Here is a 72,089-nt window from a genome sequence, read left to right as displayed (position 1 = left end):
CTCCTCTGTGATTGGCTGGCATCATCACTTGCTGCAGCAGTGGCTCACAGTTACCAGACATGACATGCTGGGAGCAGGGGGCCTGTAGCGGAGCCGCAGTAAGTGAGCAGGGGGCCCGGGCCCCCCCCCCTGGGAGCCTCAGGCGGCTGGGCCCATCACTCTTGTATTGGCTGTCCCCCCCTGATGGCGGGGGTGTAAGAGGCTGGTGTGCAGGTGAGCAGGGCATTCTATTTGGGCCCAATGGCTCCAAATGCTGAAGACCTCTAAGAATGAGAGTGTTTCCTCAATCTGTTGGAAAGAGGAATGACAAACTGGGAGAACATATAAATATTCCTGGATTTCAGACTTAGTTTCAGAAGGTTTTATTAGAAAACATCATTAATGCAGGCGAGACGACAAAAACCTCATCTAGTGGGGAATGGCTGAGAGAGAAATATACAGATTCACTGCATAGGGCATTTTCAATAAGCATTCTAAGAACATACTCCAATCAAATGGTGGAAAAATAATAGAACGAGCAGCAGAAATAAAAATACAACTAGCATAAATATCAATTTACCTTTCAGTCAAGTCAAGCGTCAAGCTTAAAGGGACTCCGAGCAGTGCAGAAACTATGGAAAGATGCATATCATTTTAAAGCTCTCTTTCTCCTCTTTCCAATAATATATAAACCGACTGCCGCCCTACGCCTTTTAGTTTTCGCTATTTTCGCGATTGAAATTGCCGCGGCCACGATTTCGATCACGGAAATAGAGAAAACTAAAAGGCTTACTATCCACTGGGTACTATGTTGAGGAATGTTTGAGGCTATTGGGTGATGAGAATACATATGTAAAACTGAGGTCTGATCCCTTTCCAGCCATAAAGTCAAAGGTGAATCAGTTGATGGATGATGGCCGTGATCGGGGCGTGGTGTCAAAAAATGAACATGATTTTTGTTTGGTGGATACTTACCATATACCGGTGTTTTATATGATACCCAAGGTACATAAAAATTCCACGCACCCTCCCGGCCATCCCATCGTTTCAGGAAATTAGGGACCTTTAGAAAGATTGGGGAGATATCTTGACCTCAAACTTAAAAATATGGTTGAGATGTTGCCATCATATGTGAGGGACACGGGTGATGCCCTAAGGGCACTGAGTATGATTAAGGTACAGGCAAATGACTACATCGCAAGCATCGATGTGGAATCGCTCTATACCTCTATTCCAAACGAAGTGGGAATTGCAGCTACGGCTTTTTTCCTCAATGAACATTTCCCTGAGTCAGTCCAGCATAACCAGTTTATATGTGATGCTCTAGAATTGGTTTTGAGCTTTAATTGCTTCTCCTTCGATGGTCGGTTCTATCGCCAGATCAGGAGCACGTCGATGGGGGCGTCCTGCGCCCCAGCTTATGCCTGTCTACATCTAGGGCTTTGGGAGTGGCAGGACGTCAACCCCCTGGACCTCTTCTGGAGCCATGTTGTGTTCTGGTTGAGGTTCATAGATGACGTGCTCCTGGTCTGGCGTGGCACCGAACCTGAGTTGGCTGAATTTGTGGACAGATTACAGTGCAATTCGAGAAACATACGGTTAACTTATCAATTTGATAGGGAGTCCTTGTCTTTTTTGGATCTGATGGTTAATAAACAAGATGGGATGTTGACAACGTGCACTTACCGTAAACCCACGGCGGGGAATACGTTGTTGCATTATTCTAGCTTTCATCTTCCTTCGCAAAAAAGAGCTATACCAAAAGGACAGTTCACAAGAATTAAACGCAATTGCTCTTTGAGTAAAGACTACCTTAGAGAATCTGATGAATTAAAATCTCGATTCCTTGAGCGTGGCTATCCCGAACCAATGATCAACGAGGCAATTGGTGCCTTGGCAGAAGTGGAGAGGAACTCCTTGATTATGGCAAGGAGAAAGAAAAAGACCCCCGGTTCAAGAGACGAGATAATAAGATTTGTATCTGACTTTGGACCTCACTGGTTTGATTTACAGAAATCCTTCCAGAAGCACTGGCATGTTCTTATGTTAGATGATGAAATAAAAAAAACGTGTTGGAGAGAGACCTTTTATGACGGCACGAAAAGCCAAAAATCTAAAGGACCGCTTGGTGAGGTCTGAATTTCACTCCACACAGCCTGTGACATGGCTGGACAGATATCCAGTGAGAGAGGGGATGTTCCCCTGTGGATCATGTGTAAATTGCAAATATGTGGAGAGGAGCAAAACCTTTACCAACCATGACGGTACGATGCTATTTGATATACGTGGCAATATAAACTGCAACTCAACACGTGTAGTTTACGCTATCAAATGCCCCTGCAATCTTCTTTATATAGGGAAAACAAAAAATCGCTTGAGCAAGCGCATTGGGGACCATGTAGGAAACATTCGAAATCAAGATTTAGATAAACAACATTTAGATAACATATTTAGATAACATAAACAGAGGTAACTGTTGTCATAGTGAATACAAGCTGGAGGCGGAGCACGGGTGATTGAGCATAAGAGGAGGGATGTTCAGACCTATCGTCATTCGCTAACTTGAGAAAGCCCCGTGGGCGGGGCAAAACGCGTCGGTAGGTGTGGCTACCACCGGAGTGCTCGCGCTGGCCTTCCACGTCCAAACGCCGTCACGCTGAGCGATACTCCGTACTGCTGGGATCCCTAGTCGCAATGACTTTAGCTAAGAGGCCTGAGCCGGCGGACCGTTTTTGAAGATTATGGCACAAGAAATATCCGCGTGATCAAGTGACCCAGTGCACTGTAGGTCTGGAAGCTAAGCGGACAGGAGTCTGCCATCTGAATGCGCAAGTATCTCAAGTCACAAAGTGACATTATATGCTATGCAGAGTCAGTATTATAGCAAACCAGTGTTTCTGTGAGTCAGACGACAACACGCAAATCCACAGCCTGATTTTCTCAAGCGGACTTCCGTGTAAGGCCAGTTCCACGAGGATCCATACACCGTGCCAATAGCGGGCACTTGAAACAGCAGCGCACAGCGTGCAGGGTGTTGTGGTGGTGGGATGAGGACCAAATTGACCAATGTGGTGCAGAGCGTTTTTTGCATAGGCTGAGGCTGGGCGATTACGCTGCATGTATGCATCGGTCTGGTCCCCTACATAACAATAGCGAGCGCTCCTGGCCAGGTAGTGATTTTAAGTGTCTGTGCTTTTAATGGGTTGTGATCTTCAACTATGCAGCTAAGGCGGCAATAAAATTTATATATGTGCATGAGACAGCAACCAGAATGTTTTTGTAAAAGGCGTAGGGCGACGATTTAGGTGTCGTCAGAAAGAGGAGAAAGAGAGCTTTAAAATGATATCCATCTTTCCATAGTTACATTGTATTACACAGGGCGACTTTTTCTCAAAGTCAGCAGCTGCATTCAGCAGAATGGAGCTGCTGAATTTAGGAAAAAGTCACCCTGTGTAATACAATGTAACTATGGAAAGATGGATATCATTTTAAAGCTCTCTTTCTCCTCTTTCTGACGACACCTAAATCGTCGCCCTACGCCTTTCAGTTTTCTCTATTTTCGCGATCGAAATCGTGGACGCAGCAATTTCAATCGCGAAAATAGCAAAAACTAAAAGACGTAGGGAGGTGGTTTATATATCATTGAAAAGAGGATAAAGAGAGCTTTAAAATGATATGCATCTTTCCATAGTTTCTGCACTGCTCGAAGTCCCTTTAAGTTCATCAACCAGCCAAGGCTGGAAGAGGAGACAGGGAATCCCTCACCTAAACTAGTGCAAGGATATTCTAGTTAAAGGGAACCTGAAGTGAGTAAAAATATTTAAAATAAACATATGACGTAGCTGCAAATGAAGATTACATACTAACCTCACCATCAGTTCCTCTCAGAAGCTCACCATTTTCTTCTTACAGTGATCCCTTCAAGTTCTGACAATATTTTGTCAGAACTGAAATATACCAGTTGCTGTCAGTTATATATCAGCAGCTGTCAGTTACAACTGAATGTGCAAGGTAATGTCCATGTTTCCCTATGGCTCAAGTGGCGATATTACAGTTTAACAGTGTGTTGACCAGCAAGCTGTTAGGGGGTAATGGCCATATTTAAAATCGAGGACTGAGAAATCCATTGATCACAGTGGACAAATGGGATGCAGGAGAGGAGAAAGAGATTGAGTAGTAGACTACACAGGAGGTAAGTATGACCTGTGTATTGTTATTTTGACTTTTATTTTCAGTTCAGGTTCTCTTTAAGTACACCAAATACGGCAATGCCACATCACCAGCGTGGTCTATCCATGGCTCCCATGTCTATTGGAAGTGCTCCAATCTGTCATTCATAATGGCTCACATTCTTTCCTATACCATACCATATCATACCATATTATTATTATTATTATTATTGGAGAGGAGGAGCTAAGCAGGCTAGGGATCCAGTGTCGGACTGAAATCAGGGCTGTAGAATTCTTTTACACTTTGCTCTTCATCCCACTCCTGGTCATATTACCGATCTTGGGTAAAATTGTGAGCTCAGTTGGTGCGCCTGTAGCTAGTGGTAGCTTGAGATGTCGGAATGCCTTTGACGGGATCCATAGGATCAGTGTCCTTCTCCTATGGCACAATACATGTGCCCTGGAATTCAGATTTATTGATCTCATAGTGAGGATGGTAATCAGTATGAGGCTGTTTCTGTCTTGCACATATTAAAAAAAGCTGTAAGTCTTACAGATATATATATATATATATCTTAAACATTTACATTGCTTTGGGTGTTTACATGGAAGCACAATTCTACTGTGATCAGTTGATGCTTTCCAAAGTTGGATTCCCAAGCCTAATATCAGAGCAGAAGAGCAGTCAGCATACAGCTACACAAACAGCTACACAAACATGGTGACATGGGCTCTATTTCCAATGGGCTGCAGGGGTTTATTTTAGAAAGCAAAGAGTAGAAATATTTATACATCTGCTAAGAAAATGCAATCAAAAACATAAGTTCACAGTAGGAAACCCAAAGTACAGATGAGCACTCAAGAAAACAGGCTAATTAAAAGCGTAAGCTCTTATAGCCACCTTTTGGAGTTAATGAATTTGAAATGGAAAAGAAGAGTCAGAGCTGGAAACACTGTAATTGTCCTTATTAAAAAAAATAGATTAGAGTTCCAGGCAAATACAATAATTATGCTAGGTTACTGTATTCATATTTTCAGTAGTGCTTTTGTTACACTAATCAAAGACCAAAATAACCCTAAAGTAAAAAAAGGAAGAAAGGAGGGAGGGACGTGGAAAGGGAGGGCAGGAGGAAGGAACAGGAGGAGCGAGGGTGGAAGTGTGAAAGTGATTAGGAGAGGGAAGGAAGGGTGGTATGCAGGGATGGAGAGAGGTAGGGAGGATGCAAGTAAAGTATGGGAAGTATGGGAGTGGGAAAGGAGGAAGGAAGGAGGGAAGAAAGTGGTAGCGAGGAAGGAAGATCATTTGATGAAACTGAAAATCTCAGACTGTTTAATCAAATGGAGCTATTCAGCCAAAGCTAGAAGTGTGCCATTTTGCTGATCATAATAATAATCCAAACATTTGTATAGCGCTTTTCTCCTGTCGGACTCAAAGTGCTCAAGAGCTGCAGCCACTGGTACGCACTCAATAGGCCACCCTGCAGTGTTAGGGAGTCTTGCTTTGAGCTCCTTACTGAATAGGTACTGATCTAACCAGGATTCTAACCCTGGTCTCCCATGTCAAAGGTGGTGCCCTTAACCAGTACACTATTCAGCCACATTGGATCATGAAAATGTTAAAATGCATGTTTTTATTTACACATTTGCTGCAGTACTGATTTTGCATGGAATACCACATCAACCTTATTTTACCAGGTCAGTAAAGGTACTGCCAGTAAACATCTGCCCATATTATACGAATGAGAAAAATTAATTTATTTTCTGACTTTATATTTTTTACGCACTGACCCGGATTCTTCATAGATTTGTTCTGTATTGGGCAGATATGCTTCTTCACACAATTTCTTATTCCATCCAAAACTAAAGCAAAGATGATGCTGTATTTTAATTTGTCTAAGTTTTAAATAATGAGTTCCAGCAGGGAAAAAAGTCATCAAGAATTTCACATGACTTGTGGCTGGGACAGAACCATTTGTCACATGATGCTGTGCTGTGGACATTCCCTCTCACATAGGGGTGAAGAATGTAATTAGTTGATGGTGCTTGGAATCACCTAATACATCAGTCTGCATTTTCTCAGGCTCACAGTGAGGTCCAGTCACATGAAGAACAGCAACAATTATAGGACCAGGGCATTTGCATCAGGCGCAGAGATTTCAGGGGCAGCATTTTTGTACAGTGTGTACCTTCCTGAGGAGGAATGGAGTGGCTGAGGGTGAGCAGTTTGTTTGTCACAGACTCACAGCCAGCCAGTGTGCTATTGCGTTGAGCTGCTGCATGCCCTGTGAGAACATTAAATAAAGCAGAGTAAATTGTCAGGTGCTGTGCGATCATTCCAAATCAGGGTGTGGGGAGCATCCTCACAAGTTTGCCTCAGGCAGCAAAAAGTCTGGAATCGGCCCTGTATAGGACTCTATCTAGAGCAGCAACCTGTAAAACAATGGGGCAGACAAAATGCAGAGTGAAAAAAAAAACCTAAAATAATAGTAAAATAAAAATGTAAATGAAAATTAAACAGAAATTGGATGTGAATAATCACTGATCTGGTGAAGATCTTAGCTAGACTGCATTGTCACTTGCAATTTTCCAACCGTATTTTGTATCTTGCAGTAGTACTTCTAATGATAACACATTTCAATAAATGAAATATATATCTGACACAATATGTCAGACCTTTGTTCAAGGTTGATGTGTCTTATTTTTCATTGTAATTAACAATCCAACCATGTAAGGGAGAGAAAATTACAAGTCTGAAGTGACTGGCAAGTTTCTGCTGTGATAAATCATATGTAAAAGTTTTATTGACTTGGTTGTTTCCTTTGCTTATTCTATGACATCAGATTTCATGGTTCCATCTTCTCTATGCCACGTGCTTCTTGTTTCCTAGGCAACGGGGCTGCTACAAATGACACAGCAGGAGCTGAATGGGGCCAAGAAGATCACAGTGCTGTCATTCTTCATTCAAAGGCAATTGTTCCTGAAAAAATGTGTCTTGCTTCAATATTTAAGGCCCAGGAACTAATATTAAACCAGAATGATACTTCGGTTAAAAACCTATAATTAACCTTGTCTTCATCTCTAGGTCAGGCATTAATAGCAATTTCAGAAAGTGGACATTCCTCTGCCTTTCATTCGACAGAGGCCTTGATAGGTTTTAAATAATATGTCTTTGGGAAAAGTACAAGGGTAATTGTTGCAGTTTTTGATGCCATTATCAAAGCCCTCAAGACCTTACTTTCCTAGCCCCTCTCTATTTTGTAATTGCATGCATCTTGGGAATGTGTGAAATGATGGTAATATTCTCTGCAATTGGCCTTTCAAAAGACCCCACTTTCTATAAAGGGTCACAGTGTCTACCATTCAGAAGGGAAACTTTAGTGCTTTCAGCTAGGAATGTTTTTACACCATAGAAACAGTAAGCCCAAGTCAAGTTGGAGGTTAACATCCATAGGTTGCAGATAGAGTGAGGTTATTACTGAATGTTAATGATCAGGTTTCTCTTTAGGTAAAGTGTAAGGTATTCCATCTCGATCCATATCTTTTAATTAAACTCTAACATTTTTTTATGTGTGGAATCTGAATATTTTACCACTTTGTAATAAATAAGAGGAGTATGGGCTGTCAGTATAATCCAGCAGGTCGTTTGCTTCCTATCAATCATCATAAAGGGCTCACCAACATTTTGGAAAAAAACATTTTTTTTTTTTAAATAGCAATTTTTGTGCAAATGTATTGCTTTTTGTTGTTGAGAAATTACACAATTGAATAGAAAAAATATAGATCTGCGCTTATGGACAATATCTTTAACAATACGTGGTGCGCAAATAGGATTCATCGCTGTAAAGATACCACAATTTTAAAAAGGAACTACTGCGCTCAATGGCTGAAATTAATTGAAAAGAGTTTAGTTCAAAAAGATATTACCATCTCCTTATGTCACACAGTCCACTCAGCTCCAACCGGAACACTGCAATCCCAGATCATAAGTAAACAGCTCCTCAAAGTCCAGCCAACACGTCATGTAAAAAATAAAGAAAATGGACACATAGCCTAACCAGATAAAATACACAATGTCATCCGCCTTTCCAGTGTAAAACAAGGAACCCTCACCTAAGTGCAGGGACACACTCCCCCCAATGTGCGCGCACTCACCCAGTTAGCCTCCAACAAATCCGGAGGTAAGGATATAAAGCAATACCTAAAGACCGCCGCACGCCAATGGGCATGGTCACGGCGGCAGCCCCAGGACCACCCGTGTAGATCGCAATGCTGCGATCTACATGACTGTCCCCCTGGGACACAGGAGAGAGATTGGCTCTCATAGGCTGTCGCCTATGACAGCCGATCACCGTGAGGGAGGGAGGTTAAAAAAATAAAGAAATAAATACGTAAATTTAATACAAAATAAATATTGAAATAAATATTTACAAAAAAATAAATAAATAGGGGGGGGGGGGAGGGGAGTCAGACCCCACCAACAGGGAGCTCTGTTGGTGGGGAGAAAAGGGGAGGGGGGGAAACACTGTGCTGAGTTGTGTGGCCCTGCAGCAGCCCTTAAAGCTGCAGTGGCTAATTAAGAAAAAAATGACCTGGTCTTTAGGGGGGGTTTAAAACTGTGGTCCTCAAGTGGTTATGCGTATCTTCCCACTGCTGCTTATTGTTCTTGTGCTTGATGTTTTATGTTTCTCCTTTATTTTTTTCCCGTTATATTTGTATTCCAGTTTATTGATATTTGTACTTCATCTCTTAGCCATCTTATGTGCCAAACCAAATTCCGAGCATGACCCACTAGTGCTTGGCGAATAAAATAATTCTTATTCTGCTATACCCAAAGATGGTGCTTTGAATCCTTTATAGATAGCCAATAAATAGAAACAGCTTCAAAATTCCTGCCTTCTCTGGTTAAAAAATGTAGGTTTTCGCAGTAAAAGCAATGTAATCAAGATTATCTTTCATACTGACAGGGGGTAAAAAATAAGTGCAAGCTTCTATGCCCTAGGAGGAGCACAGTAATTATAATTAATTGCAGTATTTGTATACCTTTCTCGTGTCGGACTCAAAGCGCTTGCGAGGCAGCCACTAGAGCGCACTCAGTAGGCAGTAGCAGTGTTAAGGAGACTTGCCCAAGAAACTCCTTACTGAAATAGGTGCTGGCTTACTGAACAGGCAGAGGCGAGATTTGAACCCTGGTCTCCTGTGTCAGAGGCAGAGCCCTTAATCATTACACTATCCAGCCACTACACCATCAGTAGTAGGAATGTATTCTATGCAAGGAGTTTGTATGTTCTTGTTTTTGTGTTGATTTCTTCCCACATTCCAAAAACATACAGACAAGTTAATTGTCTTCCCCTTAATTGGCCGTAGACTACAATGGACATATGACTATGGTAGGGATTAGATTGTGAGATCCTTTGAAAGGCAGTTACTGACAAGACTATACAGTATATAGACTGTAAAGTGCTGTGGAAGATGTTGGCACTATATAAATACTAAAAATAATGGTATGTTTTTTTCATGTGTAAGTTGAAATATTGTGATGGAAATGAGCACCTCTTTTGGTATCTGAACTAATTTTGCACTTTCCATGTTTTTGTGTTGGTGTGCAGTGGAATTTCATTTGTGTCAATAAAGTAAGAGACACAACCATTCACAACTGTATGGCTTTCACAGCTGATGAACCTCACACCTGTGTGCTAATACTTTACAATATATTAGAAAATAATGGCTTACAGTAAATTCTAATCACCTTGTCCCCTAAGGTGCAGTTCAATGACTTGTGCTCTCACCTTCATTTAGACAAGATTTACAATATACTTATTATATAGCAATTAGAAATAATCGCTAACTTCCTAGGTTACTGTGTGAAGTAAAAACAATTCCTGATGAGCGGATTTATAGGCAATATATGGCACCCCCTGGCATGGGTCAGACTCCGGAGCAGTGAACTGTGGAATGCAACTACAGCTGCGGCCTTTTGATCTCTCCTCCCCTGCGGAGAAGGGAAGGAATGTCAGAGGTGTTAATGGGTCATATAGTTATAACCACGACTGTGTACAGCTATGTGACCTCTGTGCATTACACCAGCAAGACCGCTTGTAAACAGACAAGACTCTATTTTTTATCACATTTACAAATGATGCATTGTTCAGCACAAGATTTGCAGACATCTTTGTGATGTCATATACATCCCTCCCGCTATTATATTTGTAGATGTGCTTTCCGTTGCTCTTTCAAGTGTTAAAGACAATAAACAGTAATGCAGTCAGGGGCAAGAAGAATACATTGTATCCTGTGGTGAATCCTAAACTAGATATATGCTAACACAGTTTACAGACCGTTTCAGGCAGCAGTTTTGGAACCGTACAAACACCAGAATCACAATCACTTTACTTAGTCAAATTAGTTTGCATCTACAAGAAATTTGATTTGGCAGGTGCTTAATGCTGGACATACACGGCAAGTTTTTGGCGCTCGATTCTGCAGCCGGTTCTCTTATCTTCCGCTCGTTTTTCTTATCGTTTTCCATTCACTTCTATCAGAAATCGAGCGGCGAAAGGATCGAAGTGAGATCAGACATGTCAGAAATTATCTATCGAACCATGTATTCCCAGCATTACAGACACAAACAAAACAATACAATCACAGAAAGTATATGTATTACATGTCAAGGACAGTAGGTAAGTTATAGTAGCAGTGGAAAGGGTGGGCAGTGTTCATTTTCAGTTCTGTGCTGAATGATTTCAAATCCTAGCAGAGGACATTATTATTATTAATTTTTATATATCGCCAAAATATTCCGCAGCACTTTACAGAGTATATATAGTCTTGTCACTAACTGTCCCTTGAAGGAGCTCACAATCTAGTCCCTACCATAGTCATATGTCTACTGTAGTCCAGGGCCAATGTTTAGAGGTAAGACAATTAACTTATCTATATGTTTTTGGAATGTGGGAGGAAACCGGTGTGCCAGGAGGAAACCCACACACACACAGAGAACATACAAACTCCTAGCAGATGTTGACCTGGCTGGGATATGAACCGGGGACCCAGCACTGCAATGTAAGATTGCTATCTATTAAGCCACCGGTATGCTGTTTTACACCCAGCTAAACGAGACATACTACTTATTGGAGAGGGAAAGGAGAGACAAAAGAAGGGAGTGAAAGAAATGGAGTGACCATGATTGGACCAGGTGTATTGTCGCAGTGACATCCGGATACACTTGTGCACACTTTATAGTTCTATATGAAATATTTTACAATCACTTAATCCAAGGAAACCGTGAAGTGTGAATGTAGCTTTAGTAGGATCATTGTACATTCTTTACCATAGTACCCAAAATACATCTGTTTTTCAAATATGTTCACCCAGTATTCAGTATCATATCCCAATACAGTATATATATAACAACTACCCAAGATGTACAACATTAAAATACTGTAGAATCCTATGAAGTGTGATTAAATTGAGAATTACACACTTTGTACCTAGACCTGTTTTCCCCTTATTCACTGAGGTAGTTGTGATGTTTAGCACTGTACCTATTTAATCAGCAATAACTTTATCACTACTTATGACACCTTAGTGATAAATACATCATTAATATCTGGACAGACTAGACTGTCGTTGGGTGCCTGGGTATCCAGCACCACTGTACTTCCCTTCTTGTCTACCACATCACCACTGTAAAGACCAATGAAGAGTAGATGCAGTAGCTGATGTAGGGTTCTAGGTGGGACTTGTGGAGGAGGGGCATAATAGCACTCATATCTATTCTTCCACCCATGACATTTCTCCTGACCTATTCTACCCACCCTTTGTCTAACTTCTTACCCCTATTACCTCTCCTCACTCCATCACCCAACACTTATTTTACTCACCACCCCATATCACCTCTCCTTACTCCCAGCTACCCACCATCCCCTCATTTGCATACATGTTGTTCTGCCTTTCACATGTTGATGCCAGAGCCGTCAATGCACCGCAGTGTATTGATGCCAAAAGCCAACAATTACTTTTGCCACAGTTCAAGCCAAAATTGTCCCCTGACAGCTTTAACCACTATACTCCCCACATAAGACTCTAATATAACATTATTCCTCCTCTGTTTTCATGCACTTCCCTATCCTGTGTGACCTAGCAGACACCACACAGCATCCTAGCTTAACAATTTCATACTATCCAAACTTTATCATCAAAAAAAAAAATCCCATTTCATCTCCAAGCAGTCCCTCAGCACCTAATCATAGCACCTTCGTAATCCCAAAAGTCGAAGAAAACCAAAAACAATCCAAGAACACATATTCACTTAATAAAGAAATCATGTCTTAAAATGCCAGGCATGAAGTTCATTGAAAGCTGTGACCAGAACTACCCAGTGCACTAGTGAAAACCCTGAGATTACGCTCTCTATTGGCGCTTGCTGTTATGGTGAGGGGAAAGCTCTAGTGCTGACAATGTTGGTACTACTGAGGTAACGTCATGCCACCTCACCTATTTTCAGATGAATGAAGTGATCATGGGCAGGGGCCACAGGTGCAACAATGATTATCATTCCACCCTCAATTCTGCCCATGTCGCTTCTCCCCACCAGAGCAGGATCATCCACCTGGCAACCTTGGCAGGTGCCTGGGGCCCAGTGGGTGTCAAGGGGCCCTCCTGCCTCCTTCTCTGACCTCTTACCACTTCACTTCACCAAAAGGACCACAAAGGGGCACCAAATCTACTATCTTGCCTAGGGTCTCATTTCATCTTAATACATCTCTGATCCCCACCCACCTCTCATTTATTCTCTCCCCAACCAGTTCACTTCTTATCATTGCATATCCTCCCACCTCTTACCTATCCTCCTACACCACTGTTTCACTAAATCTGACCCTCACCTATACACCACATCTATCCAGCATCTTAACCACCCCTCCCCCCCAACACAGGAGACCAGGGTTCACAGGAATCTCAGCTTTTCCTGTTCTTCCTGCTACTGCCTATAGAGTGTGCCCTAGTGGCTGCAGCTCTGGTGCTTTGAGTCCTCCAGGAGAAAAGTGCAATATAAATGTTGTTTGTCTTGTCTTTCTGACACCTCTCATCAATCTTCCTACCTCAGTCACTGCATCAACTTTTTCTGACTATCAATTGTCTATCCTCATCGTGTAACATGTGCTGTGCTCAAAGCCCATGTATTTGCTAGTAAAAATAATTACATCCATACACACAAACATGCACAAATCTGTCCACATACAGCATTTCTTTAACATAATCCTGTATTCTCAATAAAAGAAGACCAAACTATTTTTTGCTTACAATATTTTAACCTGGATGGATTAGGTTTTAGTAGTTGTGTACACGTTCTTATCTAAAGAGTATGCAATTAAACATCTTTATTTAGACTTCGCCCAGCTGAAATACATTTTGGTCAATATTCTAGGCCCCCAATTCCGAATGTACTTTTTAGGCACTCTATGAAAGTACAGGATATTTATATTTATGCAACTTGCGTCTTTTAGCTTTAGAAGTTTCTATCAAGTGATACATTATATTTTATATACAGTAAAATGACTACTTGTTTATGTTTGGTTGACCAGGCATGGAACCTATGGTCTCATTTTGTGTAACATAAACATTTTCATCTGCACTTATAAAATGTAATGCTTACTGCAAATCTGTTTTAGACACACACACACAGTCAGACACACACATACAAGCAGGCAAGCACACACACACACACACACACACACACACACACACACACAGTCAGACACACACACACACACACACACAGTCAGACACACACACACACACACACACACACACACACACACACACACACACACACACACACACACACACACACACACACACACACACACACACACAGTCAGACACACATGTATAGTCAGACACACACATACAAGCAGGCAAGCATACATATACACACACACACACTGCATACTCACATGTAAGTGTAACACTTGCATGTTGTAATTGTGACCACTTATCTTTGTCACTGGAGATTTTTGTTCTAGGAAATATCTCTGATGCAGATATGCAGTAAAACAAAAATCCATCTTGACAACAGCTTATTGGAGTAACTCTTGTATTTTTTTTAGTTTTTAATTTTTACTTTCTTTTTACTTTCTTTACAGAAAGTGCACAAGCTCTACAACAGGGGTCCCCAAACGTTTTCGGTCAAGGGCCGGGTCAACATACTTCAGACTGCTGGGGGGCCGGAGTATACATGAAATGTAGAAAACATTACATTGAGCCTAGGTAGTGTAAACTATTACCTGTTAACATGTGCAGCCCTTATGTCTCCCATTTAACCAATCCGATAGTATGCCCACCAACACAGCATGTACAGATAGTATGTCCTGCAACACAGAGGAGAACGCCTCCTCCGGAGAAGCAGTCATTATGTGGCACCTGAAGAACATCTTTGCTACAGACAGTGAAGCATACCCAGGTGACAACCTGCAGTCCAATTGGACCCATGTGGTGCCAGCACTGCTATTCTATATGTGGGCCGCAGATATACAGTGGACTGTATCTATAAGTAATACATTTTGAGAGTGGAGGGCCAGTGAAAAAGCCTCAGGGGACCGCATTCGTCCCGCGGGCCTTGGTTTGAGGACCACTGCTCTACAATATAATGAGTAACAGAGGCATAGCAATAGCCATAGCATCCATAACAACGGCCATGGGGCCCTGGAGAGGAGGGGGCCCAGGTGATACTTGATGTTTTCACTTTGTTTCTCCACCCTCTGACTTTGTCCAGTGCCCATAGACTATACACAGTGTACATTGCATGGAAATGTAAATTGGCCAGTTAACCCATATTCATAGGGTAGGGGCGGTTGACATTCCTCAAAAGTGCCTAGATCTGATAGCCTCAAAAAAATGTTGCCTTTGAGCCTCATAGTCTCTAGCTACGTCACTGATGGCTGGGTAACATACAACACTTCAGAGAGTGCAAACCTATACCAATGCATAAAGAAGAAGACAGATTCCGGAACTCCAATGCAGAAGTAATTTATTTAAGTACTGGCAGCTCTAAGTAAACATCCCCCCACCAACCTTCCTCTCTCCCTCTTTTCCTACCTTAAGCCCCATCTACATGGTACAATTTTCCATCAGATCGACTAGTGAAATTGCATTAAGTGTAGATGTCTAAATTGTTTCCGATTGATTTTGCAATCGATTTTGCCTTGATAAGTACCCAAAATCGATCGTAAAATTGATCGGAATCTGATCGGACCCGTCTGAAATGATCTAATAGATCCATTCAAATATACCCTGTTGCGCTTCTATGCAATCACATGTAGAAAGGAATCTCGATTTCGCTTCTCATTAGCATCCAGTGAATGATGTTAACAAAAAGCTAAAACATATCGTGTATCGTATGCACAACGTTAACCCTCAGTGTTCACACACTTCAAGCAATAGGTGCCACCACCTGAGTAGTAAGATGAGAGCCAATCACCCCCCTCAGAGTGCCTGCTTACCCGCAGGATGCTTGTTCAAATGCATTCATAGGCAGCCATTGCCTCCAAGTAAAAACCTATGATCAGACAAATGTTTCTCATAGTGTAAAACAATTTATAAAAAGATCATACACCCTGCTACAAAGCTACGTACAAGATATATACTTGTCCACATCGCATATCATATAAAGCTTACAAGTCTGCCATGCATCCTCTCGCAGCTTCCATCAGCTGTGTAGTAAAGTCCACCATAGGTTGCGTGTGTCCTAGCTCCGCCCTATGTGTTTTGTCATGGGGCGTGGCTCACAAGCCCCTGATGAGTCATGCCCCGTGATGAAATGCGTAGGCCGGAGCTAGGACACAAGCAACCTATGGTGGACTTTACTACACGGCTGATAGAAGCTGCGGGAGGATGCATGGCAGGCTTGTACCCACATTGTGAGATCCCAGAAACAATCGCTCATCGCTCAAAAAATCACCAGTTGTCGGAAAAATCGTGCACAAAATCGTGAGGTGTGTACAAGCCTTAAAGAGAACCCGAGGTGGGATTTAATTATGTTACTGGGGCACAGAGGCTGGTTGTGCACACTAAGACCAGCCTCCGTTGCCCCATGGTGTGCCTCCATGTCCCCCCTGCGCGCCGCTATACCCTCGCAGTGCTGGTGACACGCAGCGTGTCACCAGCACAATGTTTACCTAAGCGCTGTCTGTCAGCGCCGCTCCCCCGCCTCCTCCGCATTGGCGCTAACCGCCCGTGTCCCTTCCCTCCCGCTGATAGGAGGGAAGTGATGCGGGCAGGTAGCGCCGATGCGGAGGAGGCGGGGGAGCGGCGCTGACTGACAGCGCATAGGTAAACATTGTGCTGGCGACGCGCTGCGTGTCGCCAGCACTGCGGGGGGGTATAGCGGCGCGCAGGGGGGACATGGAGGCACACCATGGGGCAATGGAGGCTGGTCTAATTAGTGTGCACAACCAGCCTCTGTGCCCCAGTAACACAATTAAATCCCACCTCGGGTTCTCTTTAAGAAATTAATAATGTCTGCCTATGAAACTGGATGACCGCTTTGGCGGCTCAGAATGTTGGTCATGTAGAAACTACAGCCCATCATTCTTTGAATTCCAGGTCTGAATGCCACTCTAACGCCAAATGAGTGTCTTAGTCTTTTGAAATGATAGTGTGAATCATCAGCTTATATCCAGCAGCAAATGTTCCTGTAACCAGACAGATACACACAATACTGTATACCTTGACATTCAGGTCCAAATACATGTATGTGTATCTCTCTGTATACCAGTAAAAGTAAATGTTTTGTTCTTGTGCACCGTGTGCATGTCATACTATAGGCTATAATTGTGCATATAAATTCTTGTCTTTCCATACACAGGAGCTTAAGTGTTCCAAATCCGCGGAAAAACCCAGCGCCGTTCACATTAAACTAGCAGGATGAGGCAAATATGAAACCTCTGAGCATGATCCGGAGAGATTGAGTTAGTTATCCCATCTGCAAACAGCAAAAGCCACTGGTGAGCCACAGTCGCAACATTTAAACCTGCGTAATCACCAATTTGAGCTGCGTCTTTCCAAACGAAGAAATCACGCATCAAAGGATATGTTTGGATGACTGTGTCATTTAGGCAGACTCCTACTGTAATTTACTGCTTACATTCCCAATCACTTTGGATGAAATTCGTAGCACCGCAATCTTTTAGATGTAAACTACTGTGATTCAGGTCTCATTTCAAGCCAAACTTTATTCGGTTTCCCATAATGTTAGTTTATCTGTAATGAAAAACACAGAGGAGGAAAAAATCAACACAAATCATTTGCATTGATTGATCTCAACAAGTTAAACAAAGGAGGTTTTATGCGGAATGCAGTGGTTCATGAAAACGAAGGCACTGCATACTGTAGTGAATCTGAATGATTACATACCAGCGGCCTCCCAAAGCTCTTGCTAATTAAAGAGATTATATTTGAAGTTTTTCCAAGAAGGCATTATATCTGTCAGTGATTGCCTGGTTATTAACCAATAAGAAAAGGCACTGAAGCTGAGGACATCGGTATTCAATAAACATGTTAACAAGGCAGCTGTGTGAAGTGAAACATTGAGCTGCGCAGGCCATTAGTATGGTTTCCATAGCTGTGTGTTTCCCAACAGAATAGGACAGTTTAGGAAGGACACACAGTACTTCTATGACAAAGAAATGATGCAGAATGTTGCAAAGCATAAAAAAAGGATGCAGGAGCCCTTACGAATTTTTTTTTATATTATATTAAAAGCCGCATTTAGTGGTATTCAAAGGAAATTTGGGCGCATAGCGGCAGCCAGTAGCGCCAAATCTTACCTTCTTTGCTGCAAATCGCGGCTGCTATGAAGGTAAATTTAGGTGCCTGGGGGTGCACGCTATGCAATGCCGCAATTTAGTTATCCGCAAGCTGATTTGGATATCTGCACTGCTGTCAACAAATATTTTCCCCTCTTGCCGCAAAAATGGGTACCTATGGGTGCCCAGATTTACCTTCATAGCCGCATATTGCGGTTCTTCGGAAGGGGAGGGTTGCTTTAAGTGGGGGATTTAGGGTTAGGCACCACCAGGGGGGTTAGGTTTAGGCATCAAGGGGGGGGGGGGTCTTAGGGTTAGGCAACACCAGGGGGGTATTAGGGTTAGGCACCACCAAGTGGGTCTTAGGGTAAGGCACCACTGGGGGGGAGGTCTTAGGGCTATGCACCGCCAGGGAAGGGTTCTGTGTGAGAGTAGGGTTAGGTTTAGCCATAGTAAAATATTGGTAAATAATACAGATATTTTATTATAAAAATGCGGTAGTAGAATATTGCTAACTTATATGATAATTTACTAGCAGCAGTCCTCTGCCCTTTTTTCTCATATCCAAACATATGTAAAATGGCTGCATATTACTGAACTCATCAGCAGTTTCTAGCGGACAGAGATGCCATTGATTTGAAAGCCAGCATAGATCAGGTGCTCACACATGAAGCAGGAACAGATTGCTGTGATTTGCAAGTCTCTGAGAAGTTTGTGCGTAATTTGCTTGTATTTGGAGGTCAGGAATTCACCTTGAAGACACTAGGCTCTATTGAAAGAAATTAAACTGGCATGCACAAAGGATGATGACAAAGTTGGTGATCCCTTTAGAAGCAAAGGGGACATTTAGGTTTGATTGCTCTGTGTTTTTATTCATTATTTTCTAATAAAAAAAATGTAATACCTTCTTTGGGGACATGACGACATTGCCAGTTCTCCTTGAGTCCAAGGCCATGGAGCACGAGGCTCATCCTTCTTATTTTTAGACTGTACCATTTATCACGTTGACCTGTGTAGTCACTGAAGTCGAAACAATAAGCTAATTTCACCTTTTCCTGTGAGAATGAAGATTGCCAGGAAACAGGAATTAGATTCTCATTATCTGATATTGCCAGCAATGGGCAATCGTTTACATATCTGTGGGTTATATTAGATACTTTGACAATACTCTTGACGGTCCTCTCTGTCTCACAAACCCGAGGAAAGTTTTATAGGTTCTATTTGTGTTTTTTTGTGTTTCAAGCCTGAAGATTGCATTTACATGGATTTGATTGGTTATTTAACAGGCTACTCTTTGCCCAAAACGTCAAGCCACTGATATCATAGTAAAGTAATTGGAAATGTATACGGAATGATAAATCACGAGTAAAGATATACAATGAGAGATAAATTAAGTCTTAAGACATATAACGAGAGATAAACCATGGGATGGTATGTGGGAGCAAACACACTTATAAACACTACATACTACTAAATTAAACACTGAACAACATTGAGTATTGTAGGGCCATGGTTAATTGCTCAGGGCAACCCAAATATGACATTAAATAACTGAATTAGGCCAAACTGGAGCAAGCCAACATCAGTCATAACACTGATGAACGTAGGCCTATTTGGATCGAGGCTGAATGGACATCCCCTCAAGCAACAACCATGACAAAGGGGAAAGTTTGAATAATGGGGGGTGAGTGTTGCTCTGCTGACAGGAATGCTATACTGGGGTAACTTTTTGCTGCATCCACAAAAGGCTTCTACATGCACTATCCCACCTGTGCACAGCATACCCCAACCTGGTACTGGAGGAGATTACAAATGTGGATCTCTAACTGACTTCCTACCAACTGATTAAAACCTGTCAGCTGCCACAGTACACTTGGGCTTACTAATATCTAAAACCTTTAGACACAGGAACAGCTTTTTTCCTCAGGCGGTAGCCATACTTAATGCTGAACCACGTTAGAGCTGCTAGGACTTAAAAGTAAACAGCACAGAACTGAAAATGCCCAATTCTCACCTTGCTTACTACTTACACTATACTCACATACTGGCCTTGACTTGTAATATACATACTGTCTACCCTTGTATTTTTTTTTGTTTGTTTGTGTTTGTTAAGCAACTGCCAAGACAAATTCCTTGTAAGTGCAAACTTACTTGGCGAAATAAATTGATTCTGATTCTGATAAAGCATAACAAGTAATAATACCTGGAAGGGATGTAACTAGGCTGCATGAGGTGCCCCCATGAAAAGTTTGTGGTGCCTAAAAATAAGCTGCCCAAACACCCCCCTCCCCCATGTGTGACCTGCCTATGACTCCCTTGGGCCCCTTAATGAAAGCAACAGCGCGGCGTGCTATACTTACATTGCCACATGCCCCAGCATTCCACTGTTAGACTCAGTGGCGTAACTACAATTCATGGGGCCCTCCACAAAAATCACACCCCTTCCCTTGTCTCCCTTTGGTGCCCTTCAGGGCCTTAGGACCCATCTCACAAGAATCATAAAATAAGTGTGACCATCATGATCTTCACACCCATAACAAGCGTAGCCACAAAAACACCTGATCTGTAGTATAGCACCCTATATTGGAGGGAGTAGTTTGGGCTCCCCACAGCTCTGGGCCCTCCGGGGGCTGCTCCCCTCTAGTTATACCCCTGGTAAGGCCCTGATATTATGTGGCATACATCTGGCCCTTATGGAGGAAAGCTGGTGCACGCTGCCATGCTGCAGAGTGAAGAGGAGAGAGCAGAACCGCTGGTGCATGCTGTACTGCTGCTCTGCATAAAGGGGGAGGGAGAGTGACGCGCTCCCCAGAGGTCACGGGGGCTATTGTCACACCCATTATACCTCCCAGCCAATACTATGTGCTCCCTTGCTAGATACTGCAGTCACTTCCATGATTATTAAAGAGGAACTCCAGCCTAAACAAACATACTGGTATTAAGTTACATTAGTTATGTTAATTAAAATAGATAGGTAATATAATCTCTTACCCACCCTGTTTTGAAAGAACAGGCAAATGTTTGATTTCATGATGGCAGCCATCTTTTTGGTTGAAAGGAGGTGACAGGGAGCATGAGACACAGTTCCAACTGTCCTGTGTCCTGAGCACCTCTAACAGTTGCTAGGCAACGTGAACAACAACATAGGAAATCCCATCATGCTCTGCACAGCATCAGGGAAAAAAATGGGCTTTTTTTTCTTTGATGGGTGGAGCTTAGGTAAAAATGCAGCTAAAAATGATGCTTTAGTAAGAAAAACAAAGTTCTGATGCTGTGAAACTGTTAAAGGAACACCAAGCCTTTTCAGTGCTGCTGAGTAGTCCGGAGGTTCACTTTAAGTAAGAAGAATGATTTAATGAGATAAGTTTTGTAAATGTAACTCCATCTCACTGCCATGTTCATATATACTGATATGTACCTTATTTATGTTTTTACACTGTCTATTATTTCAGAGAATGAATGATTGGATGGGCTGAGAAATAGCATCATGCAACTTTGAGAAAAACAATGAACACAACCTGAAGTTCTTATCATTCTACAGCCAACACCCAGCAACATTATCACCTTCCTATTTCTATGAAAGACTATGGATTTATTTTTTTTAAATTGTTATATATTTTTAATGTCATAATTTTTTTTCCAATGTTTTCATTCAGCTCATACTAAAAAATGGAATTCTAAAACAGATAAAATAAATGTGATAAAATATTTTCATGATAAATCACTGTAAGGATTGGGAATACACTGTTCTAAGCCTTGCTCAGCCATGCTTATTTTTCTGGGATAACAAATGGTATTTGAATAGAAGGTGGTCTTTTTTACATGAAGTAAAATACAGATCTGTGCACGGAAAGTTAGAATTACATTGACTTTGGAATCCTGGGCATATCTGTTAACAAAATGATCATTATTTTAATAGAGACCTACCAGTTCTGCTGTGAAGGAATAAGACTCTCCAGTGGATTTTAATGTCACATTTTACATGACTCCTTCTTAAAAGATTCATTTATTAAAGCTTACATACCATGCATGATGTATCTGCTGTGCCAAGTAATACAGGCTTTGGTCTCCTCTAGCCAGCCTGGCCCAAAATGAGCTATGTCTGTGTAACTTGGCATTACCTAGCCTTTATAATGTACGTTTATCCCAATAAATTTCTACATCTTAGCAAAGTAAGCATAATTGTCACATTTTTATATACTGGTGGGACTCCCAATGTTTCATGTGGGAAGCAATCTGTCTAACATTATATGTGTTTTAGCCTCACTCGTCTACCTAGTATAAATGTAATACCTGTTTAATGAATGAAGTCAGTCCGTAGTGTTTCATGCTTTGCTTGCTTTTTACTGTATGTCGGCATTTTCCCAGGCTAACGCCAGATCGAGCTAGATTTTAGATTTCTGTGACATGATAAAATAAATGTTCTTCAAATACAGCTTAGAAGAACTATAACAAATCTCTGGGGAAAATATACAGCTTTGAGGCTAATATTACAGTCAGAGGGATGTACCAAGCTGACAGGTATAATCTGAAGAGCCTTATCCTACGTGCATTTCTGTCCAACTTTGTTTCTAGGGTAAAAGCATAAAAGGCACAAAGGAGCAACAAGAAATGCATGTGAAAAAGGACATAAATGAAACACATATTTCACAGGCAGCATCATACATGTATACAGTCAGATGCTGCTCATTTGTTAAACGGAGAATGGCATAAGGTTTCATGGGATGGGCAATTAAGTCAGGGGAGTAGCAATAGTCATAGCAGCCATAGTAACTGCCAAGGCTGGTTCTAGACTTTTTGCCACCCAAGACAAACTTGTGAGGATTCCCCCCACATACTGTAGGTAGTATCATTGCTCCCAGTATAGGTAGCCTGGAGGGGGTAGCAGGCAGGAAGGGGGAGCAGCAGGCACAGCGGTGGGGAGGAGGGTCAGACCCCCCTCTCACCTGGTGCTCCACCGCCCGCACTTCCCCTCCAGCTATTTGCCCAGCATTCAAATCAGCAGTGATCGGACCAGCGGGGAAGCAATGACGCACCTTCCTTCTTTCGTTCCAGGCATTGCATTCCACCACTCATGTCACTTTCTGCAATGCTGCCGACTGTACTGCGGAAAAACAGTGGGCAGCATTGCAGGAAGTGACATGAGCGGTGGAACGCAGTGATGGAACTGAAGGTGATAGATAGGCAGCTTCCCCCAGTATAGATTAGATAGGCAGCTTCCCCCAGTATAGATTAGTCAGCTTCACCCAGTATAGGTTAGATAGGTAGCTGTCCCCAGTATAGATCAGATTGGCAGCTTCACCCAGTATAGATCAGATAGGCAGCTTCCCCCAGTGTAGGTTAGATAGGCAGCTTCTCCCAGTATAGATCAGTTAGGCAGCTTCCCTCAGTTTAGGTTAGATAGGTAGCTTCCCCCAAGGAGGCGGGAGTAAGGAGGCGGGGAGCTGGGCAGAGCAGCGGGGGGGGGGGGGGAGGCCGTTACAAACTTACCTCCGATCACCGCAGACACAGCCTCCAGCTCCTTCCGACTTCCTCCTCTGGCGTAGCTCGCATTGGTAACAGCGCGCCCTGTGCGTCATCACAGGGGGCGCTGCAACCAAGGCGACGGACGCCGGAAAAGGGAGTCGGAAGGAGCTGGAGGCTGTGTCTGTGGTGAGTTTGTAACTGCCCGCTCCCCCCCGCCGCTCCGCCCGGTGCCCCTTCCTGCCACTGAATCAATCCAGGGCACCATGGCAATAGGTTCCAGGCCGGTGCCCCGGATCAAAGGCTCTAGCGATGCCACTGGCAACTGCTATGGGGCCCTAGAGCATAGGGGGCCCAGGTTGTACTTGATATGTTCACTATTAAATTTGCTTTGTTTCTCTACCCTCTGACTTTGTCTCTTAGCCCAAGTACTATACACAGTGTACATTTCATGGGAATGTCTATAGGGTAGGGGCAGGTGGCGTTACTCAAGAGTGCCTTGTTCTGAGGGCCCCAAATTTTGCTATGGGGCCCATAATTGCAGGCTATGACAACAAATTAAATGCTAATGATTCATAAAAATGTAATGCAAATTGTGGGCAGCTTGTTGCTGGGCCAGTCAAATGTGTATCCTGTTGATTTTGATTTTCCCAATTTCAAGCCGCATACAACTTGTATTATATTTGCATCTCATTGAACATCACTGAGTAAAGTCTCCTACACATGAGCAACTTTTCCACATGACCAACCTGACAACATGATCGACCGGATGACCAAGCGATTGCACAACTTGTATTTTCTGGGCACCAACCAACTAAACGACCAACTCATTTGCATACTGTGCACGCAAGCGAATGACGGACTGCATGATATTGTCGCATTCAAAACAAGTAGTTCAAATGACTTGTACACACATGGCCAACTGCACTATATCAGCCTAACAGTCATGTGAGTTGAACTGCCTGTTGGATCAGGCAAACTGCCTGTTATCAGTCGCTCATTTAGTCATTTGTCACACGTTTACACTCACAACTATCATCACACAGACCAAGTTTGGAAGATAGTTGGGTGGGATAGTTGCACCCAACTATTAGTTACACCTTAAGGTTAACAGTTGTAATGAATACCAAGGTTAACAAGTCTTAAAGGTGTTCTTTAACCACTTGAGGACTGCAGGGCTAAACCCCCCTAGTGACCAGGCCATTTTTAGCAAAATTGGCCACTGCAGCTTTAAGGCCAAGCTGCAGGGCCGCACAACTCAGCACACAAGTGATTTCCCCCCCCCCTTTTCTCCCCACCAACAGAGCTCTCTGTTGGTGGGGTCTGATCGCTCCCCCCATGTTTATTTTTTTTTTTATAAATATTTGTGTTGTCACTTTTTTTTAAAAAAACCCTCTTCCTTTAAATCCCTTCCCTCCCTCTCTCCCTCCCACCCCACAGCCGGCCAATTACGGCGATCGGCTGTCATAGGCTTCTGCCTATGAGAGCCGATCGCTCTCTTGTCCCCCATGGGGACAACCGTGTCACACGGCTGTCCCCAGTGCAGCGCTGCTGCTCATCGCAGTGCTGCACCTAGTAAATAGACGGCGTGATCGCCGTCTAACAGTCTCCCGAGCGGCAATAGCCGCTCGGAGACTGAAGGCGGGGCGGAGCTCCGCCCTCCGAGCATGAGATGCGCGCGCACCATGCGCGCGATCTCATGCAAAACAGAGCCCCAGGACTTTACGCCAATTGGCGTTAGGCGGTCCTGGGGCTGCCGCCGCGGCCACGCCTACTGGTGTGACGCGGGCGGCAGAAGGTTAAAGGGATACTGTAGGGGGGTCGGGGGAAAATGAGTTGAAGTTACCCGGGGTTTCTAATGGTCCCCTGCAGACATCCTATGCCCGCGCAGCCACTCACCGGTGCTCCGGCCCCGCCTCCGGTTCACTTCTGGAATTTCTGATTTTAAAGTCGGAAAACCACTGCGCCTGCATTGCCGTGTCCTCGATCCCGCTGATGGCACCAGGAGCATACTGCGCAGACCAAAGACCATACTGGGCTTGTGCAATACACTCCTGGTGACATCAGCGGGCGCGAGAATGCAGCTGCGCAGGCACAGTGGTTTTCCGACTTTAAAGTCTGAAATTCCAGAAGTGAACCGGAGGCGGGGCCGGAACATTGAGGAGTGGCTGCGCGGGCACAGGATGTCTAAAGGGGACCATTAGAAGCCCCGGGTAACTTCAACTCATTTTCCCCCGACCCCCCCTACAGTATCCCTTTAAGCTTTAAAAAAAAAAGTTTTTCTTACCTGGGGCTTTTACCGACCCTTTTAGACGTCCTGTCCCTTCGTTCAGATGTCCAGTCCTCAAAGATCCTTCTGTCATTCACCGTGGCTCACTTTCTTGCTTTTTTGTCTAACTAGACAACAGCCTCGCTCCCGCCCTGGTAGTGTCCTGCGCAGGTGCAGTACTAGGATAGTTCGTACTGCACCTGCAGGTGCGGGAGCAAGGATGCGCATGGCCACGGCCATGCAGGCGCAGTGTTGTTCGTCTAGTTAGACGAAAAACAAGAGAGTGACCCGCGGCAGGGGACAGGAGAAACCTTTTTTTTAAGAGTTTTCCTTACCTGGGGCTTCTGACGGTCCCCTGCAGACGTCCTGTCCCATGCCGGGACAGGTCGTCTGCAGGGGACCGTCAGAAGCCCCAGGTAAGGGAAACTCTTTAAAAAAAAGGTTCCTCCTGTTGTTACTGTTATGTTACTGTTAATCTAAAGTAATAATTCCTATATTTGTATAGCTCTTTTCTCCTGTCTGACTCAAAGCGCTTGGGAGGCAACCACTAGAGTGTACTCAGTAGAAGTGTTAGAGCGTCTTGCCCAAGAACTCCTTACTGAATAGGTGCTGGTTAGACATGGCCCGAATGGTTCGCCGGCGAACTTCCGGAGTTTGCGATCGCGGAGAACCGTGAACTTTTCCGGAAGTTCGGTTCGCCCCCATAGTGCATCATGAGGCTACACTCCCTCCTGGAGCCACTCCCCCCCTTATAAAAGGCAGGCAGCGTCAGACTTGGAGTCACTCGTGTGCCTGCATTAATTAGCGAAGGTAAAGCTGCTGCAGACTCTCATAGGGAAAGCTTAGTTAGGCTCTTGTAGGCTTCTTAGCTTGCTCCTTGCTGATTCTTATTGCTAAAAAAAGCACCCTTCAACAGCTTTTTTGAGAGCTAATCTTGTTCTTGTGATCTATTTTTTTTTTAAGTGTGTGTGTCCCACACACTTGTGATGCATAGACAGCCTTGGTAATTCCTACTGTGTGTGTCACTGCCAGCCAGGCCCAGCACATTCAGTGACTACCTGTGTGTGTGACAGGTGCACATTGTAATACCCATCACTGCATATACCTGCCTGTTGTTCACTTCAGTCAGTGCACCCACCTACCTACGTGAGCCCACGCAGTGTCACTGTGCCTGTCCGGTACCTGTCTGTGTGTGACAGGTGCACATTGTAATACCCATCACTGCATATACCTACCTGTTGTTCACAGTGCACCCACCTACCAACGTGAGTGCACGCAGTGTGATATACCACTCTGTGCATACCTGTTAACTGCACCTGTATGACTGCACATTGTATTAGTCAAGTCAGTGCATACCTTTCACTTTATCCCCCCCAATATGGACAAAACAAAAGGCAGAGGCAGGCCACCTGGCAGGTCTGTTCGAGGTCACGCTGTCATGATTTTGTGCGGCCCTCAACCAAAGTACAGTGTTCAGAAGAAGGCACGTGCCATCAACCCCCAATATTGTCAGGACGTAGTTGACTACTTAACACAGAACACCTCATCTTTCTCAGCTTCCGCACAGAAGCGTGACATATCTTACTCCTCCTGCTCTGATTCTGGCACCCCACTTAACACTCAGTCAGCCGCCACCACCAAAGTTTCATCATCCCAGGGCTCAGTGGTGTGGAAATTTTTTGTGTGTGTCTGCCTCAGATGAGAGCAATGCCATCTGTACTCTCTGCCACCAAAAATTGAGCCGTGGAAAAACCAAGACCCGCGTAGGGACAACTACCTTATAAAGGCACATGATTACAAAGCACAAACTGCAATGGGTTGACAACATGAGGAAAAGCAGCACACAAAAGCAAAGCCACACACTGCAGTGGAAGATACCAGGCCACAATTTTGTTCTCAAAAAAGGCGATACCAAAACTGTACCATGATGTTCAAAGGCAAGCGGTGACATCTCTGGCACACAGAGTTGGGTCAAGGGTCCATCTGATCATGGATGCCTGGTCTGAAAAGCACGCTCAGGCCTGCCCGAAGACTAAGTCAGTCCCCACACACAGCATCTCTGCCTGCACGCCATGTGACTGCCTGCCCCAAGACTAAGTCGCTCCCCATACAGCATCTCTGCCCACAGGCCGCTTGGCTGCCTTCTCCGCCACCACCAACAGGGCCCAGGACTCCAGGTGGATTCCTGAATTTTTAAGGCCGCTGCTAGCAGCAGCTGCTATAATAATTTTTCTGGTGCATGTGCATGCCTGCCTAATTGTTTCTGGCTGCACTGCAGTTGCAATGACAAAACAAAAGGCATGTACATGTGCCAATTCCCCTTCATGATCATTACCTTGCCGCGGTGAAGGGGCTTGCGTATCACAATGAAGCAATTACTGATGGCTATATTAGTGTGTTGGGGGGGGGGGGGGGGCACACTAACAATAATAAGGTCGTTGCTTCATTGTGGACAGACCAAATTTGGTCAGCTGGACAGTCACTGTTCTGTAATTCAGCTACCTCAGCCCGGCGACCATATGGGCTGGAAAACCGCCATCACCTGCACTCTCGTCATGGTGCACACCAGTCCAGCACGGCCGTCACTGCACAAACAGCTGTTTGCAGTCACTGCATACCTTTCACTGCATCTTTGACTGCACATTGTATTATACTTGGCAGTCAGTGCATACCTTTCACTTTCCCTCCATAACAGATTCTCGTTAAAGGATTTAAAGTTGATTCATCTCATATACAGCAAGGCCTCAAAAGTCCTCCTGTATTGTTATTTTTGGTCACTACCTCGGGACGTGCATGGGCCTGCTGCCTTCCTTGGATGTGTGGTAGCCGTTCCTGCTCCTTTGCCCACAGTGTGCCTGCTGCCTTCCTTGGATGTGGGAACCTTTTTTTTGATACAGGTTCTCTTTAAGGGGTGAGATTAGGCTTAGGGGCTAGAAAAAGGTTATATGTTAAGGGGCAGCATGGTGGCGTAGCGTTAGCTCTCTCGCCTTGCAGCGCTGGGTCCCCGGTTCGAATCCCAGCCAGGGCACTATGTGCAAAGAGTTTGTATGTTCTCTCCGTGTCTGCGTGGGTTTCCTCCGGGCACTCTGGTTTCCTCCCACATTCCAAAAACATATGGATAAGTTAATTGGCTCCCCTTAAAATTGGCCCTAGACTACAGTACTTACACTACATAATATAGACATATGGCAATGGTAGGGATTAGATTGTGAGCTCCTTTGAGGGACAGTTAGTGACAAGATATATATATATATATATATATATATATATATATATATATATATATATATATATATATATATATATATATATATATATACATACACTGTACAGCGCTGCGTAATATGTCGGCGCTATATAAATACTAAATAATAATAATAATAATGTGTGGTGGTGGTAGCCGTTTCTTAGGCTCCCACTCCGGACCAGAAATGAACCAGGATTCACTGGCCATTACCCGTGGTCACCATGCTACTGAGAAAGTACCATAAAAAGTTTCACACAGTTGAATGAATGGCAGACTTGCCCTACATAACAGATTCTCGTTAAAGGCAAGTGGTGTCATCTCTGGCACACAGCGCTGTGTCAAGGGTCCATCTGACCACAGATGCCTGGTCTGCAAAGCATGGTCAGAGCAGGTACATTACTTATACAGCAAATGGGTCCTTACTTGGATGTGTGGTGGTGGTAGCCAGTTCTCAGGCTCCCACTCTGGACCGGAATCGAACCCTGATTCCCCGACTATTACCCGTGGTCACTCAAAATGGCAGACTTGCCCTCCATAACAGATTCTCATTGCAGGTACTGAACAGCCAGCAGAAAATGTAATTTTAAAAAAATAAATGTAAGCTTTAACAATGGTAGAGAAAGAACCATTAAAAGTTGATAAGGCAGTCAGACATTACCTGATATCACTGAGGAAGAGCAATCTGGCCATGGTGCACACCAGTCCAGCAAGGCCATCACTACGCAAACATATGTTTGCGGTGTGTTACACAGTGAGTTTGGTGTGTCAGTGTGAAGCAGTACACTAATTACACTCCCTGATTGATGTATACACATGCAAGATGTTTTAAAGCACTTTAGGCCTGCAATTTAGCATTCAATGTGATTTCTGCCCTTAAAACGCTGCTTTGTGTCAAACTCAGATTTTTTCCTCTGGAATTTTGGCATTTATCTCACGTCGCCATGCCCCCCTCCAGGTGTTAGACCCCTTGACACATCTTTTCCATCACTTTTGTGGACAGCATAAATGTTTCTAGTTTTCAAAGTTTGCCTCCCCATTGAAGTCTATTGCGGTTCGCGAAAGTTCGCACGAACCAAACTGGAAGTTCGCAAACCCGGTTTGTGAACTGAAAATCGGAGGTTCGGGCCATCTCTAGTGCTGGTTTTACTGACTAGGAAGAGCCAAGATTTTAACCCAGGTCTCTTGTGTCAGAGGCAGAGCCCTTAATCATTACACTATCCAGCCAATCACAATACACAAGGTACACTAACTGCTAGCAACCAATCAGAAGTTACATTGAATGTACATTCTGCACTCTTTCATTAGTCTATTTTTGCCTGCTACTTAAACCCGCTGTTCTGATCAGACATTCACAGCTACAGAATACCAGCCTTCATGCTGTATGCTGATCTTTCAATGGCTGAATATTTTTAAATGTTCAACTACCATTTACTCCCTCTTTTTGAGAATAATTAATCCATCCTATAATTATGTAAAATATACTTGTAAGTTCAGATTTGTAAAGGTTGGATCTTCTGGGTTCTCTAAATGACAATTACTTGCGAGAAGCAATCAGTGCCTCCTTTTAAAGATCACACCTTTATGAATTCTTCATTTACTCTGTCTATAAAGTTTCATTTCAGTTCTGGTGGAATAATCAGTGAGCTGGATGGCTTCCAGGATGACTAAAGGTTTAAGGAGACATTAACAAGTCTCTCCAAAATCACAAACCTGGTTTCAAGGCCTGATAGACTTTAGCAGTCTATGCACAATCAGTTTCCAGTGCTTGTTCTTTCTCCATTAGCTTCCAGAGTGGAGGTACATCTGCAACAACGTTGTGCTGACTAGACTAGGACAAATGATTGTACTAACCAGAAGTTAGAATTCTATAAAATAAGCTCAACTCTTAGCCACTTCGGGACCACAGTCTTTTCGCCCCTTAAGGACCAGAGCCTTTTTCTCCATTCAGACCACTGCAGCTTTCACGGTTTATTGCTCGGTCATACAACCTACCACCTAAATGAATTTTACCTCCTTTTCTTGTCACTAATACAGCTTTCTTTTGATGCTATTTGATTGCTGCTGCGAGTTTTACTTTTTATTATATTCATCAAAAAAGACATGAATTTTGTCAAAAAAATGACTTTTTTAACTTTCTGTGCTGACATTTTTCAAATAAAGTAAAATTTCCTATACATTTGAGCGCGAAAGTTATTCTGCTACATGTCTTTGATAAAAAAAAAAACATTCAGTGTATATTTATTGGATTGGGTAAAAGTTATAGCGTTTACAAACTATGGTGCCAAAAGTGAATTTTCCCATTTTCAAGCATCTCTGACTTTTCTGCGCACCTGTCATGTTTCATGAGGGGCTAAAATTCCAGGATAGTACAAATACCCCCCAAATGACCCCATTTTGGAAAGAAGACATCCCAAAGTATTCAGTGAGAGGCATGGTGAGTTCATAGAAGATTTTATTTTTTGTCACAAGTTAGCGGAAAATGACAGTTTGTGACAAAAAAAAAAAAAAAAAAAAGTTTCCATTTCTTCTAACTTGCGACAAAAAAAAATGAAATCTGCCACGGACTCACTATGCTCCTCTCTGAATACCTTGAAGTGTCTACTTTCCAGAATGGGGTCATTTGTGGGGTGTGTTTACTGTCCTGGCATTTGGGGGGTGCCTAATTGTAAGCACCCCTGTAAAGCCTAAAGATGCTCATTGGACTTTGGGCCCCTTAGCGCAGTTAGGCCGCAAAAAAGTGCCACACATGTGGTATTGCCGTACTCAGGAAAAGTAGTATAATGTGTTTTGGGGTGTATTTTTACACATACACATGCTGGGTGGGAGAAATATCTCCGTAAATGACAATTTTTTTATTTTTTTTACACACAATTGTCTATTTATAGAGATATTTCTCCCACTCAGCATGGGTATGTGGAAAAATACACCCCAAAACACATTATACTACTTCTCCTGAGTACGGCGATACCACATGTGTGGCACTTTTTTGCACCCTAACTGCGCTAAGGGGCCCAAAGTCCAATGAGTACCTTTAGGATTTCACAGGTCATTTTGAGACATTTCGTTTCAAGACTACTCCTCACGGTTTAGGGCCCCTAAAATGCCAGGACAGTATAGGAACCCCACAAATTACCCCATTTTAGAAAGAAGACACCCCAAGGTATTCCGTTAGATGTATGGTGAGTTCATAGAAGATTTTTTTTTTTTGTCACAAGTTAGCGGAAATTGATTGTAATTGTTTTTTTTCACAAAGTGTCATTTTCCGCTAACTTGTGACAAAAAATAAAATCTTCTATGAACTCGCCATTCTCCTAACGGAATACCTTGGGGTGTCTTCTTTCTAAAATGGAGTCATTTGTGGGGTTCCTATACTGCCCTGGCATTTTAGGGGCCCTAAACCGTGAGGAGTAGTCTTGAAACCAAATGTGGCAAAATGACCTGTGAAATCCTAAAGGTACTCATTGGACTTTGGGCCCCTTAGCGCACTTAGGGTGCAAAAAAGTGCCACACATGTGGTACCGCCGTACTCAGGAGAAGTAGTATAATGTGTTTTGGGGTGTATTTTTACACATACCCATGCTGGGTGGGAGAAATATCTCTGTAAATGACAATTATTTGATTTTTTTTACACACAATTGTCCATTTACAGAGAGATTTCTCCCACCCAGCATGGGTATGTATAAAAATACACCCCAAAACACATTATACTACTTCTTCTGAGTACGGCGATACCACATGTGTGACACTTTTTTGCAACCTAGGTGCGCTAAGGGGCCTAACGTCCTATTCACAGGTCATTTTGAGGCATTTGGATTCTAGACTACTCCTCACGGTTTAGGGCCCCTAAAATGCCAGGGCAGTATAGGAACCCCACAAGTGACCCCATTTTAGAAAGAAGACACCCCAAGGTATTCTGTTAGGAGTATGGTGAGTTCATAGAAGATTTTTTTTTTGTCACAAGTTAGCGGAAAATGACACTTTGTGAAAAAAAAAACAATACATATCAATTTCCGCTAACTTGTGACAAAAAATAAAATCTTCTATGAACTCATCATACACCTAAAAGAATACCTTGGGGTGTCTTCTTTCTAAAATGGGGTCACTTGTGGGGTTCCTATACTGCCCTGGCATTTTAGGGGCCCTAAACCGTGAGGAGTAGTCTTGAACCCAAATGTCTCAAAATGACCTGTGAAATCCTAAAGGTACTCATTGGACTTTGGGCCCCTTAGCACAGTTAGGCTGCAAAAAAGTGTCACACATGTGGTATCGCCGTACTCAGAAGAAGTAGTATAATGTGTTTTGTGGTGTATTTTTACATATAACCATGCTGGGTGGGAGAAATATCTCTGTAAATGACACATTTTTGATTTTTTTTACACACAATTGTCCATTTACAGAGAGATTTCTCCCACCCAGCATGGGTATGTGTAAAAATACACCACAAAACACATTATACTACTTCTCCTGAGTATGGCGATACCACATGTGTGACACTTTTTTGCAGCCTAGGTGCGCTAAGGGGCCCAACGTCCTATTCACAGGTCATTTTGAGGCATTTGTTTTCTAGACTACTCCTCACGGTTTAGGGCCCCTAAAATGCCAGGGCAGTATAGGAACCCCACAAGTGACCCCATTTTAGAAAGAAGACACCCCAAGGTATTCCGTTAGGGGTATGGTGAGTTCATAGAAGATTTTATTTTTTCTCACAAGTTAGTGAAAAATGACACTTTGTGAAAAAAACAATAACAATCCAATTTCCGCTAACTTTTGACAAAAAATAAAATATTCTATGAACTCATCATACACCTAACAGAATACCTTGGGGTGTCTTCTTTCTAAAATGGGGTCACTTGTGGGGTTCCTATACTGCCCTGGCATTTTACGGGCCCAAAACTGTGAGTAGTCTGGAAACCAAATTTCTCAAAATGACTGTTCAGGGGTATAAGCATCTGCAAATTTTGATGACAGGTGGTCTATGAGGGGGCAAATTTTGTGGAATCGGTCATAAGCAGGGTGGCCTCTTAGATGACAGGATGTATTGGGCCTGATCTGATGGATAGGAGTGCTAGGGGGGTGACAGGAGGTGATTGATGGGTGTCTCAGGGGGCGGTTAGAGGGGAAAATAGATGCAATCAATGCACTGGGGAGGTGATCGGAAGGGGGTCTGAGGGGGATCTGAGGGTTTGGCCGAGTGATCAGGAGCCCACACGGGGCAAATTAGGGCCTGATCTGATGGGTAGGTGTGCTAGGGGGTGACAGGAGGTGATTGATGGGTGTCTCAAGGTGTGATTAGAGGGGGGAAATAGATGCAAGCAATGCACTGGCGAGGTGATCAGGGCTGGGGTCTGAGGGCGTTCTGAGGTGTGGGCGGGTGATTGGGTGCCCGCAAGGGGCAGATTAGGGTCTAATCTGATGGGTAACAGTGACAGGTGGTGATAGGGGGTGATTGATGGGTAATTAGTGGGTGTTTAGAGGAGAGAATAGATGTAAACAATGGATTTGGGAGGTGATCTGATGTCGGATCTGCGGGCGATCTATTGGTGTGGGTGGGTGATCAGATTGCCCGCAAGGGGCAGGTTAGGGGCTGATTGATGGGTGGCAGTGACAGGGGGTGATTGATGGGTGGCAGTGACAGGGGGTGATTGATGGGTGATTGACAGGTGATCAGTGGGTTATTACCCGGAATAACAGATGTAAATATTGCACGGGCAAATTGATAAGGGGGGGGGTCTGAGGGCAATCTGAGCGTGTGGGCGGGTGATTGGGTGCCCGCAAGGGGCAGATTAGGGTCTAATCTGATGGGTAACAGTGACAGGTGGTGATAGGGGGTGATTGATGGGTAATTAGTGGGTGTTTAGAGGAGAGAATAGATGTAAACAATTGATTTGGGAGGTGATCTGATGTCGGATCTGCGGGCGATCTATTGGTGTGGGTGGGTGATCAGATTGCCCGCAAGGGGCAGGTTAGGGGCTGATTGATGGGTGGCAGTGACAGGGGGTGATTGATGGGTGGCAGTGACAGGGGGTGATTGATGGGTGATTGACAGGTAATCAGTGGGTTATTACAGGGGAGAACAGATGTAAATATTGCACGGGCGAATTGATAAGGGGGGGGTCTGAGGGCAATCTGAGCGTGTGGGCAGGTGATTGGGTGCCCGCAAGGGGCAGATTAGGGTCTAATCTGATGGGTAACAGTGACAGGTGGTGATAGGGGGTGATTGATGGGTAATTAGTGGGTGTTTAGAGGAGAGAATAGATGTAAACAATGGATTTGGGAGGTGATCTGATGTCGGATCTGCGGGCGATCTATTGGTGTGGGTGGGTGATCAGATTGCCCGCAAGGGGCAGGTTAGGGGCTGATTGATGGGTGGCAGTGACAGGGGGTGATTGATGGGTGGCAGTGACAGGGGGTGATTGATGGGTGATTGACAGGTAATCAGTGGGTTATTACAGGGGAGAACAGATGTAAATATTGCACGGGCGAATTGATAAGGGGGGGGTCTGAGGGCAATTGAGCGTGTGGGCAGGTGATTGGGTGCCCGCAAGGGGCAGATTAGGGTCTAATCTGATGGGTAACAGTGACAGGTGGTGATAGGGGGTGATTGATGGGTAATTAGTGGGTGTTTAGAGGAGAGAATAGATGTAAACAATGGATTTGGGAGGTGATCTGATGTCGGATCTGCGGGCGATCTATTGGTGTGGGGGGGTGATCAGATTGCCCGCAAGGGGCAGATCAGGGGCTGATTGATGGGTGGCAGTGACAGGGGGTGATTGACGGGTGATTGACAGGTGATTGACAGGTGATTGACAGGTGATTGACAGGTGATCAGGGGGGATAGATGCATACAGTACACGGGGGGGGGGGGGGTCTGGGGGGGGTCTGGGAAGAATCTGAGGGGTGGGGGGGTGATCAGGAGGGAGTAGGGGGCAGATTAGGGACTTAAAAAAAAATAGCGTTGACAGATAGTGACAGGGAGTGATTGATGGGTGATTAGGAGGGTGACTGGGTGCAAACAGTGGTCTAGGGGGTGGGCAGGGGGGGGTCTGAGGGGTGCTGTGGGCGATCAGGGGGCAGGGGGGGGGGAAATCAGTGTGCTTGGGTGCAGACTAGGGTGGCTGCAGCCTGCCCTGGTGGTCCCTCGGACACTGGGACCACCAGGGCAGGAGGCAGCCAGTATAATAGGCTTTGTATACATTACAAAGCCTATTATACACTGTTGCAGCGGCGATCCGGATGCCAGTAACCCGCCGGCGCTTCCGAACGGCCGGCGGGTTACGGCGAACGGGGGGCGGAGCCAGTCCCCGGCGGCTGATCGCGTCACGAATGACGCGATCGCCGCATAGCCACTCCCGCAGCCGCCCCCGCCGATGGGCGTATTGCGGTCGTTTGGGACCGGTCTTTGCCGCCGCCCATCGGCTGGGGGCGGTCGGCAAGTGGTTAAAGTGAACCTAAACCAAAGAAAAAAAAAGAGTTTCACTTACCTGGGGCTTCTGCCAGCCCCCTGCAGCCGACCTGTGCCCAAGCCAGTCCTCAATGATCCTCCATTCCCCCGTTGTTGCTTCGTTTCATTTCTGCTGACTTACAGTCGGCAGGCCACTATGCCTGTGTGGCCCGTTCGCGCACATCCTCATTCCCGATCCCGTTGGCGAGAGCATACTGGGCAGGAGCAGTAAGAGGTTTTCTCTTGCTGCACCTGTGCAGTACGCTCTCGTCAGCAGGAGTACGAATGACAATGCGAACGTCCAGCGCCGAGCAGGCGCAGTGGCCTGCCGACTGTCAGTCAGCAGAAATGAAACTAATCCGCAGTGGGGTAAAGGAGGATCATTGAGGACTGGCATGTGCACAAGTCGGCTGCAGGGGGCTGGCAGAAGCCCCATGTAAGTGAAACTGTTTTTCTTTTCTTTGGTTTAGGTTCACTTTAATCTGTCCGAAAACCCATAGTTTAAAGGTAACCAGAAGTGAGAGGGATATGGTGGCTGCCATATTTTTTCCTTTTAAACAATACCAGTTGTCTGGCAGTCCTGTTGACTCTCAAGAAATATGATTACTGGGGACTTGTGGTCCCCTTCACAACATTATTGTTATAAAATAGTCATGTGCTAGAAAAAAGAACATCAGAGATATAGTCATGTGAAACCATATTTTTGTCACCATGTTAGCTGCCCATAGTTTATATAATCTCCCTCTGTGCATATATGAATAGAGATGTGGCGAACCGTTCGCCGGCGAACATCTCTAAATCCATGGGCCTCTTACTACTTCCGGGTCGCAATGACCCGGAGTAGTACGCCTGCGCTGCCCGGCGGAGCGCATCCTAGATCGCGCTCCCGTTGCCGGGCACTCTCTGCGCATGTGCGTGACGTCATGAGTGATGTCACGCTCATGCGCAGAGAGTGCCCGGCAACAGGAGCGCGATCTAGGAAGCGCTCCGCCGGGCAGCGCAGGCGTACTACTCCGGGTCATTGCGACCCGGAAGTAGTAAGAGGCCCAGAGAGGTTCGCCAGGCGAACTGTTCGGCCCAACACTATATATGAACATAGTGGATATAAATCAGTATAAACTTACCTAGTCTTAGATTTTGCACACTTACCCTATATGGGCTTGATAATACAGAAGGGGATTTCTCCTGATGAGACAAATACTTACCCAAGGAGAAATAAGGCTCTGGGTCCCCTTCTCTTCTGGTCCCCTTGTTCCAGTGCTGGCTCGCCCGGTAGCAGTATTTGACTAATTTAGTCAAATACTGCTTTACCCGGCTGAAGGAGGCTTCAGAAGTCTTCAGGGAGCCCGAGTGCTCCAGAAGAAGGGCGGCCCTGTACTGCGCCTCCACAAGCACGCTCTCTTGCACGCTCACGCCTGTGTAGTAGGGAGCCGCACGTCTTTGGGAGGACACAGCTCCCAAAGACTTCCAAATACCCTTTCGGTGGGGGATTGAAACGGAGGGAGCCAGCACAGGATAGAGGGCACCGAGAGAGGAGACGGAAGGCTCTATACGACTCAGGGCCTTCCCTCTCCTTAGGTAAGTATTTGCTTCATTTTTTTTTAAATGCGGTTCCCATTCACTTTAAGGAGGGATGTCCTTTCTGAAGGTCTTTTCCATATAAAGGTTAGAGCAATATGTTTGTGTCCTTCATAATCAAAAGAACCCCAAATATTGCTGGGTACAGACAGTCTGGTCACAAAGTATCCTCACAGGACGCATATACCACAGGCCCATATACAGAAGCTACATATATCACTGGACCCATATAGAGAAGTTACATATATCACAGGACCCATATTATCAGTGTTCACACATAGGGCTTGATTCACTAAACTGTGATAACTCATAGCATGGCCAAGCTAGCGTTTTTGTGATTTTTTTCATATTATTTATGATAAAAAATTAAGCAAAAGGGCAAACAAAATCAATGATACCCAGTAGTTGAATCAATGTTTTACAGAACTTCCAATCTGCTTTCAATGGAGAAAGATAGATTCTGAGCTTGGGATCGGTCGCTGGAAAATTGGCAATTAGTAAACTGTATATGCCAGTCCACTCATTTTCTCAGTTGGAGTCAGAACTGCATGGTGTGTACCAGCCCTTATGAAAAATGTAAAATGATCTCTTTCGATTCCTTACAGATTCACTCCTGCACCTTCAGCTCCTCTCCCTCCCTCGCTCAGAGATTGTGTAAACTGATAAAAATTCAGTGTCATACCCAGCTAGGTTAATTAGCAGATTTGAACTATTGTAATTGCACGGCTGTACTTTCACTTTGTTAAATGTTAAATGTCCAGTAACAGAAGGGATAATATTGCTTTGCATATGGCCAGACTAAAATAAAGTAGCTTATTACTATTATCCAGATATTCTAATTTGCAGTTGGCAAGTGATACCCAATTTAGACGATGGAAGTAATGTTAGTGTCACGTAAACACAATCTTAGTGGAGAATACATACATGTTGTCAGATTTCTACACCAGACCCAAAAGGAGGGACACATAAGGAAAAAAGGACAGAGGTATTTGCTTCCAAAAGAGGGGCAGACGAGGTCAGGGGAGGACTGGGACCTTTTGGCCCGGGGGGAAAACACAACCCAAAGGTCCTTGAGCGGTGGGGGCTGGGTTACCACAGTGCGGTGACAACAAATGGGTGTGACCATGGCATGATGTGGGCGGCGTAAACTGCATGACGCTATTATGTCAATGCCATGAAGATTTAAGGCAGTTCTGGTGGTAAAAAAAGGTCATATTCAGTACTAGCAAGACATGCCTTATAAAGTGGCTAGCGAAATACAGGTATTCCCCTGTTAATGAACGAGATAGGGATGGTAAGTTTGTTCATAATCTAAATCCATTCTTAAGTAAGAACACCATTATTTCTGTGCCTCTTCCGTTCCCCTCCAGTGTCACCAGTTCCCCTTGTGCCTTTTTTGTCCCCCTCAGCTACCTCTGTTCCTTCCTCTCTGTCTCTTTTGTCCCTCTGTTCCTTTTTTCCCCATGTCACCTATGTTCCCCCTCTGCCACCTCTGATCCCCCTGTCTCTATTGTCCCCTGTGCTAAATCTGTTTCCCTGTGTTACCTCTGATTCCCCTCATGTCACCCGTGCTTTTTTTGTCCCCATCTCTTGAGTCCCCTCGTTTTACCTCTGTTCCCCCTCTGCCCCTTTTGTCCCCCTCTGTTTCAACTCATGTCCCTGTGTCATCTGTCCCCCCTGTTCCTCTTTTGCCCCACTGTGTCACCTGATCCCCCTGTATCTCTCTTGTCCCAGTGTCATCTTTGTTCCTGTGCTCCCCCCCATGGCTCCTTTGGTCCCCCACTCCCCCCAATACGGGAGCAGCAGCAGTCACCTCACCTTCCTGGACGCCTTCATTATAAGTGTTCTCCTCTCCCTGCTTCCTCCTAGTGCTGGTTTCGCATAGTGATGTGATCAATAAAAGCAGTAGGGGGTAGGAGCAAGGGAGAGAAGAGAACGCTCATCATGGAGGTGCTTGCGTTGGGAATACTCATGGTACCCGGACACTGAGCTGCAGGAAAGTCTCCATGGTTATTCTCAGCATGAGGAAAGCAGAGAGATTTGCCACTGGATCGGGGACATGTGAGTACTTCTCTTTAGGAGGGCCATGGAGCACAGGCGCAGCTCAGCCCAAGGCCGCTGCAGAGGATGAGAGACCATGCGCGGCGACACGCCTCCCTAATCGCACTCCCACACCTGGGAATGTTCACCGCATGCGCAGTACCAATTTTTTCCAACTGCGCAAGTGCAGAATGCTCCTGGCTGCGGGAGTGCAATTCAGGAGGCACATGCAACTTTCTGAGGGAACAGCTGCGGAATGGATACCAGAGAGGAACCAGAAGGGGGCCACAGGGGGCTAGAAGGTGCCCTAGGTAAATTACTCTGACCACATTAGGTTTACTTAGAGGAAACTGGAGATGTGGTGTAGTGGTGTATTTATATATACCTGGGGTTTCCCCCAGCCCCATGAGGTGCGTGGGCTCTATCCCTGTCCTCTCTGCTGGCTCCGTTGTCTTATAATCCCCCACGGTAATCTGACCGGCCACACTCTACTGTCGGCCACGCTAAACCGCACACACACCCCGTCATGCTCCCACAGCTGGGGGCATTCTGCATCTGCGCAGTAATACTGCACAGTCGCAGAACACTCCTAGGCACAAGAGCACAGTGGGGGTGCTTGCGCGGCTGGCGATATGCAGAAGTGCACAAACAGCTGCGATTTGCCAGATTACCGGGTTGGGGATATTACAAGACAGCGAAGCGGCCGGAGAGGTAAGCAAAGGAGCACCTCATGGGGTTGGAGTAAGCCCCAGGTAAGTATAAATACACCAGTACACAAAATAGATTAATATACACTTTAAGATTTCCTTCGAGTAAAGTGCTCAGTGCTAACTGCAACAGAGGTAGTCAATATATCAGTATGCAGCCAAAGTAGAAGAATATAAGTTTCATGCATGCATAACATGAAATATAAAGTGCTGGTGCTGCAACAAACTGAATCAGCTAACACTAGTGTTGGGCGAACAGTGTTCGCCACTGTTCGGGTTCTGCAGAACATCACCCTGTTCGGGTGATGTTCGAGTTCGGCCGAACACCTGATGGTGTTCGGCCAAACCATTCGGCCACATGGCCGAACTAAGAGCGCATGGCCGAACGTTCCCCGAACGTTCGGCTAGCGCTGTGATTGGCCGAACGGGTCACGTGGTTCGGACCCGAACGCGCTCTGATTGGCCGAACTGTCACGTGGTTCGGGTAAATAAATACCCGAACCACGTCATATTTCCGCCATTTGTCTGTGGGTTTAGCTTTGGGTAGGCAGGCAGGGTAGTTCGCGCTCCAGCCACGCTAGCCAGGGTCCCCCCAGTCATTGTGTCGCTGCTGGGAATAGTAGTACACCGCTCGCTCAGCATTCTGTTTACTGCCACTCTGTGTACCTCGCTCAGCCACATTATATAGCATTCTGTTTACTGTTCTGTGTCTGCTGGGAATAGTAGTACACCGCTCGCTCAGCCACACTATATAGCATTCTGTTTACTGCCACTCTGTGTACCTCGCTCAGCCACACTATATAGCATTCTGTTTACTGTTCTGTGTCTGCTGGGAATAGTAGTACACCGCTCGCTCAGCCACACTATATAGCATTCTGTTTACTGTTCTGTGTCTGCTGGGAATAGTAGTACACCGCTCGCTCAGCCACACTATATAGCATTCTGTTTACTGCCACTCTGTGTACCTTGCTCAGCCACACTATATAGCATTCTGTTTACTGTTCTGTGTCTGCTGGGAATAGTAGTACACCGCTCGCTCAGCCACACTATATAGCATTCTGTTTACTGCCACTCTGTGTACCTCGCTCAGCCACACTATATAGCATTCTGTTTACTGCCACTCTGTGTCTTCTAGGAATAGTAGTACACCGCTCACCCGCCACTGTATAGCATTGTGCTCTGTGTCGCTGCTGGGAATAGTGGTACACCGCTCACCCGCCACTGTATAGCATTGTGCTCTGTGTCGCTGCTGGGAATAGTGGTACACCGCTCACCCGCCATTGTATAGCATTGTGCTCTGTGTCGCTGCTGGGAATAGTGGTACACCGCTCACCTGCCACTGTATAGCATTGTGCTGTGTGTCGCTGCTGGGAATAGTGGTACACCGCTCAGCCACACTATATAGAATTCTGTTTACTGTTCTGTGTCTGCTGGGAATAGTAGTACACCGCTCGCTCAGCCACACTATATAGCATTCTGTTTACTGCCACTCTGTGTACCTCGCTCAGCCACACTATATAGCATTCTGTTTACTGCCACTCTGTGTCTTCTGGGAATAGTAGTACACCGCTCACCCGCCACTGTATAGCATTGTGCTCTGTGTCGCTGCTGGGAATAGTGGTACACCGCTCACCCGCCATTGTATAGCATTGTGCTCTGTGTCGCTGCTGGGAATAGTGGTACACCGCTCACCTGCCACTGTATAGCATTGTGCTGGGTGTCGCTGCTGGGAATAGTGGTACACCGCTCAGCCACACTATATAGCATTCTGTTTACTGTTCTGTGTCTGCTGGGAATAGTAGTACACCGCTCGCTCAGCCACACTATATAGCATTCTGTTTACTGCCACTCTGTGTACCTCGCTCAGCCACACTATATAGCATTCTGTTTACTGCCACTCTGTGGGCTTGATTCACAAAGCGGTGCTAACAGTTAGCACACTGGTGAAAAGCCCTTTATCATGCCTAAACTCAGTTGTGTAAACCAGCTGTGTCGAACAATCCATCAGCACCCTTCAACTATTGGGTATCGAAGCTAGACACCTGGCACGAACTGGCAATGTACGCAATAGAGGTGCTGGCTTGCCCGGCAGCCAGCGTTATGTCGGAATGCTGTTTCAGTGCTGCCGGAGGCATCGTCACAGATCGGCGTATCCGCCTCTCCACAGAAAATGCAGACCGTCTGACTCAAATTAAAATGAATCAATCCTGGATTGGAAATGACTACGCAACACTCCAGGACCCCAACCAAGTAACATGACCAATGAACATCTGGGATGGTGTAGCGTTTCCGGTCCCTGTTTATTGAACCTCTCATCTGTATTATATTTATGACTACATGGCGGCAAAAAGCATTGCTGCTATATCCGCACGCTTTTTGTCCTCATGCAAGGCCTGGGTTGTTGTGTCTCACAAAGCGTGGCCTTCTCCTCCTGCGCCTCCTCCTGTTCCATCACGTCTGCTGCTGCTGGGTTAGCGTTGCCGCGTGGTCCCTGTTTATTGAACCACTTATCTTTATTACATTTATGACTGCATGGCGGTACAAAGCATGCTATCCGCACGCTTCTTGTCCTCATGCAAGGCCTGGGTTGTTGTGTCTCACAAAGCGTGGCCTTCTCCTCCTGCGCCTCCTCCTGTTCCATCATGTCTGCTGCTGCTGGGTTAGCGTTGCCGCGTGGTCCCTGTTTATTGAACCACTTATCTTTATTACATTTATGACTGCATGGCGGTACAAAGCATGCTATCCGCACGCTTCTTGTCCTCATGCAAGGCCTGGGTTGTTGTGTCTCACAAAGCGTGGCCTTCTCCTCCTGCGCCTCCTCCTGTTCCATCACGTCTGCTGCTGCTGGGTTAGCGTTGCCGCGTGGTCCCTGTTTATTGAACCACTTATCTTTATTACATTTATGACTGCATGGCGGTACAAAGCATGCTATCTGCTCGCTTCTTGTCCTCATGCAAGGCCTGGGTTGTTGTGTCTCACAAAGCGTGGCCTTCTCCTCCTGCGCCTCCTCCTGTTCCATCACGTCTGCTGCTGCTGGGTTAGCGTTGCCGCGTGGTCCGTTTATTGAACCACTTATCTTTATTACATTTATGACTGCATGGCGGTACAAAGCATGCTATCCGCATGCTTCTTGTCCTCATGCAAGGCCTGGGTTGTTGTGTCTCACAAAGCGTGGCCTTCTCCTCCTGCGCCTCCTCCTGTTCCATCACGTCTGCTGCTGCTGGGTTAGCGTTGCCGCGTGGTCCCTGTTTATTGAACCACTTATCTTTATTACATTTATGACTGCATGGCGGTACAAAGCATGCTATCCGCACGCTTCTTGTCCTCATGCAAGGCCTGGGTTGTTGTGTCTCAAAGCGTGGCCTTCTCCTCCTGCGCCTCCTCCTGTTCCATCACGTCTGCTGCTGCTGGGTTAGCGTTACCGGTCCCTTTTCGTGGAACCTCTTCTCTGTATTACATTTATGACTGCATGGCGAAAAAAAGCATGTTACCTGTGCAAAGAAACATGACATTTTCCACATTTAAAAGACAGTTTTTCCTTTGAAACTTTACAATCAATTTTCTCAAAAACTATAAGCTCTTTTTCAAATATTTTTTTTTCCTCTTGTACCCACTCCCAAGGTGCACATACCCTGCTAATTTGGGGTATGTAGCATGTAAGGAAGCTTTACAAAGCATGAAAGTTCGGGTCCCCATTGACTTCCATTATGTTCGGAGTTCGGCGCGAACACCCGAACATCGCGGCGATGTTCGGCGAACGTTCGCGAACCCGAACATCTAGGTGTTCGCCCAACACTAGCTAACACCAGCAGTGAAAGGATTACACACTTACAGGAGACAGAGAGATGCCAGGCTGTGTGATCAGGGCTGGCCTGTAGGCACAGGAGACAAATGAAGAGGAGACGAGGTGTCAGCTTACAAAGAACAGTGTCTGTAGCTGGTGATGTCTGCCAAAGTCAGTGTCCCTGTCCCTTCCAGCTTCCATAGCAGGAGGCTGGGCTTGAGGGAGAAACTTTGCTGCTTTGCTGGCAAATGCAGCCATCAAACAGGCAGGACTCCTCCGGCAGCCTCTGCCATTTCAAATGACACACTAGAGGCCACACCCCTTCTTACTATTGGTCGCTGGCTATTTGAATTCCAGTTCCCACTAATCAGGAATAAGTGCTAGTAGAACTAGTGATGTTAATCATAAAAACATATAAACATAGCTTATAAAACATACCAGAGGTAGTGCAACTGCTGCCGGGTAAGGTGCTGCAAAAACCGCCGCTCTGGTCGCACAAAAAACATGTTTAATCCAAGCTAATATACGCAAATTGTCATGGCAAAAAAAATGCATATACCGGAAGCGGAAATATGTACTCGCAGTGAAAATCCGCATCAAAAGCGGACATCCATAATCCGCATAAAAATCAGCTTTCTGCTTTTTATGTTGATTTTTATGCAAATTATGAATCGCATTAAAACCATCCTTTCTGAACAGACCGAAAGGTGCTCTCCTTTCTGTAACCGGAAATACCCTTTAACCTACATAGCTGAGACACTGATTATCTCACCTGTGTTTATGTGAAGCTATTTGATAAATACGCCCTGTTGGTGGGACTTGGCAACAGTGCTAAGGAACACTGTATTTAAGCTATTTGACAGGAGACTGAAAGCTGCCACCCTGCCTAAGGCACTGTTTGGTCTTAAGCCAACTCTGCTGCGCAAAGTGAACAGTTGTAAACAGAAACGTTCAATAGGGAACTATGAAAGGTCTTCATTATATATCATTTGCAAGCAAACTTCAATATGACTCGGAGAAAAAAATGTAGCTGTTAATAGTCTGACAATAAAAATGAGATATTTCAATGTTCTGGAACACGCTCATTTAAACAGATCACTTACTTTGTTAATGAAATACATAGCTATTTTACTGAATCAGGTGAAGTGTGCATTTTTTTGTGTGAGCAGCACAAAAATATTAATTAGAGCCGCAATCACTTTGAAGATTTGTTGAGCCTGTTCCAATGTAATATATATCTTTCTAAGTTATTTCTGTAGTTTTTTTAAATTAAAGGACACCTGTAGTGAGAGGTATATGAGGGCTGCCATATTTATTTCCTTTTTATCTGTTGGGGTTAGTCATAATTTGGGTGGATTGGAAGAAAGGGTAAGGAGAGGTCGGGTTAACTTGTTAGGCTTCTTTCACAGAGCACACAGAGGAGGGGAAGCACCGAGCAGGGGCGGGTGAAAGTCAGTGAATGAATGGGCTGAGGCAGGAGAGGAGAGGGGGCAGTACAGCGGCCAGGGGAGACGGAGTGCAGAGCAGGGAGGACCCCGAGGTAGGGTATGTAATTTACTTTTTAACATGCCTCTGTGTCCCAAATACTCTGCCAGCTCCGCCTCGGGTACAAGTACAAGTAAAAAAAAGTGCTCCATTTTTACAAAAATTATGTATAAATGATTTAGTCAGTGTTTGCCCATTGTAAAATCTTTCCTCTCCCTGATTAACATTCTGATATTTATTACATGGTGACATTTTTACTGTTGGCAGGTAATGTAGCTGCAGCATGTTTTTTTGGCAGTTGGAAACAGCTGTAAACAGCTATTTCCCACAATGCAGCAAAGTTCCCAGACAAGCAACTGCCAGGAGTACGTACTCAAGAGTTTCTTGTGGGAGGGGTTTCACCACAATAATATCAGTCATACAGCGCCCCCTGATGGTCTGTTTGTGAAAAGGAATAGATTTCTCATGTAAAAGGGGGTATTAGCTACTGATTGGGATAAAGTTCAATTCTTGGTCGGAGTTTCAGAAAAAAACACACATATATAAGTAGATAAATACTTGCTCTACTTACATAACATATGTATTGCACTGTCCACATTTTGAGTTTAGTGATTTCTCTACAGTAAAAAATAGAGCATCCTTCTTAGCATTTCACATTTTAACTGTGGCTATTTTGAAGCCAATCCTGATGTCATTTCCTCCCTTACTCTCCTCTGCCTGATTTGCCCACCCTTCACTATAGAAAGCGCATTGTCTCAGCATGAGAAACATTGGCCAATCAGAGAGGAACGAAGGTGTGGGAGGTGGAAAACAGGAGGGAAAGAGGCTTTAGCCAATCAGGCTGAATTAGGTAAGTCTGAGGGGAAGTAGAGAAGCGAAAAAGGACAACCCAGCATGCCCTGCAGCTTCCTTTTTGTGTACCAAATTGTGTGTGTACCAAATAAGAGTCTGGTAAACTGGGGAATGATAATTTATCGACAAGAAAAGTAATAGTGATCTTACATTTTGGAATGCCTGGTTAGCATCTTTATTACTTGTTTACCAGACAAAAATAAATAATTGATTTTTGATTTTATGCCTGCCAGTTACACTTTAAGGGGCGTGAAAGGGGCAGGGAAAAGAAGGGACTGGGAGGATGATAGGAGTGAATAACGCAAGCCTTTCCCTTAGTGTTTGAAATTTTACTTTAACCAAAAGTCAGATTATGCAAGAGTGAGCATGGGGGCTAGGGCAAAAAAAGGAGAGGAATGAACAATGTACAGAGGTATGTGGATCTAGCATGAGCATAACTTTGTGCTTACCTTAGCTAACTTTGTCTTAGGTCATGAATCCTTTAAATAATTGCATTATTACTTCTGAGCTGGAGGTACCAGATGCCATAACTTTGGAGAACAGTTCTTTGTGAAGTGGAAAGAATACACAGCATGGATGTGAACATAATGTAACTGATCTATGAGGGTGGCTGGAAACTGGGAAGTTCTTGGGCTATGACCTCAGCTCAGCTCCACACATCACATGCAGTACTCCTACAATGGCTAACTTAGCTTGCTTTCACTTCCTCAACTCTTATACCACCAACATTTTACAAGTCTCTTTAGAATAACAAATGCCAACATATCCTGTACTGAGTCTTTCCATTCCATAAATTATAATGTTTGTCTTTGTTGAGCATCAGTTTCTCAGCATATACTGAGAATGCTGAAACTCTTGTTGTCACAGAGACCTTATAGTGTGAGGTGAGATTTTGGGGTTAAATAACAATATTTACAACTCAATTCTAGAAACTGTATTTCTTTTCAGACTAGGCTAAGACACTCCTAATATCAGTGGGAAACATAATATGCATACATAAATATCTCTTGTAATGTTCTAAATGGTCACTGCTTCTCCAATTCCTGGAAAGTCAGGTAATGTCTGCCATTACGGGGCTCACGCTCCCATAGGGCAGTGTGAGGCAGACATAATGAACCCTGGACAGGTCTGTGTGAAGGAGGAGGTGACGACCAATGACCACAATGAGCATGCATGTGTATTGATGGATGTTATCATACCATTCAGAAATGAACTGAACTATATTTGGTTCTTGTTTCCTGATTGCACTGTGTATTCATCTATGTGTGTATTCATCTATGTGTGTGTTTATGGTCCTCACTAATGTTTATATTTTACTCTGTAAAAGCACCATGGAAGATGAAGGTGCTATATAGATAGTGTGAGGGATCAGCTGCAAATGGTGAGTACTCAGCGGGAGATAGCAGCACAGACAGGTGTATTTTTCAAAACAAACAATAGTTTATTGGACAGCAGGCTTCTTAGACAGCAGTCTTTTGGAAGTTTGTAAAGTACAGTTCAAATGAAAACAAAATGCCAGTCCAGGCCAGCAGCTTACATTCAGCTTTCCATATCAGGAACACACCAAACTCCATGTGCAGCCTGCACTTTCTCTCCAGAGCAAAACCAGCTTCCTGGAATCAAACGGGAAGTCTTTCTCAGCAGACTGTCAGACCTTGCTGGTCACACCCTCTCTCTCTCCTCCTACTCCAGCCTTTCAAAGCTGCTCTGTTAACCCTGTGTGACCTGACTCCAGCAGAAGCCCACATACACAGAGCAAACGATCCACCCAGGATCTGGCGACCAGATGCGCCCGCCCACTCTGCATCTGGTCAGCTCCGGACCCAAGTAAGGTTTTTTAACCTCTGTCCATGTGACAGACAGCCAAAGCCTTTTTATTCCGGAGCTGCTACTGGATGTAGCGTCTGATCCCAGGTGGAATGTACCTCCCATCCAACACAACCTGGGACAAATCGATTACCTCCTGGGTATCGACTTTGTCACATACTCCCCCCCTCTGTTCGATCCCGTGGGATCGGACACAGTCTGCGGCAAGACAGAATGCCCTTGATAGAGCATCTGCATTGCCATGCAGTCTTCCAGCTCTGTGCTCCACAGAAAAATTAAAGGGCTGTAATGCCAGAAACCAGCGCGTTACCCTTGCATTTTTCTCTTTGTTTTGAGACATCCATGTGAGAGGAGCATGGTCGGTAATGAGGCGAAAGCGACGGCCCAAGAGATAGTACCGTAGAGCCTCGAGTGCCCACTTGATGGCCAGACACTCCCGCTCCACGATACTATATCTTTCTTCGGCTGCGGTCAGCCTTCGACTCAGATACACAACTGGGTGCTCCTCTCCATTGACGATTTGGGATAGGACTGCTCCTAACCCCACAGCTGAAGCATCTGTCTGTACCAGAAACTCTTTTTTAAAATCAGGCGTGACCAAGACTGGACCCCTGCACAATGCCTCCTTAAGACCTTGAAAGGCTTCTTCAGCCTCCTGTCCCCATGGAGCCATGGAGGAACTTTTCCCTTTTGTGAGGTTTGTAATGGGAGTGGCCAAAGTGGCAAAATTTGGAATGAACCTCCTATAATAGCCCACCAAACCTAAGAAGGTCCTGACCTGCTTTTTCGTGGTAGGCCTAGGCCAGCCCCTTATGGCCTCCACTTTCTGCACTTGGGGCTTAATCAGACCCCTCCCAATTGTGTACCCCAGGTAACGAGCCTCCTCCAACCCTACTGCACACTTCTTGGGGTTCGCTGTCAGCCCCGCCTTTCTAATGGCATCCAGGACCGCCTGGACTTTCGGAAGGTGGCTTTGCCAATCTGTACTGAAGACGACCACGTCGTCCAAATAAGCCGCAGCATACCGCTGATGCGGCCTGAGGATCTTGTCCATCATCCTTTGAAAGGTGGCTGGGGCCCCTTGCAACCCAAACGGCATCCTGACATACTGAAACAGCCCTTGGGGAGTCGAGAAGGCTGTCTTCTCCTTGGCTGATTCAGTTAAGGGCACCTGCCAATATCCCCGGGTCAGATCTAAGGTGGTGACATATCTTGCGGGGCCCAGCCTTTCGACTAACTCATCTACCCTTGGCATAGGGTAGGCATCAAATTTTGACACCTCATTCAATTTTCTGAAGTCATTACAGAAACGAATGGATCCGTCAGGCTTCGGAACTAGCACTATGGGGCTATTCCATTCGCTGTTGGACTCCTCAATAACCCCCAGTTCCAGCATTCTTTCTACTTCCCCTGCTATGGCCTGTCTGCGAGCTTCAGGTATTCTATAAGGTTTAAGGCGGACCTGTACATGGGGCTCAGTCACAACATCATGCCTGATGACTTGTGTACAACCTGGAAGTTCCGAGAACACCTCTCGATTCCGTAAGAGGAACTCTCGGACCTCCCGTTTCTGTGAAACAGACAGCGTCTCAGCCACCTGTACCAGCTCTATTCCACCCTTGGCGGATTCTTGAGTAACCTGGGAAGCTGCAAGGGCCACCCTCTCTTTCCAGGGTTTCAGTAAATTCACATGGTATATCTGTTCTGGCTTCCTTCGGCCAGGCTGGTAAACCCGGTAATTCACCTCCCCGACCTTTTCAATAATCTCATATGGTCCTTGCCACTTAGCCAAAAACTTGCTTTCAACCGTGGGAACCAACACCAGGACCCGGTCCCCAGGACTGAAAGCTCGCACCTTTGCTGACTTATTATAAACACGAGACTGCGCCTCCTGGGCATGTTGCAAATGCTCTCTGACTAAAGGCATCACTGCTGCAATCCTATCTTGCATACCAGATACATGTTCAACAATACTTCTGTAGGGGGTGGCCTCTTGCTCCCAGGTTTCTTTGGCTATATCCAGGATTCCCCGTGGGCATCGCCCATACAACAACTCAAACGGCGAAAAACCTGTGGAAGACTGAGGGACCTCCCGAATTGCAAACATTAAGTAGGGCAAAAGGCAATCCCAATCTTTGCCGTCCTTGTCCACTACTTTCTTTAACATATTTTTTAAGGTTTTGTTGAATCTTTCCACAAGCCCGTCCGTTTGAGGGTGGTACACTGAAGTACGAATCTGATCGATCTTCATCAGTTTACACATTCTTTCATCAATTTAGACATAAATGGGGTACCCTGGTCTGTCAAAATTTCCTTTGGCAAACCTACTCTGGTGAACATGTGGAACAACTCACGTGCAATCACTTTAGACGACGTATTTCTCAGGGGAACCGCTTCTGGGTAGCGAGTGGCATAGTCCACTACCACCAGAATGTATTGGTGACCGCGCGCTGATCGAACCAATGGCCCCACTAGGTCCATGGCTATCCTTTCGAAGGGCACTTCGATAATGGGCAAGGGGACGAGCGGACTTCGAAAATGGGGAGCCGGAGCACATCTTTGGCATTCGGGACAGGATTCACAGTAAGCTTTTACATCTCCATGTACCCCAGGCCAAAAGAATCGCTGTAGGACTCGGTCCCTAGTCTTTTCGGTACCCAAATGTCCCCCCAGGGCATGTTTGTGCGCTAGGTCTAGGACCATTGTGCGATACGACTTCGGCACTACGAGTTGTTCCACAACCTCACCCTGAATTTTACAAACCTGGTACAGCAAGTCTGATTGTACCGCCAAATGAGGAAATGCTTTTTCAGCCCCGACCACTTGGGGTTCACCGTTCAACACCTTAACATTTTCCCACGCTTTTGCCAGCGTAGGATCCCTTAGCTGGGCCGTCCCAAAGTTATCCCGAGAAACCTCCAGCTCTGGTAGGACCGAGCCCTCAGAGGTCTCCGGGGATAACTCAGAGTCCCCAGCAAACACCTCCAAGGGAGAAAACATTTCATTACCATCAACGTCTGTATTATTTTTAGATTCCAGCTCTCTTGAGCCTCCACAGTTATCCCCTTCCCACAAGTTCCAGAACAGTGGAAAGTCCCTCCCCAGAATGACACTATGTGCCAAGTTCGGGCTCACCACTATTTCCTGAGTGGCAGGTCCACAGTTTGTTTCAATGGTGAGAAGGGCGGTGGGGTATTGTTTAGAGTCCCCATGAACACATTGTACTGTGACCCGACGATTCCCCAGCCAGGCCGGGTCCACTAAACTGGAATGCACCAGGGTCACCAAGCTACCAGAGTCTAAGAGAGCCTGGACAGTTTTTCCAGCAATTTTTACCACCGTCAAATGAGAGTCACAGCTTGCGATATACACAGGTTGCGCAAACAAGGACCTGCGCCGAGTGTAATCGCACTCCATGGGTTCAACTGCCTGAGGACAGTTAGCAGCAATATGTCCCCACTCTTTACATTGCCAACATTGTACCGGGGATCGACTTCTTACCATTGTGCCTGGTCGACCTCGGCCTGCAGAGCTTGGCTCACTGACCACACCCCCCACAAAGTCAGCTTTTGTCTTACCAGTTCCCTGGGGTGCTGCCAGTCTCCGGGTAGCTGAGCGCTGTCCTGTGGCCCAAGCCAAAGAGTCCTCTGCAGCCAGATAACGTTCCAGCAGCGCAATGAGTTCATCAGCTGACTGTGGATCTGCATGACTCACCCACCTTCGCAAAGCCGGCGGTAGGGAGCGCAAGAAACGGTCAATGGTAACTCTTTCGACGACCTCCGGAGCTGTTAACTTCTCAGGTTCCAACCACTTCTTTACCAAGTGGATTAGATCGTGCATCTGGGACCTTGGAGAGCATCCGGCTGAATAGGACCACTGGTGAACTCGCTGGGCTCGCACAGCCGGGGTGACACCAAGTCTACGCAGGATCTCCTCCTTCAGTTTGTCGTAGTCTTTAGCATCCTCTAGGGCAAGGTCGAAGTAGGCCTTTTGAGCATCCCCAGTCAGGAATGGCGCTACCAATCCTGCCCATTGCGTTTTAGGCCAGGCTTCCCTCTCCGCTGTCCTCTCAAAGGTATGGAGGAACGCCTCAACGTCATCATGAGGAGTCAGCTTCTGCAAGAAGTGGCTTGCGCGGATGGTGCCTCCACTGCCAGGTACCAGCAGCTGTCCCTCTTGGTTCCGAGCCACAAGTTGTTGCACCAACTCACTCACTGCTTTCCTGTCAGCCTCAGCAGTCTGACGATCGGCCTCCGCAGCTGCAGCCAGACTCTCACACAGGGCAACCGCTTGCTGCTGTACTGCCTCTGTATGTTGTTGTAGGGCTGTGTTCGTTTTCCGCTGCTCAGCATTAGCCTGTTGCAAGGCCGCATTCGCCAACACCAGCTGCTTCACCATTTCATCCATGCTGCTGTTCAAAATTTTAAATCTTGCGCCAAACACACTGTCGCTGTAGGCATGCTAAGTTGCCCGCATCTGAGCACCAATTGTGAGGGATCAGCTGCAAATGGTGAGTACTCAGCGGGAGATAGCAGCACAGACAGGTGTATTTTCCAAAACAAACAATAGTTTATTGGACAGCAGGCTTCTTAGACAGCAGTCTTTTGGCAGTTTGTAAAGTACAGTTCAAATGAAAACAAAATGCCAGTCCAGGCCAGCAGCTTACATTCAGCTTTCCATATCAGGAACACACCAAACTCCATGTGCAGCCTGCACTTTCTCTCCAGAGCAAAACCAGCTTCCTGGAATCAAACGGGAAGTCTTTCTCAGCAGACTGTCAGACCTTGCTGGTCACACCCTCTCTCTCTCCTCCTACTCCAGTCTTTCAAAGCTGCTCTGTTAACCCTGTGTGACCTGACTCCAGCAGAAGCCCACATACACAGAGCAAACGATCCACCCAGGATCTGGCGACCAGATGCGCCCGCCCACTCTGCATCTGGTCAGCTCCGGACCCAAGTAAGGTTTTTTAACCTCTGTCCATGTGACAGACAGCCAAAACCTTTTTATTCCGGAGCTGCTACTGGATGTAGCGTCTGATCCCAGGTGGAATGTACCTCCCATCCAACACAACCTGGGACAAATCGATTACCTCCTGGGTATCGACTTTGTCACAATAGTTAAAATAAATACAAAATACCCCTTTCAATTCCATGGTGACCTTGTAAACAAGACAGGGAAATCATTGGGGTGAGATGTTACAGTTAGGTGTCAAGAATAGAATTTTCACGAGGAAGGGGTAAAATATCAGGAAGTGAAAATATTGAGGTAGCCGAGTTAGGGTTGGATGCCAGAAAAAGAGTGTTGCCAATATGAGATCAGTAAGAAGTATCCATCAACAAAATGAATACAAAAATACTGCTGTAGAGTCAAGAAAAGAGCTGTGTGGCTGAAACCAGGTGCCAGGGCAAAATATAATTTCAAACAGAGAGTTGGGGGAGAGAACCAAAGAAGAACCAGTGGATTTACTGAACAAAGGAAGGAAGTGAGAATGGATTGTCCATACTCTTCTACAAGGTAGAATAAAAAGAGGGAGACCAAATGCAATGTGGAGATGAAGTGAGGAGGAAGAAATAAAAAATGCAAGAATATCATGGACTGAGATAGGTAAGATCACTTAGGACAAGAAACGGAGTAAAGCATTTATTGAGGCCTTTTTTTCCAATGGTAAACTTAGGAATTAAGTCAAGTAAGTCTCTGAAATGAGGCTGAGTCAAGTTGTGGTTGCCTGCTACAGGTTCAAATGAGGATGGGGTCTTCTATTTTTTATGTTGCTTTATTTAGTTTTTTGATTATTATTATTTTTTTTTTTGCAAATTCCGTATTAAGTCGGGTATTATAATAAACTTCACATGTCCGTAAATGTTTGTGCTGGATTTGTGTTTTTTTTTTAAGTATATGCAATATAGATAAAAAAGAAAGATGTAAGGAAGATAAAAAGAATCTTTCGAGGAGGTAATGACTGTGTTCAAATCTTCAAACTTTATAAGGCTGTCAATTTTTATAGAGTACTGAATACTGCTTAATAGATAGATCTAACTCTGCTTACCACTAATTCCCATGTCATGTTAGACTTCAATCACTGGATCTTTAGAATAGATGAAAATCCAGGGTGTCTCACAAGTTTCTAATCTATAGGATTTGACAATGAATAGATCTATCCCAAGGCTCTTCTTAGTCTACGGCATAGAAAGATCAACTAAATTCTCACTTCCTTTGTCAAAATACTGAGACTTAAAGGATGTTTCCTTAAAGTTGAATTTTTGCTGCTAGTGAAGCGATAACCTTGGGGGAAAATAGAAAAAAATACTCTAAGTCAGAATATAAGCAATTGTTTGGAGATAAACGGAGGGATAAAAATGAACTTGTTGGAACATACAAAGGTAAACAATTGTTGTTGAATTAAATTGCAGTTAGATAGAAAGTAAATCCAGGCATAGTTAGATTATGGTGTGTTATTCTAAGAGAAGTTCATGATACAAGTTATATGCTATAGAAACAAAATTGCAGCTCTGACAAGGATTTAAAGTGGGGACTGAGTGGGATTTGCATGGTTTCACTGAACAGTCAGAGCTGTTTTCCATGCTGTAAAAATGCTTTTCATAGAAATGATTGCACTTGTCTGTATGATTTAGACCATCTTCTAGAGAAAAATGTAATGTAGAAAGGTCAAAATTTAAATGTCCGTATAAAGGTAATGTCACATGTAATGATGCTTGTCCTTTCCTTAACCATAATTACAGTAATGCAAAGCAAATCTTGCAGTCTGTAGAGTTTACTTTCTGTATTTAAAGTTTAGATGCCTTTTAAGGGGCCCACTGCAAACATTAATACAATTGGCCAATGATACAATCCACAGGATTAATGCAAGTTTTAAGTTGTTCAAGTTCATTTTTTATTCTTTGATTGCTAATTCATCTGCATTTTGCTGCCATATTTAATCACATTCATCTACTAGCTACCTTTTCAGCAGGATCTAGGCAGCATTACGTATAGGTTTTTCTGAGATTGTGGGTATTTTTTTTGTATGTATATTGCACTGACTTCTTCCGCAGTGCTTTACAGAGTATATGATCATGTCACTAGCTGTCTTTCAGAGACATTTATAAACGAATCCATTCCATAATCATGGTCTTTACTCTCCCTATCATATCATAAGGTTTTGGGAGGGGTAGGTGTGAGAATCCGCTTAGCTGTGCAGGCAGGCAGCTTTTTGACCATTGTGTAGGTTTGCATGCTGCAGGACTCTGGAAAGAAGAGCTTCTGTCAGTTTTGCAGCTTGTGCTTGCTGAGGAATTTGCATACGTTGTCATGCAAATTGCCTGGCCACATTCATTGGAGGCGTGTACTATAAGTACTATGTGTTTCCCACAATGCTGGGCTGTTCATAAGGAGTCTTCCTGTGAAACACTCTGGAGAGTGTCAGCCATGCTCTTTGTTTGAAGATCAGCTTAGAGTAATTCCTGGAAACTGTGTTAGGCAGGTTCCCTAGTGCAGTTAGGATTGTTTTTCTGTTTTCTTTGTCTGTTGTGATGGTCCTGTCCCAACGGTGGTCGACAGGAAATCGTTCTGATCTCTGTTCTTGGTGTATAGCTGGTGCAGCGGTTGCTACCAGCTATCTCTTCTGATCTGTCTCCCTGGATCACACTAGCATCCTGCGCTAGTGCTGTGGATCCTTCTGTTCTGCTACTCTGTACCTGGATCGCACTCGCTTCGCGCTAGTGCTGGGGATCCTTCTGTTCTGTCTTTCTGGATCGCGCTAGCCACTTTCGCTAGTGCTCTGGATCCTATCTCTCGCTTGTCCCTGTTTTCGTGTCTGTCTTGTCTGCTACGACCGCTTGCTGGAGGCTCAGTGAGGTAACCGTTAAGCAAGCATTCGCGTCCTCTGTTTCATGTTTATCTGTCGATGGTTAGTTAGGCGTGCTTGTCTCTATTGTGCTTATCACGTGGAGACCGCGCATAACCGCGTGCACTGTTGCGAATGAGTGCGGTGTTCGCATTTAGCTAGCGTTTGTTATTTTCCGCATCTCCTCATTGTATGATTTGCTGTGCCTTTGCTATCCTCGTATTCTGTTCTGATCTGCCTTGTGTCACTTCTGGCAATCGCCTTTCTTGTGGTTGCGTTTCTGATTCGTATCTGCTGTTGTGTGTGCGCGGTCGCGGGGTGGCGACTAGATTGGTGCACACACATACAATCTGTCCCTTTGCTTGTTCTCATTCGCAATCGCTTCTCTTGTGATTGCGTTCTACGCTTCGTACAATTCCTGTCTGGCATTTGTGGAGGTACAGAGGATTGGTTCCTCTGCACTCCCCAGCGCCATCTGCCGACAGGAATTTCCCTCTACGGGTGCGTAGCACCTTTTGCTGGGTGCCTGCAATTATACGCTTGTGGAGGAAATCCGCCGCGTCAGCGCACGTCTGGTGCGCTGACCATGGAGAAAGTTCCACAATCGTTACAGTATGACTAGCCCAACCCAAAACCCCAGTGTAGACGGAATTACTGATTTGTACGATTTTGTCGAGTTTGGGTCCTGTGTCTTTAAGAGCTTTAAAAGGCTAAATTCAGTGACCAAGGCGGAATTTCTTTCTGAATGTGTGAGGTTTTGCCTGAATCCCACCTTTCAGATTTCTGATCCGTCCACGTCGGCTCTTCTGTTTGCCTATGTGCTCTTAAAAGACGATTTGTTCACCTGGGCATATGATGTGCTAAAAAACTATTCTTGGAATAATAATCTGTATCAGTTTCTTGCAGTGATATTCTCTCACTGGTTTAAACTGCCTGGCTTACCACCTGCTCTGATTGAGTGTGTAGCTGCTGATAGGTCAGCTGATCTTTCCCTTCCATGCCAAACTTTTCAGTATGACAATCAGTTCAATGTGTCTGTTGCCACTTCAGGTTTTAAACAGCAGACATGCAAAGTGGCTAAAAAGATAAAAACTAAAAAACGCAAGTATCAGAATAAAACACTCCCTATTGATGTTTATAATGATGTTGTTCCGTCTCCGGCTTTTTTGCCCCAATCCAAAGCTTATGTGGATCCTGCTATAGGTAGGATCGCACACTATATTAAAGCAGTTAAAAAATCTGTTCTTGTTCCTGAACTCCACCCATATGGGGATTATCTGGATACTGGCCTGTTTGAACCCCCATTTGCTTCCTGGGATGTTGGGGCCTTGCTGGAAGAATTCGATTTTGATTGGAAAGCCTTTTGCGATTTTTACATTGCAAAAAGCGAAAATGTCTTGAATGCTTGTCTCAATTCAATGTACCTTCTGATTGATTCAGATGAATCTGACAAGGATGATGTGAATCTGGTGATTTATGTGTGGCAGACGATTTTGGATGAGTTGCACACACACCAACCAATTGATTCCAATAAAGAGACATCGTTGTCGGATGATTGTTCCTGCCTTTCTGGGGTAAAGCATGTGAGTCTTGACTTTGTGCAATCTGAAATGAATGAGTGTGCCGCTGTGGTTGATTCCTGTGCGAATCCTGAAGGATTCTCTCCTGACAGTGTGCAGTTTGAATCTGTGCGATCTGATGACTGTTTCTCGGATGTTCCTGCAGATTGTGATTGGCATGAGTCTGCCGGTTTCCTCAAGGATGTGTGGGATCCTTTGTCATTTAGAAACAGACCTTTGAGATCTTCCGTCTGTGACCCTGCTATGGGGAAAATTTCTTGACTATGCAGCGTCAAAAGTAAAATTAATATGCCTAATAATGTTTATCCTGTTGATGTCGCTATTTCTTCTACAGATGAGTCTCTGTCTCACCCTGTTCACACCTGTAAGGGCCCGTTGCCTGGTGACAGTTTCTCCAGTGTTTCGGTCCTAGATGCCTTGCAGTCTGCTCCGCAGATCGCGGAGGTTTGCGCTATGGAAGCGTCAGTTTCACAACCTAAAGTAAATTTTGATTCGCAGGTTTTGCGTTCTGGTTCCCCGGATTCGACATTGTTAGCCGAATCTAAGAGTGAGACAGCGCTTCGGTTTTGCGAATCTGATGCTGAACCTTCTTTGCCTTATTCAGAGACGCTTTCTCTGAACCTGCCCTGTACCATGAATGAAAACATGTTTTCCTTTCACACTGACGTTTGTGAGCCCCTTTCTTGCTCTGAGGGAAGTGCTGATTCTGCACCCTGTACTCTGGATGAGTCAATGTGGCCTTGCTTAGAATCCCCTGCAGTGTCCCTAGAGGCTCGTCTAGGTATTGCCACTATACTCACCTGTTTTTCTGCTGTTTTGGAGTTACAAGCTAGTTTGACTGCCACACAGAATTCTGGGTACAGTGAGAATGAAGTTAGGGAGTCAGTGTGTGTTCCAGTAAATATTCCTGTACATCCCGCTGATTATGATGAAGTTCAGTCTCAGGTTATGGTGGAACCATTCCTGGGACATCTGCCCTGCCTGCAGGAGGTATTTAATGTTCAGCCCTGTAACATGGATAGTTCAGAATCCTTCTTAGAAAACCTGGAAAATGATGTTCCTGAGGTCTTGTTTGATGTCTCCGAGTTCCTCCCAAAGGGTGCAGAACTTGTAGGAGATGTCTCCTGCCCCCCAAGTCCTTCTGAGGTGTTGCCCTCTTCCGTAGGCATTGCTGCCTTGTTGGCTACCTTTTTAGCTCTGGTGGAGCTTCAGTCATGGGTAGTCAATGATGAATTTCTGTCAGATACCATTACAGTCATTGAGATCTTTAAGCCTGAGACCGAGTTTTCTTTTGAAATACCAGTACCCGTGACCTCTACTCATGATGATTTTCTGCCCGGTCCTGGTTTTGGTCTGGTCGTGCTGGACTCTGAGGTTGGCAGTTCCCCGACATGTCCTGAGGTTTCTCCTGTGCTGGTGTACCCCAGTGTGCTCTGTGACCCAGAAAGCCCAAGTGTGCCTCGGTTACCAGCGTACTCAGATGCTTCCTTGGTGGAGACATGTTCTGATTTAGCCTGCCTGCTTGCATGCCCAGAAGTGGTCCCTGAAAGTCTTGATCTTGATGGGTGTCCTCGTAATTCTGAATCCGGAATTGTCATTGGTTCCATGGGGGTTCTTGGTAATTTTCCATGTGAGCCTGGTGATTGTTCTGCCCTCTTGGGATCTCTGTGGAGCTTCAAAAGGTTCTGGGAGATTCCGGGAGAAATTTTGCTTGGTACCCTGGATAAGATCAACGGTGGATTTTGTGTTTTAAGGGACACTTCGAACAGGTATTGTGGCAAGTTTGGTATTTTCGGACGCTCCTTGGAAGGTGGTGGATATTGTCTGGAGGGTGTCGATGGCTTCCTCTCTGGTATCCACAGTCCTGATGGGTGTTACGCTGAGACTTGTAGTGCTGATGGGCATGTTTCGGTGGCTTCTGTTTCCGATGAGGTCGGTTTCGGGTGGACTGACTCTGGAATTGGACCTTGTCGGGCTGTCCCGACCTTCATGAGTCTTCTGTTAAAATGGTTTGGAGATATCAGTTTTGAGGGTCGTCTGGAATTCGACCCTAGAAGGGGGGGTACTGTGAGAATCCGCTTAGCTGCCTGTGCAGGCAGGCAGCTTTTTGACCATTGTTTAGGTTTGCATGCTGCAGGACTCTGGAAAGAAGAGCTTCTGTCAGTTTTGCAGCTTGTGCTTGCTGAGGAATTTGCATACGTTGTCATGCAAATTGCCTGGCCACATTCATTGGAGGCGTGTACTATAAGTACTATGTGTTTCCCACAATGCTGGGCTGTTCATAAGGAGTCTTCCTGTGAAACACTCTGGAGAGTGTCAGCCATGCTCTTTGTTTGAAGATCAGCTTAGAGTAATTCCTGGAAACTGTGCTAGGCAGGTTCCCTAGTGCAGTTAGGATTGTTTTTCTGTTTTCTTTGTCTGTTGCGATGGTCCTGTCCCAACGGTGGTCGACAGGAAATCGTTCTGATCTCTGTTCTTGGTGTATAGCTGGTGCAGCGGTTGCTTCCAGCTATCTCTTCTGATCTGTCTCCCTGGATCGCACTAGCATCCTGTGCTAGTGCTGTGGATCCTTCTGTTCTGCTACTCTGTACCTGGATCGCCCTCGCTTAGCGCTAGTGCTGGGGATCCTTCTGTTCTGTCTTCCTGGATTGCGCTAGCCACTTTCGCTAGTGCTGTGGATCCTATCTCTCGCTTGTCCCTGTTTTCGTGTCTGTCTTGTCTGCTACGACCGCTTGCTGGAGGCTCGGTGAGGTAACCGTTAAGCAAGCGTTCGCGTCCTCTGTTTCATGTTTATCTGTCGATGGTTAGTTAGGCGTGCTTGTCTCTATTGTGCTTATCACGTGGAGAACTCGCATAACCGCGTGAACTGTTGCGAAAGAGTGCGGTGTTCGCGGTTAGCTAGCGTTTGTTATTTTCCGCATCTCCTCATTGTATGATTTGCTGTGCCTTTTCTATCCTCGTATTCTGTTCTGATCTGCCTTGTGTCACTTCTGGCAATCGCCTTTCTTGCGGTTGCGTTTCTGTTTCGTATCTGCTGTTGTGTGTGCGCGGTCGCGGGGTGGCGACTAGATTGGCGCACACACATACAATCTGTCCCTTTGCTCGTTCTCATTCGCAATCGCTTCTCTTGCGATTGCGTTCTGCGCTTCGTACAATTCCTGTCTGGCATTTGTGGAGGTACAGAGGATTGGTTCCTCTGCACTCCCCAGCGCCATCTGCCGACAGGAATTTCCCTCTACGGGTGCGTAGCACCTTTTGCTGGGTGCCTGCAATTATACGCTTGTGGAGGAAATCCGCCGCGTCAGCGCACGTCTGGTGCGCTGACCACGGAGAAAGTTCCACAATCGTTACAGTAGGCTATTAACCCATGTGTATGTTTTTGGTACGTGGAAGGAGTTAGATGGAGAGAACATACAACCTCCATGCTGATAGTGTTCTGACTTAGATTTAAAGAGAAACTCCGACCAAGAAGATTTAAAGAGAAACTCCGAATTGAACTGTATCCCAATCAGTAGCTGATACCCCTTTTAAATGAGAAATCTATTCCTTTTCACAAACAAACCATCAGGGGGTGCTGTATGACTGATATTGTGGTGAAACCCTGCCCACAAGAAACTCTTGAGTACGTACTCCTGGCAGTTTCCTGTCTGGGAACCTTGCTGCATTGTGGGAAATAGCTGTTTATAGCTGTTTCCAACTGCCAAAAAAACATGCAGCAGCTACATCACCTGCCAACAGTAAAAATGTCACAATGTAATAAATGTCAGAATGTAAATCAGGGGTTTATAAGATTTTACAATGGGCAAACACTGACTAAATAATTTATACATAATTATTGTAAAAACGAAACACTTTTTTTATTACATTATTTTCACTGGAGTTCCTCTTTAAGAAGGTGAACCTAGCAACAGGAGAGTTCTATCCACTATGTCACTGTAGCAGGTTGACCTAGAGAGATTGTTAGCCTACCATCTGGATTCCTAAGCATTATGTCTGTCATCATATTTCATTGCATTTACTTTTCAAACCAGCTCCAGTCTGGAATTCATTCATCTATACATTTCCACTGTTTATTTTTCTATTGTCTGCCTCATTACTCTTATAAGTTCAAAGATGCATCATTAATTTAATACTGTGATGTACCTGAATCCCTCCTAATTTACTGTTTTATATCTTAACCACTTAAGCCCTCAGTCGTTTTCACTTTATGCATCCGAGCAATGTTCACCTCCCATTCATTTGCCTATAACTTTATCACTACTTATCACAATGAACTGATCTATATCTTGTTTTTTCCGCCCCCAATTAGGCTTTCTTTGGGGGTACATTTTGCTAAGAGCTACCTTACTGTAGATGCATTTTGACAGTAAGAATAAGAAAAAAACGGAAACAATTCATTATTTCTCAGTTTTCGGCCATTATAGTTTTAAAATAATACATGCCTCCATAATTAAAACCCACCTATTGTAATTGCCCATTTGTCAAGGTTATTTCACCGTTTAAATTATGTCCCTATCACAATGTATGGCGACAATATTTTATTTGGAAATAAAAGAGCATTTTTCCCGTTTTGCATCCATCACTATTTACAAGCTTATAAAAAAAATATATATAGAAATATTTCATCTTTACATAGATATTTAAATAGTTTAAACCCTTAGGTAAATATTTATGTGGTTTTTTTTTAAATTGTAATGTTTTTTTTTTTTATTAAACATTTTATGGGGGTATTTTTGGGAGGGGAGAAGTAAATAGTGTTTTATTTAAAGAAAAGTGTGTGTAATGTAATTTTTTTTTACTTTTAGATGTAGTTTTACTCTTTGGCCACAAGATGGCAACCTCGAGTTGACGTCACTGTACGCTTAGAGGGACATAGTCTCAGAAAAAGCGTAGCTTCCGAGAGAAGCTGTCGCTTTTCCAGCGGGGGAGAGGAATCAGTGATCGGGCACCATAGCCCGATACATTGATTCCTGGGCTACCGAATCCGCGGCTGGGAGAGCGCTTGACGTTTTTATACGTCAAGGAGGACAAAGTGGTTAATCAGGTTAATTTCCAAAACATTATGAAACTGGTCACATTGACTGCATCTAGCTTTGAAGAACACATTTATTTCTTTCCAGCACAATGCATGTAACACAGAACATCTCTGAATTTTCCTATTTTATTATGACTACCCATTAAAAAAAAAAAGTCAGTCATAGCAGTTATGAACAAAAAAATCTTCTAGATTTAGTGTTCTAAATGCATGGGTCAGGGCAGTAGTAGTCCGATATTATTAGTATAATTTTATTTTGTAAAGACCTACATACTATGCAAAGGTTCACATTATTAGAGTCATCTTGTAAAAGTTTTGCATTCCACAGTTGGTGTTAAGTGGAGTTGGTGTAAGCCTGCATATTAAATAGCTTTATTATCACCGTGCCTACTTCCAAATGTTAACTCAATTAATGCTTTCCTAAATCCTGTGAGGAACCCAAAAGCTGGATGCAGTGGTGTAGCTAAGGAGCTGTGGGCCCCAATGCAAGTTTTACAATGGGGCTACCCAAGCACTCTATACATAGCAATTGATACGGTGCACCAAAACCTGCCAATGGCAACTACAGTGTCAGAGGTGCAAGAAGGGGGTGAGGAACAGCTTGTTAATAATTACCACTATTCAAAGTATCTGTAGAAGTGATTATTATGAGCACAGGACCAATAGAGAGTTAATATTGTAGTTGTGGAGGGCCCTTGGGGGCCCCTCTGGCCCAAGGGCCCCGATGCGGTGGCTACCTCTGCAACCCCTATTGCTACGCCCCGGGCTGGATGAAGATCTGGCCTCAGAAAGAACTGCAAGCCCTTGCCCACCATAATGATGGGAAATATGCCACCTGTACATAAAAATATGAATAAAAGCAAACCTGTTACATTAAATATAGAAAAAATCACGTGCTTACCTCTTTGGAGGGAAGCCTCTGGATCCTCCAGAACAGCCGTACCCCATATTTGAATGAGTGTGTCTGCTCTGTGCAGGCAGAGGATCACTCACACCTGCACAGTAGCATTGTGCCACTGCTCAGGCTCAGTGAAAAAGACAAGCCCATTTGGCTGGGAGCTATTGCAAAGGTGAGCTGTCTGTGCCTGCCTGTCTGTGCCTGCGCAGTGCGGTCGTGCTCTTTCGACATAAATTTGTTGATGAGCTTCGGAAGGTCCCATCTGTGGAACGGTGAGGTGGAGGGGGATGGCAAAAGCCTCTGGATTATCCAAAGGCTTGATCTTTACTGAGGTAAGTACCCAAACTAGGCACTGTTTTTCCCATCAAATAAACATTAAAGCTCACTAACAGTGAAGGTAGCCATTAATATGGTCCATCTGTGCAAATGACGGTTACTCCCTGGCTGAAAATCAATCAGGGAGTACCAATCACTGTGCTACTACTCAATCAATAACATTTTAAAAGAAAATGATTCAAGTTTCTTATATTTACTGGACTGTTTGAGTACAACACTGTGTTGTACTTGATTCCCCACCACAGACCACTGGATGAAAATGTACACCCTGCTCCTGATGACACTATTAAACAATAAGCTGTGAAATCATTTTTACATATATTGATGGGTAAAATGACAGTCTATCACAGTGCAAGTTGTATTGAGTTCACAAGCCAGTTTGGCAGGGCTGGATTTTTGGAAAGGCCACAAAGGTCCGGGCCCTGGGCAGCTCCAACCTAAGGGGCACCTGAACATGAGAGAGGGCTTGCTACAAATGAAAGGGGGCTGGAAATTGGCAACACATGAAAAAGAGAAACTGATACCCAATGGAGCTGTTAATGAAAGAGAGGGGCTACAGTACATGGTTGATACATGTGGAAGAGGGGGCAGCACATGGAATGGGAGGGGTACTGCTGCACGTGATAGGAGTGCCCCAAAATCAGAGTTCAGGTCACAAGCTGAGCTCAAAGCAGGGTGAGAGCAAGCAGAGTTGAGGTCATAAGTCGAGGTCTGGGCAGGCCCAAAGCTTGACAGGATTGAAGTCACAAGCTGAGGTCAAAATGGGAATCAGGAACAATTGAATCACTAGGTGCAATTTAAGTGAACTAACAGCACTTAGTGCTGTCCAAGATAAGCTGGAATAGCCCAGAAAAGGCCCTTTGGGTCACAGTTTCTCATGCAGGTGTCTCAACCTGTGTAACTCTTTATGCATGCGCATGCAGAGGATCACATGATATTGGAAGGATCTGTATGGATGACAATCATAGCCATAAGACCATGAGAGGCATTGCACCTCTACCTGCGTATCCCATACTTGAAGCATACATAAATCATTGTTTTCGGTGGCAGAAATAGTGTTTCTATAAACAGATTTAGACTCCGTTCTCACTTTGTAGCTCCAAACTTGTTTTTGTGTTGGCATCACTTCTGTAGCTGATGCGTTTCCCATATTTGAGCAATTTCAGTGTATTGAAGCTAGTTTTTTCTGTTTTTACACAATCTCCAGTGAACACAGCAGGGGATCTCTGTGTCCAGCGGAATAATTATTTCATTCCTGCCATCTTAATTCTGAAAATAGACGTGGCATGTAAATATTTGTTCTATTTTGTATTGCCTTTCTCCCCTTAGTCAAGAGACATGCAAGCTGGGAACATCAGAACAAAACATGGTGAGTACAGTATTTTCAATCAGTACGTGAATAAAAACGTGATTGCTGGTACGCAGTACACATGTAGTGATTCAGAAGCCAGATTCACAGTAATTTTGAACGCATTACCCAGAACAAAAAGATATAATGCCAAACAGAATATTTACTTTAACAGCCACATTTGGAATGTTAGGATGACAAATCCTCTGGGCAGAGAAGGGCTGCCCTGCTGTGTTCTGTGGAGACCATGATTCATGTGTAAGAGCCCTCCACGGACATTCCCATACACGTAATACACGAAATACATCTAGCATGGAAGGAAATTAAAATGGGGCAAGGAAGACAGCAATGGAGAATATAATCTGCCCCTAGTCTCTGAAAAAATCCTAAACTGATGACTACCTCAAGCTGAATCACACTGATAAAATATGTGACCTTTTAGCACATTTCCTAATACAATTGTAGAGAGTAAATTTATTGTAGAACTTAAGGCAAAATTCTTTGCTTGACACTCACCCATTTCACTCCCAGAATTATTGATAAAATAGTTGGAAATGTGCTTTTCGAGAAGTAGAAATAGCAGTCACATAGCCATGCCGTGTTAAGCTTTAGAGCCCATAACCTCTGTGAGATTCTACCTGCAGGTGTTGTCGTTTAAAGTGGGTTTTTACTGCCAGATAGTGCTTTGAAGTATATGTGACTTGACATTATCAGACAAACATTTACACACATAGTACTAGTCCTACTAGGAAATTATCTGTCCCTGTCTGTTTTTTAGTACAGCAAAAGATAAAAAAAAACTTGAGTTATCTATGCAAAAGAGCTTGTCGAACAGCTTGTAGAATTCTGTTTGGTTTCATGAAAAGTAAATAGTTAATAGCCTGTTATCTATCAGGAAGGAGACTAATAATATGATTTTACTGCCAGGCCCCACGTACCTGCTTAGGTTGCTCCAGCCTGATAGCCGAATGCAAGCACAACTGTAAAGCAGATATATAAAACTTGAAAATGCAGTGTCAATGGGTGCAATGCCTTCACGGTGAAGGAGAGCTACTCTTGAAAGTTGCCATTTAGGGCTCTGGAGATGAGAGCAGAGCACCAAGTCAAGCATGGCAGGAGTGCTTGCTAAATAGCCATGGATGAATTTGATTTATCACCAACTTGAGTAGTCAACCAGACCAGGTTCAGCAACAATTCAAGAAGTCAGACGGGCAGAAGTTCAGGTAATCACAGGTTAGGCACATAACGGATACACACGCAGGGGAAAAACTAGGTATACAAAATAGCTGCAATACTACAGCACTGAGTGGTGGCACATCCTGGGCTATATGGGCCTTTTGGCGCCAAATCATCAATGCACCCACATTCTTGGGCGACACCCACATACAATGTAATGCCCTATGACACAATGTACCACATGACAATGTGCACAAATGTGCATATATCGAAATGTTGCCTATTCTGAACTTGTGTTTAGATGTGCAAATTTACCCATGCTCGCTCACCTGCGCTAGCTGCCAAAGACTGACAGGATGTGTAACCCTGACCCCAGCTAGCTAATAAATAATTGAAATGTACCTGTACTCAGAAAGATTTTTTAAAAACAAAAGTCATATTTGAGTTCCTCTCGTGTAGACAATTTCATACATACCTGTATTTTTACATCTCACAAGATAATGCCTTTCAGTTCTTCTGACGTGAAGAGCTAGGAATGACGTCCGTGCTGAGACACTGCACGAACTAACTGTTCCCTTTCAGTGGAAAGATGGTCACTCTTTAGAGAAACAGAGTATCTGAAGCAAGTGTCAAATGTCAATTAGAAAATGTTATTTTTAGGTTTTGCAAGATGGCAGTCCCCGGGAAGCAGAAATGGAATTTTCTCTAGCTTTAACCAGCAATGTGAGATGACACTGTGCGTTATGTTACATAGATGTGTAGAACATGGCAGGGGATGATATCAAATGAAAGAAGAGCTTTTTTCAGTAGTTCAGGTTTGCTTTAAGGTAGGGAGGAAGATAGGAAGGTGTTTTAAAAAAGAGGTTTGAGAAACTCTTTGAACTTGTTAAAGGTGACCCTTATATGATGGGTGAGAGAATCCTAGGAGGTGTGTTGCAGAGATCTTGCAGCCCTGTGCTAGAAGAGGTAATCAGTGAGGAAGGGGGAGAGATCACAGGAACAGTAGAGAGGGTGGTTTGTGATGAAGGTGAGGCGTGGGTTGTAGTGGATTTGAAAAGAAACAATAATTACCTTTTTTGTTCAGTTTGATAGGAAGCCAGCAAAGAGATTGACAGAGAGGACAGCAGTAGTGGAGAACATTGGGTGAATAATTCTTGAATTGATATTCATTACAGACTGTATAGAAGAGATTGTAAGTAGTGGAAGACTAAAAAAGAGACTGGTTCTTGTATAGCTGACATATGAACATGCATTCTTGGCTTGGCTGCCCTTTTGTGTTTGAGGTGATGAAGGAGAAGGAAGGTATAGGCAGAGTGTAAGGCTTGACAGGTTATGTCCACAATCAGTCCCTATGCCCCAATATAGTGCCGTTACTCTGAGCCCAGCCCACCGTCTTCACCTATAGATAAGCCTCCGCGTGAACAGGACACTATAATTGTCTCCTGACTATGGTTACCCCCAGGTCTTAACGTGCAAGGCATACAGACTGAAGTAGAGTGGACAATAACCCCCCAGAGCCCCACTGAGGCAAGTATCAACAAAGTTCAAAATTTCACAAGTGGCAAACTGTAGTAATACCTTGGTGATGAGGATGAGACCCACAATGGTGACAGGCAAGGTCGGTCCAGGCAGTAAGCAAGATTGTCAAGGTAACAAGCATAGGGTCAGTCCAGGCAGCAGACAAGAGTATCCAGGTAGCAAGCAAAGGTCGGTCCAGGCAGCAGGCAAGAGTATTCAGGTAACAAGCAAAAGTCAGTCCAGGCAGTAGGCAAGAGTATCCAGGTAACAAGCGAAGGTCAGTTCAGGCAGCAGACAAGAATGGTCAAACAAGCCAAGGGTCAATTCCATTTCCAGATAGCAATAATACAGATAAGAGTGTGCACCCAGCAACTAGCCACAGATATGCTATCATGGGCGATGACTGGGAGCTGGCAGCACGTTTAAATACAACTCTGATCCAATCAGTGGCAGCAGAATCCTGCCTAAGTGTCAGCTGTACAATCAGCTGACACTGCTCTGTCAGCTGACCGCAGTCAGCTAAGTACTGTTTACCTTTGCGGAGGGTGTACTGAGAATGCGCCCTCCGCCTATGAGGAAGTGCTTGTTGTAGGCCATGGGACCTAGAGGTGGTTCCATGGCAGTCATTACAATTTTTGTTTGGAGCAGCAGGAGTTGTCGTAGGCCATGGGACCTAAAACAGCAGGAGTTGTCGTAGGCCATGGGACCTAGAGGTGGTTCCACGGCAGTCATTACATTTTTTGTTTGGAGCAGTAGGAGTTGTCGTAGGCCATGGGACCTAGAGCAGCAGGAGTTGTCGTAGACCATGGGACCTAGAGGTGGTTCCACGGCAGTCATTACAATTTTTGTTTGGATCCGCAGGAGTTGTCTTCGGCCATGGGACCTAGAGCAACAGGAGTTGTCGTAGGCCATGGGACCTAGAGGTGGTTCCACGGCAGTCATTACAATTTTTTTTTTAAAGCAGCAGGAGTAGTCGTTGGCCAAAAGCATAGGGTTAGTGATATTACATCGGATTGCAGCAAAACCAGAATTTTTTTTATCTTAAAATGCAAAAAAATGCGATGGTAATGATAGGCAGCAGAGTTTGAGAGGGAGAGCCTTTGAGGCTTGAAAAACAGAACATTGTAATTTAGTCTAATCATCATCATGAATCAGTGAGAGGGGCCTTGTAATTGTCACTGATCCATGACATTGTCTGTGGACAGACGGGTCCGTTGGTCGGTGACTAGAGATGGGCCGAACCTCCGATTTTAGGTTCGCGAACCCTGTTCGCGAACTGCCGCGGAAGGTTCGGTTCGCAGGAACTTCCGCAAACCGCAATAGACTTCAATGGGGAGACGAACTTTGAAAACTAGAAACATTCCTGCTGGCCAGAAAAGTGATGGAAACGATGTTTCAAGGTGTCTAACACCTGAGATCTTTCAGTGACTACAAGAGGGGAAATTTTTTTTACAAAAATTTTCAATCTTCAAGAAAAAAGTAGTTAGCGTGCACCTTCCGTCTGAGAATGAGTGATTTAATGTCCAAAAATTGACAGTACATTCAAATATGCAAGCAGGTTGTTATTTCCATCAAACAGTGACATCCCCAGATGAGGTAAACAGAGTCAGGCAAATCTTACGTGACCGTTGGTAGCAGCCCTGTCAAAGGGCAATGGCTCAGCAGTGGCAAAACTCACCAGTCATGATCCCCCAAAGAGTCCCTACAATGCTAGAAAATTTGGTACTGCTGAGCCATTACCCTTTGAAATGGTGTGAGAGTTTGGAACGGTAAATAGGAGGCCCAATGAAAGCCTATGGGGATTTTACCACTTTTGCACCTCTGTAACTCTGGTTTGCAGAGATGTAGGGAACCCATCTTTGGATTCCAAGTATAACAATATGCCTTCTACCTGCATGAGACATGTCATTAATTTCGGACGTTGCTAACGGCAATGGCTTCGATTTATGTTCGTCAGAATTTCCACCATTGACATTGCCCAAATAAACAGGTTTTTGTGACCCAAGACTATGACCTCTTTGGCCTAGGGGCCCGAAACTCACCAGTCATGATCCCCCTAAGAGTCCCTACAATGCTAGAAAATTTGGTACTACTGAGCCATTGCCCTTTGAAAAGATTTGAGATTTTGGAACGTGAAATAGAAAGCCAATTAAAGTCTATCGGGGATTTTACCACTTTTGCACCTCTGTAACTCTGGTTTGCAGAGATGTAGGGAACCCATCTTTGGATTCCAAGTATAACAATATGCCTTCTACCTGCATGAGACATGTCATGAGATTCAGACGTTGCTAACGGCCATGGCTGCGATTTATGTTCGTCAGAATTTCCACCATTGACATTGCCCAAATAAACAGTTTTTTGTGACCCAAGGCTATGACCTCTTTGGCCTAGGTGCCCGAAACTCACCAGTCATGATCCCCCTAAGAGTCCCTACAATGCTAGAAAATGTGGTACTGCTGAGCCATTGCCCTTTGAAAAGATTTGAGATTTTGGAACGTGAAATAGGGAGCCAATGAAAGCCTATCGGGGATTTTACCACTTTTGCACCCCTGTAACTCTGGTTTGCAGAGATGTAGGAAACCCATCTTTGGATTCCAAGTATAACAATATGCCTTCTACCTGCATGAGACATGTCGTGAGATTCAGACATTGCTAACGGCCATGGCTGCAATTTATGTTCGACAGAATTTCCACCATTGACATTGCCCAAATAAACAGGTTTTTGTGACCCTAGGCTATGACCTCTTTGGCCTAGGGGCCCGAAACTCACCAGTAATGATCCCCTTAAGAGTCCCTACAATGCTAGAAAATTTGCCACTGCTGAGCCATTGCCCTTTAAAATGGTGTGAGATTTTGGAATGGTAAATAGGGAGCCTAATGGAAGCCTATGGCAGAATTCAGCACTTTTGCACCCCTATAATTCTGGTTGGTTATCATCACCCGCCGACTTTAGCAGTTAATAGCAAAGGCCCCTTACATCCTAGCAACACCAAATTTGCAGGATATGTTAAAAAGATAGCGGGAAACAATATTTAACGGACTTCCTAGGCCACAAATGTGAAAAAAGTTAAATACCTTTTCATAATCCAGATCCATGGAGGACGCCATCCACGCCCTTCCGTTCATTCCCCCATGCCTCCCGCAGTAATACCGGCCCCGGTCGGGCCCCAACCCCTCCAAATGGGTCAGGTTCTCATTCCCTCCTCAATATGGCCACCACAGATTGCCGCTGCTGTGCAGTCTGCATAGGCACGATTGCGGCTACGCAGCTCTAGGCCCTCCTCCCGCCGCGTCATCAATATGCGTGCATACATCGGATGCATCGGGTGGAGGTCCTAGAGCTGCGCAGACGCAATCGCGTCTATGCAGACTGCGCAGCCGCGGCAATCTGTGGCGGCCATTTTGAGGGGGGAATGAGTTGAGAACCCGACCCATTCAGAGGCGTCGGGACTCGACCGGGGCCGTTATTAGTGCAGGAGCCATGGGGGAATGAACGGGAGGGTGCGGATGGCTTCCTCAATGGATCTGGATTATGAAAAGGTATTTAACTTTTTTTCACATTTGTGGCCTCGGAAATCCTTTAAAAAATTATTTTATTTTTTTTTAAATTATTTTTATGTGCTGTGTGTGGGAAATCTGAAAAAAAAAATGACGTGGGGTCCCTCCTCCCGAGCCTCTGTAACCCCTTGTCCCCCATGCAGGCTGAGATAGC

The 72,089-nt window shown here is 44.8% G+C and overlaps 1 long non-coding RNA gene across 1 annotated transcript; it reads right to left on the bottom strand.

The window, feature by feature from the left end:
* Positions 1–17,357: 17,357 nt before the first annotated feature.
* On the bottom strand, positions 17,358–19,786 carry LOC137544208 (uncharacterized). Its single transcript, XR_011025782.1, has 3 exons — positions 19,720–19,786; positions 18,855–19,005; positions 17,358–17,405 (listed from the first exon to the last, which is right to left on the bottom strand). It is a non-coding gene; the product is annotated as an uncharacterized lncRNA (long non-coding RNA).
* Between the last annotated feature and the right edge of the window lie 52,303 nt (positions 19,787–72,089).

Source organism: Hyperolius riggenbachi, chromosome 2 (genome assembly GCF_040937935.1).
Source record: "Hyperolius riggenbachi isolate aHypRig1 chromosome 2, aHypRig1.pri, whole genome shotgun sequence".
In the NCBI taxonomy this organism is placed as follows: domain Eukaryota; kingdom Metazoa; phylum Chordata; class Amphibia; order Anura; family Hyperoliidae; genus Hyperolius; species Hyperolius riggenbachi.
The sequence above is the reverse complement of the archived record's forward strand: the minus strand, read 5'-3'. Positions and strand labels throughout refer to the sequence as shown.